A 72,089-nucleotide genomic window follows, 5' to 3' on the forward strand; every position below is an offset into this window, starting at 1 on the left:
CAAATCAAAAACATTTCGAATTAGTTTACTTTAATATTTAGTTTGGTCCATTTCATTTTCTCTCAAAGCTTCCTCTTTTTCCATAATTTTTTTTTATATAGAAACTTTCCCAATTCCATAAGCCTACACCACACACTCATCTCTCTCACTTCACCCTGATGACATGAAATTTGTTCTTATTCAAAATAATAGAATGGATAATTTTAATCATAGATTAATTAATTAATTAAAAATAACACATTTTAATATTTTTCTAAGAAATGGCATAGATGTACAAGCTTTGCCGGACATTCCTATAACTTGTTTCGATGTCGCCAAGTGTTCTAATCTAATATATAATAATTGTAAATTAATACGACTAATTTGGCCTTATATAGGTAGATGCCATTAACATCAAAGATTCGAATGGTTTTAGAGCAATGACATTTTTTTATTAATAAGAAAATTAATTTAATTTTAGCAACATCTAGATGGACTTAATGGTCAATTACAAGTTCAAATTCTTTTCTTTTTTTTTAAATAAAACATTACGAGATAAAAAGAATTTTATAAGTTTAAGATGATAGTAAGCTAGTTCAAATCCAATAAAAAAATTATTTAATCTAAAAGTTTTATGTCCAAGTTTTATTACCGAGTTCTTAAATTCACATATGATTAACTCTATTCACAAAAAAAATCTTACATTGTAGTTCTTAACATAAATAAATAAACAATATTCTTATATATATATATATATATATATATATATATGAAAATAACAAGGGTAATTTTATTTTTACATCCATTTTTTATAATAATAATAATAAAAAAAGAGATGATGACAAGTGACTTAACAAAACTAAGATTAGCAAGTATCAAAATTTGCACTTGTATATTTAGCATAATTTGTTGTATCCTATAAGAATTTTAAAGTTAAACATGATTGAATTAAAGCAGTATTAGGATAGATAATCTCATAAAAATCATTGCACATCTTAACTCACAGTATCTGATTGTTAATAAAATCTCGAGTTAATGAGTTTTTTTCCTCGTTGGCTCTCAAGAATAATTGCTTAACTGTTAATGGTGTTTAGAAATGTGTCCATGATATATATATATATATATATATATATAAACAAGTATCCAAATTTATGCTTTCATTTTTATTATATTTTGCATGTTTTGTCATGGTTCGGAATTTTGATCTCTTCCCTCCACGCTGATCCAGGCTTGAGTCCGCTTCCCCCCTTTCCTTGTCCTTATAGGCCTAAAAGACTCTCTTCACAAGGAAAGTGCCCCTAAAACCAAAGAAATTGGCCTTTCCCATCAAGCCTTTGTCTTTTTGAAAAATTAGAGATTATTAGGACTTTGACCAAGAACAACACTAACAGTAACACAGTATTACATAATATTATAAATTATATATTGAAACTTTATTTAATAGCTTAAGTTTTTAAGTTGAGATGGTTTCTTGACATAGTATCAGAGCCTTGATGACCAAACGGTCACGAGTTTCAATTTTACCATCCCTATTTATTTGATAAAAATTAAATACAATGTAATATGAGCATGTGCAAGTTTCAAGCCCAAAGGACTTTCACTTGAGGGGATGTGTTAGAGAATATTATAAATTATATCTTGGAACCTTACCTAACAACTTAAGTTTTTAGGTTGAGATGGTTACTTGACATATAATATAGTAATTGCAGATACGGTGAACTTTTAAGTTTTTGCAAAAAAGAAAAAGAAATTAAATGATTAGTGGCATGAAACACCTCACCTCCATTTGAAAGTTAAATATTCAAGGAGTGGTCTCGCCTTTTCTACTTCTTGCATGTACTGCATGGTGTATAGATTCCTTTGTTTATACAGTGAAACATGGTTTTATTTTAATTATAAATTTAAAAATATTTGATTAATTAATATATATCATAATTTTACATGAATTTCGTTGAAAACCTCTTTTAAAATATTGATTAAGAAAAAACTATAAATTATAGTTTTTTCTTTAACTTAGTTTTTTAAAACTATAACCACAAAAGTTATTACAATGCTATACCTACTAATTATAGAAGTTGATAAATGATGATCAATTTATGAGAAGAAAGTTTTGAGTTATCTAATTATTCTGACTATATAAAAAAAAAATTATCATTAAACTATATTTTTTACTAATTTTATTATATTGAAATTAGATTTATGATTCAAGATTAGTTAAATATAAAATATGTTTATTATTCATACCATATTAAAAAAAATAATTTTAACTTAAAAGTTTAATCTATCAAATAAATAATTACGATAATTCGGATTTAAATTTTTTTCTTTTTGTAACTTACAAAATCTCTTTACTATGAATACAATTGCACTCCTAAATAAAAAAGCGTACCCTTTCTTTTTAGAAAAAAAATAAAAATGGAAACCAAGCAGCCAATAGCCAACCGGCGAAGAAGGGAGCGAGAGGACGGCCGTTGAAACAGTTAAGATATTGAAAAACCTGTCGACCTCGCGCCTGCAAATACAACCACAACATAGTTTACCTTATTTATGGTGTCCCTATAGTTTTCAAGTTTCATCAAACCAAATTCTCTAATTTAAATCTGTTCAAATCAATCCCTCTTCCATCCCATTAAATTGTTACTAGAGCTCTTTTGTCCATATTTGTCGAGACCAGTTTAACTTGATAGGTTGACCCAAAATCTAACACTAATTTAAAAGTTAAACCAAACAAAGAATTGATCCAATTAAACTCAATCAACTAGATCTAAAAAAATAAATAACATCGATATTAAAGTTTTTATTTCAAAATTAATTAAGAAAAAAATAAATTGAATTGATGTTTAAGGGTCGATCCAATGAGCTGAGTTTTCAACAAGTGAAAATATAAATTAGATTTGATAATTATATTTAATGACAAGACTAGCAAATAATATGAAATTATCTAAATTTAAAACAAAAGGTCTGATTTAAATAGTTATACAGAGTAAAGTGACCGCTTAATGATTTTAGTCTTTTTATATATTAGTTAGTTCATAATAGAAGAAACCACCTTGAATCAGTCTTGTAACATATAGAACTCACGTTACATTGATCACATGTATATATTTATGGGATTGAATCACAAACCTCCATTTCACAAGGAACAACAACTTTCACATTTGTCGTCTTGCATTTGTCATTCTTCAGCCTTGCTTCTTTCCCTTGTTGCCTATTGCAATGACCCCTCCAAGCTCCATGTTTATTTTTTTCCTTGTTTTTTCCTTGCTATTGCTGTCCTTTATATTAGGCAATCCAGAAACTCTTCATGGCTTTTGCTTGTCAAGCATCTTCTTTATCTCCCCTTTTTTTCTCCCCCAAGATTCCCCAATATTCTTGCAATATTCCACTCATTTCTCAGTTATCATCGTAGAGTAATTGAGCCCGGACTTTAATTCTTGATAGAAATGTTGTGCTTCTAGATTTCGAGCAAGTTGGATTTTGGAGGTAAGATAAACACTGATTTTTTCTTTTCTTTTGATATCTGTGATGGACTCTACTTTGTTTTCTATCCCCTTTTTTTTTCTATTTCGTTCTGTGCAGGGAGGGGATCATATTATCAAGAAAATGGCAACATCTTTGGAGGAGCTTCTTGCAAAGGAAGGGTTTAGAGGAAGGAGATCAGGGACAAGGGCAAGACCTTCATTCAAAGCAGAAGCTGCAAGTATGCCTCGTTACCCTTTCGGTGAACAAGGCAAAAGAGACTCTCCATCTGGTCCATCTATGCGGAGAATCAAGACCGAAAGGACAAGGTCTGACGTCACTCGGTATACCTTGAGAGGTGAATCACCAGGAAGTAATAGTAGTTTGGGTAGGAGACCTAGGGATGACCTGGTTAAAAGAGAAAAATTAGATTCAAGATCGAAGGCAGAACATCGCGGCAGAGGTTCGAAAGATGTGAAGGAAGATAAGACCCTGAAAGTTGAAACATTGGAAGATGTCAAGGGCAGTGAGGTTGTTGAGGTTGGTGTAGAAGAAAATGGGACGTTTAAGGATATACACTCTGATATAGCATATTATTCAGAGAGAACTGAACGATCATCGAAAGGTAATGGGAGCAAGGAGAGGCAGAGAGAGGGGAAAGGAAAGGACAAGAAAGTTCCCGAGAGGCATCACAGCATTTCTAAAGAAAATTTAGAAAAACACTCGGAATTTAGCAATGACAACAGGAGAAGTGTGGACCAGTCTGAGGCGGTTTATGAAAGTTCGGTTAGAGGCTCAAAGATTGGCAATGGCTTTGAAGATGATCAGAGACCAAGGAATCAGAAAAGGGCACCAGCAGTTCCTGAAATTGCTCTTGATGAAGTTGCTGTTAAAGCTGTAATCTCCATCTTAAATGGCTATATCAAGCGTTTTTTCAAAGATGCAGAATTCCGAACCACGCTTCTCCATAATTGTTTCTCTTCACTTGCTTCTATCGAAATAGAAGAAGGCAACAGCATTGAGATCAAGGCCAAGGCCAATCTTCAACAAGCTATTGAAACAGTGGAAAAGGCTGTTGAGGCAGCTGCAGGGACAAAGGATTTGAAAACAGCTGCTTTGCTACTTAGTGTGATCACAAGTTTGAACTCTAATGATCTGAAAGATGACTACACATCAGGAGCTCCAAATTCTAGGTTGTCAGCTTGTGCTCGCATCTACCTCAGTGTAATATACAAGCTACGAAAGAAGGATAAGGTTTCAGCTAAGCATCTTTTGCAAGTGTTTTGTGATTCTCCTTTTCTGGCAAGAACACTTCTGTTGTCTGAACTGTGGGACTATCTATTCTTCCCTCATCTTTCACATTTGAAGACTTGGTACAAACAAGAGGCAGGTCCTTTATTCAACACGGCAAGCAAGATTACGAAACTTAAGTTTCTTGACAAAGTTTATAATGAAGTTCTGGATTCTTGCACTTACCGATTTGCAGTTTACTACAAGGATTGGCTCACAGAGGGGGTGGAAGCTCCTTCTATTCCTTCAGTCAACATCCCTTTCATTTCACAGCAGGGAGATTCGCAAGATCATTCTTCAGGACCAGCTAGTCCGGCTGCTCCTTTCTCACCCCAGCCAATGGTGAGTAAGAAATTATACGATGCTGTATTTGGCCATTCAAGTAAACCTAGAGTTTATGATGCTGAAGAAAAATGGAAGGCAGACAACTTCAATAATGGTGCAAACAGCTCTGGTTCATCTCCTATTCAAGTCAAACAAACACTGACAAGATCTTCCGAAATGGTCAAATATCTTGGTCAAGATATAGAATACCATTCCCCTGAGAATTTACAAGATAACACGTCCATTCCTGTGAGTATTTTCGTGCGATTTTCCGCATCTCTATAACGTTTCCTTACATGATTTATTTTAATTATTTGCTTTGTTAGTCACTTCAATTCAATTTTATGAGTTGCATATATCAAACATATTCGGATGATATTTATTGATAATTAACATTTGGATGAGAAAATGGTAGTCCTTAAATTTATTCCTCTCACCTTCTCCTGCAATTTGTTTTTCATGCTATCAAGAATTTTAACATTTCTGCAGGATAAAGGGCTCTTAACAGCATCTGACGAAGAATGGAAGCTGGTTAATGTGAGTGTTTCACCAGACACATATCTTAAAGATAACATTCGCAAATCCAGTGCAGGGCAAGTATCTGCTGGAGACACTCATTTGCTAAATTCATCTTCACATGCGAAAGAAAATGAGCTAACCCTCAAGACCCTAGCAAAATCTGTTTTCAAAATTCAACGAACTGAGGATTCTGGTGATCTCACTGCTTCAAACCTTTCACATTCCAAAAAGGTGTGATCTCACTTTTCTTGGTAAAATATACTGAATTCCTGACTGTTCTGCATTTTACAATCCTACAAATTTTTCTAATAGTTTCTTTGACTATCATGTTAAGTGCAGGCAATCAACGCAAGCGCTTCTATCGAGGGTGAGTCAGAACATCTTAAGATTAATTATCCCTTTACAAAATGTTGATTGAATGCTCATATTGCACTCTCCCAGTGCAGGGTTGAATGGAAGTCGTGAATATTTTGATGAAGGATCCAATTTTGAAAGCATTCCAGAGGACTTTGTTTGCCCTCTCACCAGACAGTTGTTTGAGGATCCAGTGACCCTGGAGACTGGTCAAACCTTTGAGAGAGAAGCCATCAGGAAATGGTTTAATCAGGGAAACAGAACATGTCCCATAACAGGAAAAACTTTAGAATGTCCAACTATACCACTCACCAACTTTATTTTGAAGCGTGTGATCGATAGTTGGAAGTTGGAGCGATGTAATCACCTATTGTCTTTTGCATCTCAAATATTCAGGAACTCTGAGCCATATGATTCAAGACAAAGGAATGAAGATGCTTTATTCATACTTGAGAAGCTTCTGGCTTCTTCCAGTAGGGAGGAAAGATTAACAAATGCCAAACACCTCATTTCTCTTGGAGTCCTGGAATTTCTTATTAAAAGGTTTGAATTTGGTAGTTTGGAAGAGAAAACTCTGGTTGCAGCTCTCTTATCATGTTGTATTGAGGCAGAGTCAAGCTGCAGAAACCATATAGCTATAATGATTGATAAACAATGTCTCTTCGAGTTACTCCACAGCAACCAATCTAAGTCTGCAAGAAATGTTGTAGGTCTGTTGATTGAGTTAGTTTGTTTGAGCAGGTTGGTAATGAATTCTACTTGAGCTGCCCTTTTCACTTCCTGTGCTACTTTGTGCAGTTTAAACATTTGTAGATGAACCATGGAAGTGATGGAGAGACAATCTTTCCCATCTTTGTTTTTTCTTTTGATTTGTGCATGTGTGTGTACTTGTGCATTTGCAATTATCTGCCTGAGCAATTTTTCAAGGAAGGGGAAAGTGGGTTTCTATACATATTTTATGACCTGGTTTGCCATTGATTTTTTTTTTTGAATCATCTGCTCCTTCTTTAATCTTGGTTATTAGCAAGATCAAAGACATTTAACAGATATTATTTACAGGAGGAAAGGGGTTACACAATTTATAAGTGGCTTACCTAGTAAGACAATAATGCATGCGATGGACATTCTACTCGTCTATCTTCAGAGTTCTCCAGCTGAGGAACCCTTGGTGGCTGTTCTGATCTTACACTTGGATCTTCTGGTGTGCTCCTCGAACCCTTTCCTCCATCCGGGCAGCCACTTCAGAACTTTGACTATGTTTTTACTGATGATTTTATTTTTGCAGGTTGAACCTCGGAAGTATAGCATCTACAGAAGGGAAGCCGTTGATGCCATTTCAATGGCCTTGGAAAGTAGCTTAACTGATGAGAAGGTCCGGGAACAGTCTTGCAGAGCACTTAATGTCTTGGGGGGGATTGTTTCTGCTTCTGGGAACTCATCAACAGAAAGTTGGATCCTAAAGCAAGCAGGGTTTGATAAAAATCATGAAGTAAATTCTCGAGAAGATAATTTACTTTTCGATGATCCTCTTTCGCTGGTACGTTGGTTCTCCTGAATGATCATCTTATATTGATTATATATTCGGTACCTGAGTTTATTAAGTTTAGTATAAACACGAAGTTTTTGATGTTATTTATAATTGTTTTTATCTATTATGAAAAAACAGGAAGATGAAGAAGAGTCCAGCGAAGAATGGTTGAGGAACTTGTCAGAATCATTGCTTGCTAATGGCAAAATGTCAGTTTTAGAGACCATATCAAAGTGTTTAAGTTCAGGAATCTTGGATTTAGTGAGGGCATGCCTAACCACAATTGCATGGTTAAGCTGTGGAATCTCTTTGCTACCGGATTCGGAGCTCCAGCTCTTTGGCTTCCCCACTCTCATCTCTGGGCTCAAGGAAATCTTGGAAGATGATGAGCAGATTGAGCACCAAGTCCTTGCTTCAATGTCCTTGTTAAATCTCAGTAAAAATCCAGGTCAGTAACTTTCCTTTGGATATTTTATCCATTCCATCAACGTGGTAAACTATGAGGCTATCATTTACAAGCTTAAAAGTTGCTCCCTAAAGTTCAAAGCCCTGGAAGAAGTTACTGATATTTTCCACTTCCAGTATTTCTTTTTGGATTCTCAGGCATATCATGACAGATGATGCTCCATCACCTTGTGATTTCCTGTTCTTAGAATAGTGATTTTAAGTATGATATAACATGCTTTTTTCTGCTGCAGAATGCAGGAGTCTGCTAATGATAATTGCAGAAGAAATTTCGGTTCCACTACAAAGCCTAGCTGAAGTAACATGGACAGCAAAAGAGCTTCATGCCATCATTTCTGGAGAAGATCCTTAGCTTGTTAGGAAAAAAATCCATCCACTTTCATCAAAATTTCACAATTTTTCCGGCTTTCGAATTCCTTATTCGCATACACGTCAGAAACTTCAGTGGTTAATAGCAACATTCTGGTCTCCACTTAGTTGCTGATAGGTGAGCACCGAAGCAAGAAAACTTGTCGAAGGGTCAGATGCTCTGATTGTTGTCATCAAAACCTGGAGGGAGCTGGCAGAGCATCAAACCGAGAAAACCTCAAGGCAAGCCAATGCCATTTTAACCAGTCAAAGTATCAGAAGCCAAAAACCTTTCTGTCTTATGAATGCTTGGCATGAATTCATCCCCTGTAAATATATTCTGAACCTGCTTGATTTCTGATACAGCCATTTAAACTTGGAGAGTTCACATTGTTCTCTTGTTTCCAAAGGGATTGAAGGTTCAGGAACTGTGTGACTTGCCTACTTCTCTCTTAAATATGAAAGACTGATCACATGATGCCAACACCAGCTCTTCAATATTGGAGGACATTGTTCGATACTTGATGTTGTAACCCATTTTTGGGTCCCCCTGAAAAAATAAAATAAATAGCCAAAAGAGGTTAGAAAAATAACCGGAGGCAGAAGCGCCCAGAAAACAGTCAGAAAAATGGTCAAGGAATTTAAAAATACAAGGATTAAATTTTTGACAGTATATTCTTGAAGGTTGAAAGCCCTATTGAGAAGAAAAATTTGAATTTTAGGGAGAAAAGCCCAAATTTGGATTTTTATGGGCTTAATTGGATTTTTATGGACTTAATTGGATTTTTATTTGAATTTATAGAAGATTTGATTCCAAGAAAAATTGATTTTTAAGTCAATTTGGGCTTTAATTTGGAGAAATTTAAGTTCTGGGGCCAAAATATATTTTTTAGGAATTTATTGGGTCAAATCAGGGGCTTAATTGCATAAATATTGAAGTTTAAGGGCCAATTAGGGATTTAATTAAGAAAATCCGAAACCAGGGACCAAATTGGAAGAGGCGCGTAAATGGAGGGGCTGCAATTATTCGGTTCAGGGGCCTAATTGAAGAAATTGGAAGTTCTTTGATCAATTAGGGGCTACATTGCATAAATCAGAGGCCAAGGACCAAAGTGAAAAAGGCGGCCAACAAGAGGGGCGGGGACCGAATTTGAGGGACTGATTTGAAGTTTAGCCATTTAAATGAAACGGCGCGTTTTACCCAAAACGACGCCGTTTCATTAAAAAAAAAAAAAAAAAAAAAAAAGAGACCAGAACGGTGTCGTTTTGAACGACACTGTTCATCTTCTTCCTTTCCCCACGGTTTAGCAGAACAAAAGGCAGAAAAATTTGAAAAAAAAAAAGCCTCCCGCGTCTCTCTCTCTCTCGCCCCCACCACCACCACCGAAAGCAAGAATGGCCGACCAACCGTTGCGTGATTGAAGGCGCACTAACAAAGGCACGCCGTTTCCTTTTTGCTTATAAATAGAGAGAGGCCGAGAGAAGAGAAAAGGAGAGAGAGAGAGCGACCCGAAGAGAGAGAGAAGAACAGAAGCAAACCGAGAAGGAGGAAACCGAAACAAAACCAAAACCGAACCGAGAATAGGCAGCCACTGAGAACGAAAAAACGAAGGAGAAGGGAGGAAGAAGAATTTTTCACTGTTAGAAACAGCAGTAACGCCGCCCGGAGCCGCCGTCCACTGCCACCACCACCGCAGCTCCGCCAGCACCAGGTACGCTTCCTCTCCTCCCCTGCATTTTTTCTGTTAATATATATATATATATATATATATATATGTTTTGCCTCCTGCATGCAGAATCGTTCTGCATGCAGGAGGCGGGGGGGGAATTAATTCTCCCCCCCCGTGTTTTCTTTTTTCTCTCTGGGCCAGATTGTGTCTGGCCCAGAGTTATGTGGACGGGCCAGAGGGATCTGGCCCAGTCCGGAGGTCTGGGCCGGGTCCGGCCCAGTACCTGCTGGGCCGAGTGCGGCCCAGTACCTTCTGGGCCGAGCCGGCCCAGTAACCTTTCCTGGGCCGAGGTCGGCCCAGTCACTGTGGGCTGAGCCCGGCCCAGTCAGTTGGGCCGGCCCAGCCCCTTAATAATTAATATATAATTATATTATATTATTATATTATATATATATATATATGTGTATATGTTATATATATATATATATAAAATATTTGTAAAAAAATCTAAAAAAAAATATTGTTATTTTCCTTTCATGTATATATTTTTTAGGGGGTTTGTATTTTTTTTTTATATACTGTGGAGGTATAAATTCAGTATTTAATATCTGATTTTCATCGTAGCACCCGAAATTTTCCAAAGAAGATTTTTTTTTTTTTGCTTTCAAAAATTTCAAAAATTCCTAAAAAAATATTGTGGATTTTTCCGCATATTTTGTTTTATTACTTAATATTAGTTTGTATTTTTATTTTGTGGAGATACAAATTCAGTATTAAAAAATACCTGATTTCGTCAAAAAAAAAATATTGTTAAAAAAAAAATATTTTTTCTTGCGTGTTGCATACGGCCAATACTCTAACATGTTTTCAAAGTTCTTTTTATAAAAAAAATATATTGGAAGCTTCGAAAGTGTGTTTTCGCATAGATTTCTTAAACACAAAATTATTTTCCTGCATTTTTGGATTTTACAACATGTTTGTAAAACTCCAAAGGGTATTGGCCAATATTCCAAAAACTATAAAAATCTTATTTTTGGAGAGGGAATTTATTTATTATTCATCACTAATGTTTGGATAAAGAAATCCTTAAAAGGATGAATATCCAAAATATTATTGGGAATAATAAATCCGCGCACATTCTTGAAAGAAGCCTTGATTATAATCGAGGACATTTCAAAATTAATTAATTAATTTATTTATTTTTCTTTTCACGATTTATGTGTCACAAACTTTTGAAATACTAAGAGAAAAATGAGCTTTGAAAGCACATGGAATCTCCTTAGATTTCTATCCAAAATCAATTGACGAGCCTAAAAAATATCAACACCATAGCAATTATAAGGCAAACCAAACACCAAGCAGCTTACCTTAGGTAGGGCGTACTAGGGGTGCTAATACCTTCCCTTTACGCAACCAGTCCCTTGCCTTAGAATCTCTGAAAGACCAGTTAGGGTTCCTAGTGACCAAAATATTAGGTGGCGACTCCAAAGAACCAAATCAGTAAAAACGGAACAAAACAAAAGTCGCCAGTCGAATGTTGCAAAAACCAACTTTTTTTTATTATTTTTTTTTTTGGGGTGCGACACTTGATATAAAATAATTATGATGTCTGGTCTTGGTATGTATTGCTCAGTTCTCCAAAAATCTCAGCATTATTCTTTGAGCAAACTTCAAATTAGCCCTCAAACTATAATACAAAGAGGCTATACAGTTCTCAAAGTTTTTTTTTTTTTTTTTTTTAAATCTCAATTGTGCCTCCAAAGATTTTCAAACTAGCTAAAGTCTCCACATATTCTCAAGAAAATATTGAGTTCCAAACTATGGTGTTTTTTCTTTTACGCAAAGAGTATAATTTGAAAGAATTGTTGACAATATGGATGAAAGAACTCAATTGAATTTTTTTTGCAATGTTGAAATCTCAATTTAGACAAAAACAAATATATTTGGGGACCTGATTGTGAATCCTATTTTTTTTTTTGGTGGGTTGAACTGTTATTTGTATCTATCCATTTTTTAAACAAATGGTAAGATGCATAATCATAAAATTGAGTGTTAAGACTATTTGTTTGGAGTTTTTATAACTTGAGATATAGTAATAAAGTCTGAACCGGTTCAATATATCAACACAAAAATCTAATTAATCATAAACTTTTTGTAAGAAAAATGTGCTTAATGTATGTAAGATATTTTTCTCTTAACTCCCAAGACTACGAGAAAATTAAGTAGGAACTAGCGACAGAATTAGAATTACCTTTGTCGCTAAATTCCGGAAAAAATCCACCGCTAATTAAATTAGTTTCATTAGTAATTAGCGACGAACAGAATTGGTGGTGGAACTTAAAAACGGTAATTCCGTCAGAAAATTTTTAAAATATTTTAATTTATATTTTAAACTATCCCTAAGGTATATATTATTTTATTCTCAAAGGAAGTGACCTCTAAAATTGTAGACCGTGCTGCTATTGTTGGTTATAGCTATACATGTTTCGAGCCTATTATAAATCTAACTCATCAAATTTATAATTTAATATACAAAAATAAAATATAGAACCTAATTTTGAAGAAATACATTTAAAAATTTTGGCACCAAAATTCCAGTATGTTCATTGATAAACATCAAAATTAATCATCACCAATTTATTTTATCCTTGAAATTTTAAATTGCTTAATAAACATTCATCTTTCAAAATGACAAATGAAAATCCAAAGTTTATTTATTGAATTCAAAGGAGTACAGAACACTATTGCATTCCATATATATAAAAATATTGCTTTAGAAAGCTGGTTTTTTTGGTGAAGGTTTACATGGGTACCCCCTTGTTCACCACACCGACGGGAGACGCGAGCTGCTTGCTTCGTCAAGGACAGTATTTCCTTGTCCTTCTTTTTGGACCTTATCATCCACAACCCTCTTGCTAGTCACCATTTCTGCCTTCCCACCTGCAGCCTTCTTTCTCCTCGCATAAACCTTCAATGGAACCTTGCTTTTAGTACACACAGGCGATATTGTCAGTCCATTGCCACGTGAATGAATCTGGTGAAGATTCTTCTTGTTGTTTTTGGCTGTTTGCCTTCTCTTCCTTTGTTCCTTGTTTTCGACTCTGTAGTGTGTTAGCATATGAGCCGCGAAAGTTTGTGAAGTTTCGCATATTTTCTTGCATCTAGGGCAAATGTATGGCCCGTATTTCTGATGAGGAAGGCTACGAGTAAGTCCATCATTAAGACCCATTTCTTCTTCATCCTCAGAACTTGCGCTGCTTTGGTTGTTAGGGATGTCTCTCGCTTCGTCCCTTGGATTTATTCTCACCTGATCAATATCAAGTTGGCTGGTTTCAAGATTATGGTTCTGGCCAAGATTTAGGTTAGGGTTTTGAGCCCTAGATATTCCAGGTGATGCATAGGCACTCAAAGGTTCAGGATTCAAAACAGCTTCGTCATTGTTTCCATGACTATGATTAAGATGATCAAGGTTCATAAAATTGATCATTTGTCGGTTTGGGGGGCTATATGGACGATAAGCATTGTGTTGATTCACTTGATTGGACATGGTTAGGTTGTGGTTTTGGAAATTGGGTTGGCCTTGAATGTGAAAACCATCATTTGGATTCAGGCTTTGGAGATGGACGTTGTTGTGATTTGGAGCAAAAGGAAGCTCCCTAGGTGAGGCTGGGGGAAGAAACTGGGTAGTTCTTGGAATCTCAGTTGTTGTGTAGTCACTTGTTGGGTAAAGGGGAAGAGCTTCAATTTGATTTTGTTCAGTTGGGAGGTATTCAATGATAGTACGAATCCTTACACTCAACGAAGAAACATGAGTTCTCCTTGCTTCACTCAACCTCTGGCCCAGAGCAATTTGGCCAAGACCAGCTCTTTGAGGGACAAAAAGGTTGTTTGTTTGGACAGCAATGGTTGGAGCAAGGCTCTGTGGGATGATTCTGCCTTGCCCATTCACATGATCTTGACCTAAACTGGAGTTGAGGGAGAGAACAAGACTGTTCTCGTGAACGATGGAACTGCTTGAAACATTGAAGTTGTTGTTCGCCATAAGAGGATCCGAGGGCTGAGAAAGCTATGTGAAATTCAAGAAGAAGATTACAAGGAGAACTGATCGAAAGGCTCAATTTGCGAGGTGCATTAGAGTTTTTCAATTATTTTGATATATTAATATAAAAAAATATTTAATGCATTTTTAAGTAAAAATACTTTGCACAACAATACCAAACTCTTATTGAGGAGGGCATTTTAATCATAAAGGGTTCTTCATTTTAAAAATAATGAAAATTTATAATAATAACATTTTAATTATGGTATTTTTCAATGATTTTAATATATTAATATAAAAATATATAAAAAAATATTTAATGTATGTTTAAGTGAAAAATACTTTACACAACAATACCAAACAACAATACCAAACTCTTATTGAGGAGGGCATTTTAATCATACAGGGTTCTTCATTTTAAAAATAATGAAAATTTATAATTATGACATTTTAATTATGGTATTTTATTTTTCAGAATACAAGTATAGAAATTCATATCATGACGACAAGAACTGTTAATAACTATAATTTGCATATGATAATTTTATAACTAAAATTTAAACTTATAATGGTGATATAACTGTTAACTTAAAACAAAAATTTGAACTTATACATAATCGTTATTCATGCGCGTTTATTTCATAACTAAAATTTAAACTTATAACCGTTAAAATTGTTAACTTAAAATAAAAATTTAAATTTGTAAATAACTGTCATTAAAGTGCGCCAACTTCATAACTAAAATCTAAATTTATAACGGTCAGAATTGTTAACTTAAAATATAAGTTTGAATTTATACATAACTGTTATTCATGTGAGCCAATCTCATAACTAGAATTTAAATGTATAAATGAAATCATGAAAAAAAAAATACTTAAACATGAAAAGAATTTAATGTAACTCTCTTAATAGTACTAGAAACATTAACTTAAAACAAAATTTTTAATTTATACATAATCATTATTTACACGCACTAATTTCATTACCGTTATTCATGCGTGTGCCAATTTCATAACAAAAATTTAAATTTGTAAATGAAATTATAAAAAAAAAACTCTAACATGAAAAGAATTTAATGTAACTCAGTTGTAATAGTCATAAACATTAACTCAATACAAGATTTTTGAATTTGTATAGAATCATAATTTATATGCGCTAATTTCATAACTATTATTCAATTTTATAACTAAAATTTAAATTTATAAATGAAATTATAAAAAAAGCATGATTAGACATAAAAGGATTCCTTGTAAAATATAAATTATAATATGAAACATGAAATTATTGTTCAAAACAAAAAGCTCATGATATTGCTATTCAAAACAATATTTGGAAAATGAAAGTTTCAAGAAGTTAAGAATATTTTTTCCATGTTTCCCCACCCGTAAAACCAATATCCCTACGTAGAATTTCACCTTCTCAAACTGAATTCTCTACTAATAGAGTATTTTTATGGAGTTTTCATTAGTGATTGTTGCGGTGATTATGGTGATGTAACGGTAAACTAAAATAGACAGTGATGGTATAATTACTAATAATTAATTATATCCACAAACAATTTAGTTTTGATTTTTTCTTTTGATTTTTGCCTTGTCAAGAATGATAAAATATTAATTTTTTGACTCATTGTCATTTTTCTATATATTTTTTTATTTATTAACGTAAAGATATAATGGATAGGGCCACTTATAACCTATTAATATAAAATTTTGAGTTTATGCATACTTAATAACTAAAATTTAAATTAATTATAAATTCAATTAAAAAAAACATAATTAAACATAAAAAGATACATTACAAAACCCAAATTCAAAAAACTAAACATAAAGTTCACTACATTATTATCAATATAACAACTAAGAAAAGAAAATTAAAAAGGGTGGCTGCCTCAATCATTTTAATCTTTAATAAAATATAATCATAAAAAAGCCACACTATATATATCTCCCACTGGATCTCCAATTCTATCAGAGCCTCCTCACCACCATTTGCAGTTGCTTGTTGGCTGGGCCCAGCTTGACCTGGCTGGCCAGGAGCCACGGTTCTTTGGCTACCCCGCCTTCCAACTCCTTGACCATAAAGATTTTCAGGCATAAATGTTAACCCATCTGGTGATTCAACGAGCTGGAGAGATCTCTTCTTATTTCTTGCTGCAACTCTTCTCCTTCTTCGTGATGCCGACTGAACTGGTTGATTATTTTTTAATTAGTCAATTAATTTATTTAATCTAACTAGTTATTCAATCTTAACTAGTTAACATATTTCCAATCGATCAACTAATTTATAAAAGTTAGTTTACTTTCAACGAAACCTAGAGCTGTTGACATTATTTGCCATCATTGCCGGCTGGGAGGAGGAGGGATTGGGATTGAAAGGAGAGAGTTGTTAAGATGCTTTTCAGAATCTCTCTCTCTGTAAAAAATATTTTTAAAAGTAACACCATAAGTTTAAACAAACTCAAATTAAAGACAAGGCCAGGAAGAGTTTGTTTTTGCCTTTGAAGAAGTACAAAAAGAAATCATTATTACATGATAAAAACGAATCCAGTCTTGCTAAGCAGATGCGAAAGCTTAACTAAATATTTGAATTACTTGCTTTGAATTAAAAATTAACTAAATATATATTTGCTAATTGAATAAAAAAAACTAATACCACAAATATATTAAAACCGAAGGTAATTATGTTTGAAGGATAATTACTTTTTAGTAAACCGAAGGTAATTAATTGGAAATTTGTTTTCTAGCTCTAAGAGAGTCGCATCAAAATATCTTTTTAATTTCATGAAACAAACGTTGCTGGTGCTAGGTCGTGCCACGTACGAGTATACAAACTTCAGATTCGTCTATGCAAAATATATGACTAAGAACGAGTCATCAAAATTAAGGGGAAGGATATCCCTGCCATCTTGGAATAGATGGTAAAGGAGTTATTGCAAAACGTAAAACTATTTTAATGCTTTGAGATATATTCTGTGTATCCTTTTGTGGCCAAGAATGATCTAATGTATCTCAAAAGAATTGTTTAAATGTGAAATCACCAAACTAACACCAATCAATCGTTTTATTGTCCAATATGAATATCTATTTTATTAATTAAAAAGGTTGTTAGTATATTATATACGATAAAAAGTGGCGATTCTATGTGTATTAAATAAGTTGTTAATTTGCACGTAGAATTGAAATTGGTGATTTGAGCATTCTCTATATAAATAAATCACTATTTCCAACAATTTTCCCTTTCAAAACTGTTGCATAGACGAATCTATATATAAATAAATTCACTATTTCCAACAATCTAATGTATCTGAAAATTGTGGTGGATGATATCTGGCATGAATTGTTCAACTAGAATAGTAGAAAGGTGGATGCAAAGGTCCAACAAAAGGGACAATTGTTTTTTTTTAGTTACAAAAGGGACAGCCTACTGAAAAATTATCAATTAAATTCCTTGCAATTGTAAGGAAATCCTCGGACCATGCAATAACAACCAAGATAATACTTCAATTTTTTGGTGGTACTATTCTTCTCTATATAAAAAAAAGAGAGCATGAAGATATACCTGGACAAATAATTCTGTACACAAGGCTGCTACATAACTTTGACCGAGTAATTATTCCCTCTTCTCTCAATATACCAGACTTTTTTGTCTAGTAATTCAACTCCTTCTTTGAGTTTGATTATCATAGTTGTATGTAGCAAATTGTGTTAGTGATATTTGGAGGTTTTGGAGCAAACGAAGTTGATTTCAACTATCAATTTTGCGTGTGTTTGTAGTTCAAGTTGCCTTTAATGTTGTAAAAGACAAAGTATATGCAAGTGGATGTGCCGCAGCCACAATGGAAAATATGTTAGATTATTGCCCATTTTTTTGGAAATTTAAATGAGTTTTTGAGCTGAGAGGTTTATATCTTTGAAAAATTTAATATCTTTATGTATAGTTACGAGTAATTCACGTCAAAGAATTTAGTGCCCAAGTTACCATTTATTTTATTTTATTTGTGATAGAGGAAATTGAAAATTTTAATTAAAAATGAAAGGACTAATACCCTGTTTGTTTTATTTTTGTTGAATATCAAATTAATATATAGAATGCATGGTAAAATCTCTGTTTTGATTTGATGAACAAATATTTTTAAATTTTAACGAATTAAAAGATTATTCAATATGTTTTTATATTTTTAGTGTCATTGATGATTTAATTTCATTTCCGGTTCTTTTGGTATACCATAGAATTAATTGTATTTGTTTTGTGATGACATACATTGAAATCTCTTATCAATGAGATCTTTTCAAAGATATACAAGCTTCTAATTTATTGTTTTTGTTCAAACCTTGGTTATTTTAGTTGCTTGATGATTCATTTTTCATTTACAGGACATGTAGTTTAGTAGCCATGGAAGGGCATGCGCTGGATAATTTTCTTGCAGCTCCTGCTAAAACTCACTTCCTTTGACAGCATGCTACGAAAGTTCTTCCTTCCCCTCCTTGCCAAGGTTTCATGAGTTCATAATTGTCAAGGCTGCCGCGGGCAATCCAGCTAGTATTAAAATCAATTTCCAACTCCATAGTCAAAGTATACATTAAAATTTCTGGGCACTTCCCTCAACTACGTAGCAAAGAGGAGAACGACCGGCTAATGGTCCCTGACAACCACATCTCCATAACTATAAAAACAGCCATTATTGGGCTTGTGGTCGTCAACAACTATTCCTCTATTGTACCATCTTTCAAAGCCTACAAACTAGAAGATAAGCTCGAACTGAATCTAAAGCGCTATAATTCGACAGTAAACAAGATAAAAAAGACACTAGGAGACAACAATATATATATATATAAAATGGCAGATAAAGGATAACCAAGAGTATTAAAATCCATCAACAGTATTAAAATCAGTAATTTCCGGCGTTCAAGTCAAATTATGCATTCAAATTACGTAGCCAAGAGTAGGATAACCACATCTCCACGCCTATAAAATCAGCACTTTTTGGGGTTGTAGTTCTCAACAACACTCTCGTCTATTAACTTCTTCATTCAGAACATCATCACCCTTCGTTCTTTCTTTATATATCTAGTTTCAATCACTTCTAGCTAACTCAGTTTTCATTAATGGAAAATGAGCCCAAGCTGCTATGGTGGATCTTCTTCACCATTCCATTGCTGATCTCTAACATGCAGAATTGTGCTTATGGAGAACCTCAAGTGCCATGTTACTTTGTTTTTGGGGACTCTCTCTTTGATAATGGAAACAACAACAATCTTTCGACGTTGGCAAAAGCCAATTATACTCCTTATGGGTTTGACTTTAGCAAAGGGCCTACCGGGAGGTTCAGCAATGGCAACAATACAGCCGATGTCATCGGTCTCCTTCTTCCTCCCTCTCTAATTACTTAAATGAGTATATATTTTGATTTCTTTTTTAATCCTAGTACTAACTATAATTATTTCTCTTTTCACCAATAATTTACCTGTTGATACTTGAAATATCAAATATTCTTAGTAATTAACGCTTCTGTACATCTTTCATAATAATTTATCATTATTTTTAGATAGTTTGTAATCCACACATACCTTAAAATCAGTTCTGAAACCTAGAATGACTTGGTAGCTCGACTCGTTAACATGTTGACACAGGACTCGATTAATTGTGTAGCTTCCCCATATGAGAGACAACCTAGCAATTTAATGGGTTGGCACCACTTCGGTGAATTAATTTTAGCAGTAAGCAGCAGAACGAGCCAATTTGTGATAGTGAGTGAGAGTGAGAGAGAGAGAGAGAGAGAGAGTGAGGATATGGAATTTGTTCTCCTTTAAATTGTGTTCCGTGCACGTAAGGAAGTTAGTCTCCGGGCAAAAATTAACCGTCCTAAAAATTAAGTGATATCAAAGTTTTGGAGTTATCAACAAAGTTTTTATTTTAAAAATTTTCTTTTATTTAAAATAATATTATTTTAAATAAAAATAAATAATAAATTCAGACCAACCCGCTCATCGGTGAATTGACCGGTCTAACCATGATGTGATAACTATGATGTGAATATAGGGTAGGTATCAAAACTATGTCTTAAATCAATAACCTAGGTATTTAAATTGATCGATATATATCATGTTGCATAGCATAATTATCATGCTAACCCATCGATAGTATTTTGTTACAGGTAAGCTTTTGGGATTTGACGACTATATTCCAACATTCAATGAAGCAAAAGCTACAAAAAATATATTAAGAGGTGTAAATTACGCATCTGGATCAGCTGGGATTCGCAATGAAAGTGGGCTCTTAGCAGTGGTAACTACATTTGTTCATTCTAGCTAAGCACAAACATAATACTAATTTTCATAATTTTTGTGATAATTAATAAGAAAGTTTTAATTTCATAAAGTTCTTTCATTTAAGAAAAAAATAACATGAATTGCTATAAAACTTACCTCTTTATACAATCTAATAAATCTATTGATAAGGGTTACGGATTGGATGGGTTACCATTCAATCAAAACTATATTCTAATTTTTTAAGTTAAAATAATAATATTATTTTTTAAAATTAAACTATGTTTTAACTAAGTAAACCGGATTGACTGAATAATATTTGAATTAATTTTTTTATTATTATTCTGATCCAAGTCATGGATAGATATATTATCAAGATTCTAAATCAATCCACCAAGCAAGCCGGGCTTCAATAAATGTGCTATTGATGTTAACAATTGATTGCTATTTATAAAATTGTAAAATGTTTTTTTTTTTTTGGGTATTTAGGGTGATGTGATATCCATGGATGAGCAGTTACAAAATCACCGTGTCATAATTTCACTCATCACTGAAGTACTGGGAAATAAAGATTCAGCCATGAAGCACCTAAGCAAGTGCATTTATACCATTGACATGGGCAACAATGACTACACAATGAATTACTTCCTGCCCCAGTTATATAACACTAGCAGGCAATTCAACGTTCACCAATACGCTACAGTGCTCATTCAACAATATTCTCAGCAATTAAAGGTAATTGTTACAATTTTATACGTAAATACTTCCAATTTTATATGTAAATATAAAGTATCTAGTTGCTATCTCGAGGATAAAAGAAACGAAGATAATAGAAAAAAGTATATAAATTATATCTAAAACTGTTTTAATTATAGACATTTATATCGTGTCTTCATCTCTATCTCATTTATATATGTATCTTGCTTTCACAGAACAACAAATAGTAAGATCTCTCGAAATTATACTTGGATTTCTTCTGATGTATGGTTTATATGCTGCAGAGCTTATACGATCTTGGAGCAAGGAAGGTGGCTGTTGCGGGACTCCTCCAAAGTGGTTGCTCGCCCAATGCACTGGCAACATATGGTACGAATGGCTCTTCATGTGTAGAGATGATCAACAACGCAGTACAAATCTTCAATAGCAAGCTCATACCGTTAGTTACAAACCTTAACGCCAATCTTCCTGGAGCTAAATTTACTTACATAAATCTTTACCAGATTGATGCCGAGTCAACTCGAGGTAAACTCTCATTTTCTTTATTAACACCATGCCATTTAGTGTAATCAAGATTTATTATCTTGTTGATTCTATATATATATATATATATATGTGATTTATTATAATCTTATGGATAATATTATGTATATGCAGCTTTCAGGTTCACCAGAGTTGCTTGTTGCAACTTAACCAGTACAGGATTATGCGATCCTTCTACAATTCCATGTCCTGATAGGACACAGTATGCATTCTATGATTCAGCACATCCTACAGAGGCTAGAGCTTTGATCTTGGGAAGGAGAGCATACAGGGTCCAGTCATTGACTGATGCATTTCCCGTTGATATCAGTCTGCTGGCTCAGCTTTAATGGAAGATAATTAAAATGGTAATTTGCAAATATTATGTGAAAATTAGTAAACTTTTTTCCCATATGATGTGAGAATAAAGGGAGATGTGTTAGTAATATTCTCAAATTCACAATGTTGTGAAGGTGTGTAGATTGTGATTTTAGAATCGTTCGAGGATAAGACTTGGTCTCGAGTAAGCTGATCCGAGAATACCCTGTTGAATAAAAAAAATATTTACCTTTTGATGTAATTAATACTAAAAGAAATCATCAATAAAGATATCAAGTATATGTTTGAACACATAAGATTTTTCAGAACCGATAATGGTTTCCGAGCAACCTTGGCAGGGCCGGGTGTCAATTGGGACTTGGCAGGGATGAATCTGAAGGCCCAGGGGCAAAGTTAAAATAATTCAAATTACCCATTGTTCTTATAAAGTTTTATAATGAAATGGAGGGTGTCAAATGTTTCTTATAAGAAAAAAAAATATTTTTTAAAATTAAAATTTATCTATATAAAATATATAAAAAAGCTCTTTAAATTTTAAATATATATAAAAATAATCATAATTTAACAAGGGTTTTCTAAATAAAATAAAAGAGAAAACGAGTATTAATCTAAACATAAAAAATAAGGAAAAAAAATCATAAAAAAATTAACTTAAGACTTGCTCAGCCTCTCCTTCGTTCTTTTTTTCCTTTTTTTTTTATCAGGTTCACGAGGGCATGCATTTGCTCCGGGGGCAAATGTGTGCTGGGGGAGGAAGGAAATAAATTACAGTCAATCTTCGTCCAATCAAAGTCCACCATTTGAATACAGACTATTGATAAGAATATATGATTTCGTCACGTGATTATTAGTATTATAGTCTGTCGTCTGGATGGAATCTATGAGAAATTATTAGTTGTTTGAACGGAGACCATGGAATGTGACGGGGGTTAGTCAAAAAAACAATAAGGTCTGGAGATGGAAAATTAATAAATTAAATAAGATTAATGTCGTAGCAATTATGTAATGATTTAATAAATTATTTGCAATTAATTAGTGGTTATGTTATAGCAGACGTGATGGTATGTATTTTGAGTTCTTTACATTTTGGGACATATGTATGTATATATGCATGTATGTAACTGTCTATCCACCTAAAATTATTGGATTGCTATGTTTTTGCAAGTCCATCTTATACAGTGATGGAGCCCATCGATGACCTTGGATGTGTTTAGCATTATAATTTGAAAATGCTTTTAAAAAAATATAATTTTATTTTTATTTTTTTTGTTTCAAATTAATTTTTTTTAATGTGTTGATGTTAAAAATATTTTTTTAAAAATAAAAAAATATATTTATTTTGAAGTATTTTAAAATAAAAATATTTTAAAAAAATAATTGTTACCATACTCTTAAACACGCTCAAGTAAATATTTAGCTTATAGCATTTAGGCATTCTTACATGAAAAGAACCTTTGAGAACTCTGCATAACAAAAGAATCACTTAGAGTGAAACCAAGTTGTTTTAGCTTTTCTTGCATAAATAGATTTCTTTGTTGATCTAATTGTGCCAAACTTCATGATAGCCTCTCCATTTCGATGCTTTTTACTTCTTGATTTTTGGTCCTTTAATTCTTCACTTCTGGTCAATTTCCACCTTTTTTTTCCCTTTAATTTCAATCAATACACCCTCTGACTGAAATAACATCTGCCCTCTAGATTCTCCACTTTACTTGTTTTGGTCCTTGATCTTTCAATTCTTTATTTCTATGCCAGATTAACTTCAAATTTCAATTTTTCCCCTCAATTAACCTCCTAATTAAATTTCTAATTTAGCTATTTGTTCCAAACTCATCATTGAACCTCAAAATTTCAATTCTAGCCAAATTAAACCAATTTAAGTCCATTTATATTCAATTCAAACCCCAAATATAACTTAAAAAATTCCAAACTTCTTTTCTGTTTATGATTTTCAAATATTGGTTCTATTCCAACCCCAATTACATATATTTTTTTGTATTTTTTTTTCAAGATTTCTTGACACACAAAAAAAAAATATAACAAAATAGATAAATTTATTGAAAATATATATATTTTTTAATTTTTCTAATTTTTTCAAATTATATACAAAAATAAAGATAAAAAATTGAGGTAGAACAACAACAACAACAACAACAAAAACACAAACAAATATTAGATGGCATATTGAATTTAATTAGATGAAGTAAGATGAGACTTAAACCATAATCATTTTTAAAAAATTTCTAATTGAATTTAATTATAGTGTTACATTTAAATTTAATTGATATATAAGTTAAATTTACATGTTTAAAAAAAGATAAAATTTAATTCATTTTATTTTTAATATTACCCTCATCGCATTCATAACATTCCTTTAAAGGTCTTTAAAATTAGATGGGTAGATAAGTATTTTTTTAATAGTTAGTTTTTACATTAATTATTTTTTTTTAGTAATTTATTTTTGTACCATTTTTAGTGATGAATTCAATTCCTTACACTCAAAATGGTATTAAATATGGAATTTTATTAAAAACCTGTTAAATAAATTCAATATAGAGGGTTCGAAACATGTTGATAGGGTTTAAGTTTACTATATTTTCCTTGATCTTGCTTTTGAATTTTATTAAAACCTGTTAACTAAATCATATTTTCCTTGATATGATTAATTCAAGTGAACAAAGACTAACGTGATTATTAGTATTATAGTCAGTCGTCTGGATGGAATTTATAAGAAATTATTAGTTGTTTGAACGGGGACCGTGGAATGTGACGGGGGTTAGTCAAATAAACAATAAGGTGTGGAGATGGAAAATTAATAAATTAAATAAGATTAATGTCGTAGCAATTATGTAATGATTTAATAAATTATTTGCAATTAATTAGTGCTTATGTTATAGCAAGCGTGATGGTATGTATTTTGAGTTCTTTACATTTTGGGACATATGTATGTATATATATGTATGTAACTGTCTAGCCAGCTAAAATCATTGGATTACTATGTTTTTGTAAGTCCATCTTATACAGTGATGGAGCCCATCGATGACCTAGGATGTGCTTGGCATTATATTTTGAAAATGCTTTTGAAAAATTATAATTATAATTTTATTTTTATTTTTATTTTTTTTCTTGTTTCAAATTAATTTTTTTTTTATGTATTGATGTTAAAAATAATTTTTAAAAATAAAAAAAAAATATATTTATTTTGAAGTTTTTTGAAATGAAAAATATTTTAAAAAATAACTGCTACTGTTGCACGTGTGCGGTGTCGTGGTGATCGTCCACCCTCAAATGTATGGATATATTTCTGGTAAATGTGGGGAGACAATGAATTCTTTGTCTCTTAGCAGTGAAAAAAATGGAATGAGAGTCGCCACCTAGTTTTTGGTTATTAGGAATCCTAACTGATCTCAGAGATCAGGTACGAAGACTGATTACGTAAAGGGAATGTATTAACACCCCAAATATGCCCTACCTAAGGTAAGCTGCATTGTTTTATTGTCTGATAAAAAATCTAAGGTCTTATCATGTTGGTCCGCCTATGGTTCAAGAAAAGACCTCCTTAGTAAGGAGGTTCTTATCTTATGGGGTAAAAACCTAACCGGTCTAATGGCTATAAAAGAACTACATTTTTAATATTGAGAATACATTTTATGTATAAATTTGTAATCCCAGATATTAAAACAAAAAAAAATATTTTTTTTGGTTTTTTTGAAATATTGGTCAAGTTCTCATGACTTTAATAAACTGGTTATTAAAACCAAAATGCATGCTAAAATAATTTTTTTTTGAAGTTTTCTTTGTTGTATACAAAATAAAATATGAGTGTTTTTTTTTTTTTTAGCTTTGAGAGACTTGGGCGTATGCATGAAGATAAAAGTTTTTTTTTTTGAAAATCGGGTATTTTTTTAATACCGGATTTGTATTTTTACGACATAAAAATACAGACCAATATTAGTTAAAATGATGTAGAAAAATCCATGGGAAAATCACAATTTTCAAAAAAATATATATAGATAATAAAAAAACACACAAAACGCGGTTGGGCTGTTGTTCCAGCCTACATAAAACAGGGCTGGTCTCAGCCCAGACATGTGGGCTGGGCTGATGTTCTAGCGCACCGAAGAAACAAAAAAAGTGCATGAGCACAGTAACCAATTAATTAATTAGCCGGTTACTGTGCGCATGCACAATAACCAGCTAATTATTTCTTCTTGCATGTAGAACGTGCACCGTGCACGTTCTGCAAGCAAGAAGAGGACTAATGACCGGCGGCTAGGGGGGAGGGAATTTACCTGAGGTGATGATCTCCTGGTAGAGCTAATGGTGGTGCTAGTGACTGTTCTTGGTGGCGCTACGGTGGCGATTACTGAGAAGCCCAATGACAGCGGTGGTTCTTTTTCTCCACGGCGTAGGGACACCAGGCCACTCCAGTTCGCTCCTTCTATCCCTTTTTCTTCCTTTTCTTTGTCTATCTCTCTCAACACTGTCGGTTTCTCTCTCTTGGTTTCCTTTTTTTTTTTTCTTTCTCTTCCCCTACTGTTCTCTGCCATTTTCTCCTCTCTTTTTTCCCCGCGTTCGGGTGGTATTTATAGGGGCAGGGGGAGCAGGGTCGACCTTGCCCCGTCCCATCGCTGCCCGTGCATGGTGCGCACGTCGCTTGCTTTGTCACGACGCCAATAATGGTGGCCAATGGAGGCATCGCTTGCGGGGCACGGCTGCTCTGGCATCTCATCATGAGATGGGTGGCGTCTGACTTCGACTCTAAAGCACGTGGGAGGAAGAGACAAGGGGAAGAAAACAAAACTTCTCTTCCCCTGTTGCACGTGCAGGGGAAGAAGAAGAAGAAACAATGCTGCCTCAAAACAACACCGTTTCATCTCTCTCTCTCTTTTACACATGAAACGACGACGTTTTGCTTAAAATGCGCCGTTTCATTTAAATGAAAATTGGCGCCAAAGCGCCAAATTTCACATCAATCCTTCAATTTGCGTGTGTTTTGCATTTTGATCCTTGGTCTCGGATTTATTCAATTAAGTCCTCAATTGGCCATCAAACTTCAATATCTATGCAATTAAGCCCTTGATTTGACCAAATCAACTCTCAAAAATTCTACTTTCACCCCAGAACTTTAATTTTTTCTATTAAAGCCTAAATTGACTTAAAAATCAATTTTTTCTTGTAATCAAACCCTATATAAATTCAATTAAACCTACAATAAAATTTAATTGAGTCCATAAACATCTGATTTTGGATTTTTTTTTTTCTCAAATTGAATTTTTCTTTGTCAACAAGGCTCTTCATCTGTAAAAAATATATGGTCAAATTTTAATCTTTGAATTTTTTAGCCTCTTCAACCAATTTTTTAGCCCTTTTTTGGGCGCTTTAACATCCTTTTCTCAATGTTATTATTTTTTGGTTTTTAGTTCGAATATTTTTTTTTTTTGATTTTTTGGAAGAGAAAAGGTGAATTTGAAGAGTAACCCAAAAATAAGTTATGACAACAACCATACTCTCAAACATGGTTTAGTAGATATGTAGCTTATAGCATTTAGGCACTTCATTCTTACCTAAATTCTTACCTGAAAAGAACCTTTGAGAACTCTGCATAACAGAAGAATCACTTAGAGTGAAACGGTGTTGTTTTAGCTTCTCTTGCAGAAATAGATTTCTTCGTTGATCTAATTGTGTCAAACTTCATGATAGTCTCTCCATTCCAGTGCTTTTTACTTCTTGATTTCTGGTCTTTCAATTCTTCACTTCTAGTCAATTTCCACCTTTATTTTTCCTTTTAATTTCAATCAATTCACCCCCTGACTGAAATAACATCTGCCCTCTAGATTCTCCACTTTACTTGTTTTGGTCCTTGATCTTTCAATTCTTTATTTCTATGCCAAATTAACTTCAAATTTCAATTTTTCCTCTCAATTAAACTCCTAGTTAAATTTCTAATTTAGCTATTTGTTCCAAACTCATCATTGAACCTCAAATTTTCAATTCTAGCCAAATTAAACCAATTTAAGTCCATTTATCTTCAATTCAAACCCCAAATATAACTTAAAAAATTCCAAACTTCTTTTCTGTTTATGATTTTCAAATATTGGTTCAATTGCAACCCCATTTCATATATTTTTTGTATTTTTTTTTCAATATTTCTTGACACACAAAAAATAAATAAAAAATAACAAAATAGATAAATTTATTGAAAAAATATATATTTTTTTAATTTTTTCAAAATATATACAAAAATAAAGATAAAAAATTGAGGTAGAACAACGACAACAACTTCTATAATAATAATAATAATAATACAAACAATTATTAGATGACATATTGAATTTAATTAGATGATGTAAGATGAGACTTAAACCATAATAATTTTTAAAAAATTTCTAATTGAATTTAATCATAGTGTTACATTTAAATTTAATTGATATATAAGTTAAATTTACATGTTAAAAAAAAATTAATTCATTTTATTTTTAATATTACCCTCATCACATTCATAACATTCCTTTAAAGGTCTTTAAAATTAGATGGGTAGATAAGTATTTTTTTTAATAGTTAGTTTTTACATTAATTGTTTTTTTTTAGTAATTTATTTTTGTACCATTTTTAGTGATGAATTCAATTCTTTACACTCAAAATGGTATTAAATATGGAATTTTATTAAAACCTGTTAAATAAATTCAATATAGAGGGTTCGAAACATGTTGATAGGGTTTAAGTTTACTATATTTTCCTTGATCTTGCTTTTGATTTTTTTTTTATTTCTTAAACATCCGAGGTAATCCTAATTCTGTTTTAGGAAGTGAGGATATATATATATGTATTGTTGTTTGCTAGATAAACATGAATTAATTAAAATCCCTAATCTAACCCTAGTGATTAATTTCTTGGTTTATTTCCACGAATACTCTTATGGATCTCGGTTAATCACAATATTATTAGACCATCAAATGATCTATTAATTCGATTTTCTGAGGTTATTGATCACATCATGAAGTTCAAAGATCATTTAGAAACCACGTGGATTTAAACACGTATTAATATACCACGTGGATTTAAACTTTTTTTTTTTTAATTTCTAGATGAATGGTTTTTTTTTTCTTTTAATTGTAGCTATATATATATATATATATATATTCAGACTAAGTTTTATTTTTTTAGCATTTTTAAAAGTACATTCTTATCATAGTTATTTTAAGAGAATTCAATTTAATATTTTTTTAAATTACTCGCTACAAGGTTTTCACCTAAAAAATTAAGAAAGATAGCATACGTATATTCTTGACTATTATTAGAGCTAATTTTAAGGGATTGTGATTACCAGCAATGCATTTTCCATTTACTCCATTCAAGGGTATTGTTGTCATTTTTATTGGAATATTTCGATGGCAATATACGAAAAGATACAAATTCCAGATATAGTTTCCAAAATATGAGAGAATAGTGAGGTGTGTTGTCTTGTGGCCTCGTTTTTTCGCTTTTAAGGTAACATATATATAGATAATGGAGATAAAAATATATTTTATTGAAAAGATAAAGATAAAAAATATAAAATAAATATATTTTTTAGAATATTTTTTAAGTCAATTTCTGTATTTTTAAAATAAAAAATCATCTTTATTTTTTATATTAAAAAAAAATAATCAAATGGTTTTTCACGTATCAAGATTAAGTCTATCATCTTTAATTATTAGGATACCTATTACAATTAATTATAAAATTATATTTGCCTATAAAACTTGTTGGTTCTTTTTGCATTACACAAGATTGTTTCCATATATATACAAAAAAATGAACATAGAAATATTTTTAAAACCTTACTTCCATTTCTTTTTAATTTTCTTGGAGAAGCTCCATTTTAAAACCATTGTACGAAACAAAAAATTGAATTCTATAGTATGTGTTAATATTTATATAAAGTTTATCATATATATTCATTACATTTAGACAATTCGATATAATTTACTTTTATTATTAACAAAAATCCATTTATTATATTGAAGGTTGCAAATATAGGTGTTCAAAAAAACTAATTAACTTATAATATTTATATTATCTGACCCAACTCAAAAAAATTAAATTAGATAATATGGATATTATAAATGATAGTGGATTAAAAACCTAAGAAATGGATATCAAGGATCGAGAAATGAGTTGATATTTTTGAAACTCAATCCTAACCCGACCCAACTTATATACCCTATATTTTATTTTATCTTATTTGATAGTTTGAGGATTCAATTTTTATTTTTATTTTATTTAGAAATGTTTTGACTTCAAAGTTTTTGTTAATGAACTTCTTATTAGATTCTTTTTTAATGTAACAAAAAAGAGTTTGTTTCTTTATTAGAGAAGTGGAGAGTAACTAGGATTTAATAGTGGCGCAAGATATAAAAATTATACATAATATTAAAGATGTCATGCCACCGAACTGTCCATGTTGTAGGGTTGTTTCTAAAATCAGACCCATAAAAAAAATAACAATATATGCTTAAGTCATTGATATCTGTAATATCTATAAAGAATTTAGTCCAACCCGATATATTCAACTTACTCAAATGAAAAAAAAAAAGATTAGGCTTACAATTTATAAAATATTAAAAATGAAATTATATACAATTATAAACACAATTCTAATCCAACTATATCCATATACACCCTAGCTGTAAAGGTGGAAAATATTAGCCATATAACCCTAAAAAAAAATTTAACAATTGAGCGTTGTTGATTGAATTGCTTTAATATAATGTAATGAATATACTGTTGAATTTATAAAAATTATTTATAGAAGGTTTAATTTAAATACAGATTTAATACAAATGTATAATCTCCAAATGAAAAAAAAAAAAAATATTTCATATTTCTCACCTTTCCATATATACCATGTCTTCGAAATCCCTATAAATTAAGGCTACCATTCTTCGTTTCACTTCACACCCTCTAGTAAGCTAATAGCCTTCTCTTCACTAGTTCCATACCTTAGCCTCTTGTAAGTCTCTCTCCCCCCTTTGAGCCATCTCCCTTGGCTTTGTTTTTGTATAGCCATGCCTTTTTCCATGTGAAGGGATAGTTTTTGTTGTTCTTCGTCTCTGTCAAATGTGTTCTTGCACCTTTGTTGCTTGCAGTCAAACCACTTATACAAGGGCTCAAAACCCTTAAAAAACATACATCTAACTTTACTCGTTGACATGCATTTTACTCACTAGTATTTTTTGCTTTCTTGTCAAGTAATTAAACAGTGGATTGTCACGTTTTACATCTTGCCAAAAGGCATCCATTGTTAAAAAGAAAAAAAGAAAGAAGAAGAAGCTATCTCTTAATTATATGTCAAAGAAGCTGTCTGATAATTTTTCACGGGCTTGGTTGGTTGTTTTTGCAGATAAAAAACTTCGAACACTCATGGATTCCCAGAGGTTCCATCAAGCAACTGGATTGAATGGGTGCCACCATGACAAAAGTGATGCTAGAAACCTGGTGGACCTAACCTTGAAGCTTGGTTTAGGAAATCATGCTGGTAGAAGTCATCGAATAAACCTAATCGATTTGTTCAACACCCCAGCCCCCATGACTGCTCCTGATCTTGCCAATTTCAATTTCAATGCTGGCTCCAACACCAGTGCCAATAAGGTATATCACTCTATCTTAATTACAAACGATGCAGCATTTTTGAGGTTGTATGGGTGCAAAAAACGTGGTAGAATATGTGTATGTGCAACCTATATCAAAATTGGTATTCGATGTTTTGATCTTTTCATTATATGGAGTGATCAACTTCATATAAGAAACAAAATGTGTAATTTATATTCTAGAAATATGTATTTTATATCATAGATTCATATGGCCTCCAATAGATATGATTAATGATTACATATCTCTAATATTGAATATATAATCTTAACACATAATTAGTATTTGATTATTATCTCAAGACAAATGAGATAGAAAAAATGGAGATCGAGATGATATTGTTATGAAATAATAAAAATTTGCTCCAAGATTATCGTAAAGACAGATTTATTTTATGTTTTTATCTCTGTCTCTGTCTTTATAACCAAATATATTTTTCTTCTTTCTGTATTTGTTTTTTATGTTCTAAATACAAACCAAACACAACTATAAAAAAATAATATGTGAAATCCCTATATAATTATTGGTATTGTTTCAAAATAGTCTATGCCAGATAATGTTGCGGCCAGTTATTCTAAAATTATAAATTTTTAATTAATTGTTTATGGAAATAATTAAGTAGCCCCAAGAAAAAAAAAATATCCTAGTTGTTTTCATATTGTAACGTCACCTACCAAGAACTAGTTCAATATTTTAAAATGGAATTTATCTAAATTCTCAAACTTAAATTAATATTGAAAACTAAAACATAGATTTTTTTATTTATTGTGTGATATTTAATTAGGGTTATTACTTATGAACTCTTCTACATTGTAAGTGATCCTTGAATCGCTCAGTTTTCCATATATTTTTGTTCATGAATTTATGTTGTGCCAACTTCTTCGATTGTATATACTTTACAATATATTTTCATACATTCAATTTCTCATCTTTAACTTGGCTATCCTAATTCTATAGACAATACCACTTTTCACTATCCAATATCTAAAACAACAACAACAGAAACCTTAAAACAAAATACTAACAATTTTTTCCAACAGGGGATAAACTTTGGACCAACCAATGGAGCTCAAGAACATGTTGTCCTAAATCACTTTGGCAAAGTTAACAATGTGATTGCTTGTGGTGGTGGTGGAGGAAGTGTTGCTGGTCTAAATGCCAATGGGATTGCTTGTGGTGGGATTGCTTATGGTGGTCGCGGAGGAAGTGTTGCTGGTCTAAATGCCCATGGGATTGCTTGTGGTGGGATTGCTTATGGTGGTGGCGGAGGAAGTGTTGCTGGTCTAAATGCCAATGGGATTGCTAGTGGTGGGATTGCTTATGATGGTGGCGGAGGAAGTGTTGCTGGTCTAAATGCCCATGGGATTGCTTGTGGTGGGATTGCTTATGGTGGTGGCGGAGGAAGTGTTGCTGGTCTAAATGCCAATGGGATTGCTTGTGGTGGGATTGCTTATGGTGGCGGCGGAGGAAGTGTTGCTGGTCTAAATGCCAATGGGATTGCTTGTGGTGGGATTGCTTATGGTGGCGGCGGAGGAAGTGTTGCTGGTCTAAATGCCAATGGGATTGCTTGTGGTGGTGTTGGAGGAAGTGTTGCTACTGAGACCGATTTTGGGATGATGGTCAGAGGAGACCACTCTCAAGGTGGCCAAACCTACAAGTCAGTGGCTCGAGGCAAGGGGAAGCAACACCCTTCAAACTTCTCAAATAGCTTGAACCCTTTTTGGACTCCATCGAGCACTTTGAACACTCACACAGTACTGTCGAATGTCTCGTCCAGAGATGGACAGATTGGAAGCTCCTATGGCTCTCGTAGGAGAGGACCAAGACGTTCACGCAAAATTTGTTACTTCGATCCGTATAAAAGATGTACAAATTTGAACTGCAACACAAGGAATACTCCAATGTGGAGAAACGGCCCCCTTGGACCGAAGGTAACTCCTTTAATCTCCAAAAGTTGCTTATATAACAAAGCATTATATTCAATAATTGAATGTAATAATACGTTTCTGGGCACACAGCAAATAACTATGATAAAAACAAAAAGAAAAAAAAAAGAAAAAAAACGAAAAAAAAGAGTACTGATATTTATTTATTTTATTTTCTACTTTGTTTTTACAGTCTTTGTGTAACGCATGCGGTATCAAATACAAAAAGGAGGAGGATCGGAGGGAGGGCCGAGGAGCAACCAATAAACGGAATAATATTTAGTCTCTTAATCAGTGCTTAATTTCCTTCAAAATTAATAAGTCTTGTTGTGCTAAAGACATTGCAGTGTTTTTTTCTTATGATTGTCTTGAACTGTTGAAGAAAAATCTCTATATTAATGTGATCGGTGTTTCGTTATCCTACATTAATTTAGCAATATTCTCTTATTCACCCTTATATCTATATATGTGTTTGTGTTAAGAAATTAATTATCTTGAAACATAAATTAAGATGAGAAGATGGTGTGTCAGCAAAATATTTTTGAGTGGTAGAGAGTAAAATGATATTATATTTTAATTAAACATCACTAAACATTTTAATATTTTTAGTTAAAATAATTTTTTTATATGATTTAAAACTTTAATGATGATAAATTGAGAATTAATTTAAATCTTATCATCTTTTTTTATATATAATTTTGTTAGTTTTAAATCCAAAACGTTTTACTTGAAAAAGTGCACTAAAAATAATATAAAATTAATCATGGTTTAATTTTTTGAACTAAAATGATTTTTTAATATAAAAGTATATTTTTCTCATAGAAAACAAAAAATACTATTTTAAATACTATAGAAAGGACATTGTTTTGAAAGGATAAAAATTTATTTCAAAACTATCTTAAAGACATTTATTTTATGTTTTTATCTTTATTTTTGTTTCTGTCTGTCTTACTAACTAAATATATTTCTGTTTTTTTCTGTATTTGTTCTTTATGTCCTGAATATTAACCAAACACAACTATAAAAAGATGGTATATGAGATCCCTATGTAATTATTGGTTTTGTTTCAAATTAGTCTGTGCCAGATACCATTGCGGTTAGTTATTATAAAAATATGAATTTCTAATTAATTGTTTATGGAAATAATTAAGTTGCCTCAGAAAACAAAAAAAATTATCCTCGTTTTCATATTGTAACATCACCTATCAAAAACTAGTTCAGTAGTTCAAAATAGAATTTATCTAAATTCTCAATCTTAAATTAATATTGAAATCTAAAACATAGATTTTTTTTATTATGTAATATTTAATTAGGGTTATTAAATATATAACGCCCCCCTTGGACCAAAGTTAACTCCTTTAATTTCCAAAAGTTACTTATATAACAAAGCATTATATATATATTCAATGATTGAATGTAGTTATATGTTTCTGGGCACTCAGTATGAAACCCAGTCATTAGTTGAATGCTTAATTTGAGTCAATTAAAATAACTTATTTTATAAGTAATTTTTTTTAAAAATAAAAATATGTCGATAAAAATTATAAGTTGATCTGCAATACCAAACTAAATAAATTCATATAGATTTTTTTTATAAACAAAATCTTCGCAATGGAATTAATTAATTCGGTCTCAAGTTCCGTCAAACTAGATTTAGTAAGTATAATTAAAAAAAGTACTGATATTTATTTATTTTATTTCTACAGTCTTTGCGCAAAGCATGCAGTATCAAATACAAAAAGGAGGAGGGCCCGAGGAGCAACCACTAAACGGAATAATATTTATTTTTCTTTAAAATAAGCCTTCTTGTGCTAAAGACATTGTATTTTTTTTTATGATTGTCTTGTAGTGCTGAACTAAAATCTATATATTAATGTGATCGGTGTTTCTTTATCCTAGATTAATTTAGCAATATTCTCATAAACCTTTATATATATATATATATAATATATATATATATATATATATATATATATATATTTTGTGTTAAGAAAGTAATTATCTTGAAACATAAATTAAGATGAGAAGATCCTGTCAGCAAAATGTTTTTAAATGGAGTGTTATAGATTAAAATGATATTATATTTTAATTAAACGTTACTTAACATTTTAATATTTTGAATTAAAATTATTTTTTTGATATGATTTAAAACTTTAATGACAATCATTTGAGAATTTAAATTTCACCACTTTTTTATATATAATTTTGTAAATTTTAAATACAAATGGTTTTATTTGAAAAAGTGCGCTAAGAGATAATATAAAGTTAATCATAGTTTACATTTTTTAATTGAATTAATTTTTTAATATAAAATTAAATATATTTTCTCATAGAAAACAAAAACTATTTTAAATATGTACCTGTAACCCTATTTGAATTTAACTCGTCATTCTTTCTATATCAGAAAGTAATCTTGTTATGCGAATCTATTTGGAAAATTTTTAATTTTTCTTATAGTTTTCAAAAATTCAACAATTTAAAATTTATGTTTTTTTTTCTCAAATCTGTCCTTGTCCGTTTGAGATGGAATATAGCATTGAAATTGAGTAAATAAAAAAATAAATAAAACCACGAATACATATTTTGCATGATCGATATAATTATTTATTCAATTTTATTGGTTTTTTTTATATATATAAATTTCTTCTAAAACAAATCTGCTTTTCTCTCTCTCTCTCTCTCTCTCTCTCTCTATATATATATATATATATATATATATATAACTGTACAGATTAGTGTTAAATTATTTACAATTTTGTAACCGAATTTAAACTTTTTAATAATCAGATTAATTTTGATATCACAATAATCACACTGCATAAAAGTTAAAATACGCTTCTTTTTTTTACTTTCTATTCATTTTCCTTTTTAACTAGTTTTAAAACAAATTACGAAATGTGAAGATAGTTTACCTCCAACCCCCCCCCCCTCCCCCCACCTAAATAGAAGTCCCATGAATATTTCTAATCCGTATGTGATTTTTTCCCACTTTTTTCTAGTTTTGATGATGCCCAATATGTTTTTTCCCCCCCTTAATTTCTACAATTTGAAAATTTAAAAAAGTGTTAGAAATAAAAAAATATATTCGAAGTTGTCTTGCTAGTATAAATATAGGGGAATTAATACTCAGTTTAATATATATATATATATATATATATATATATATATATATATATATATATATATATATATTTATTATTATTTAAGTGAATGATTTGATATATGATTGGGTAATTGCCGAATTTAAGTTATACTTAAGTGATGCTAACATAAGAAAAAAGACAAGAAAAAAACTTTCATAATACAAGAGTCATTAGGTTCATGGGATCCATCATTAAGAGCGTGTTTTACAGTGTGGTAGCGGTTGCTTTTCAAATAGCTTTTCGTGCCGAAATACATGCAAATAATATTTTTTTTATTTTTTAAAAATTATTTTTGACATCAGCACATCAAAACGATTCAAAAGGTACAAACCGTACTCAATTTTTGCAAAAAAAAAAATTTTCAAAATTTGATGAAACGCAGGTACAAATGCAATGCCAAACGGTGTCTAAATCTCACCTTAATATTACAATATCATCACTCACAATCTTTTTGAATTTTTCATATTTATGATTTTTGTTAGAACTTGTCTATACCTATACTCAATTTCAAGATTGAGGCACCAATTACTCTTTTTTTTTTTGTCACTCTTCATGTGTGTAATAATAATAATCAAGTTTACCGTATTTTTCTTGGTCTAAGTTTAGAAAATTATGTGGTTTGTTAAACTCCCGAGGAACTCTTACCATAGTAGTTATATGAATAGTAAACATGTTTTAGTATTTATAAATTTGATGGTGTTTCAGAAATGGCTACAAGATAGATAGACAGAGAAGAGTGGTCGGTTGTCAGAACTTTTAAAATATAATTCTGATTTAATTATTATAAACAAAATAAATTTGTAGTATGATCGTGAAAATCAGATTAAACCCAAGGGAAATTTCGTTTAGTCTTCCTACAATATACTGAAATAAAAACAAAATAGGGGATTCGAATAAAAAATTAAAGAAACAAAATTCTAAAAATAAAAATAATAAATTAATATGTTGTTAACTCAGTTTAAAGATCCACACATCCATTCCTATAAATTTGTTAATCATTGAAATAAAATAAATATTATTTCATGTCAAGCAAATAAATTTAATATCCCTTTAATCTGATGAAAATAGATGGAATTATGAGTAAATTAATAAGACAAAGCTCTCTAATTAATTTCTTACCATCAAGCAAATTTCATATTGATAGCAATTCTCATTCACTTAGTAGTAGTCTTAGGAGTAAAGCTTGTGAAATTATTCTAAGTAAACATTCAAAAGTTTGACAATTTAACTTAGTTTATTATTTTCTAATAAATAAAGATTAGAGTTGCAATAATCAAATTAATTCTTTTGCTTCTTATTTTAGTCCCTAACAACAATTAAAGATTGAAAGAAACTAGAAAGCATACATGTCTTCTCAAAACAATTCAATAAGCTTGGATAACAATTAATAGCATAATTCTAAATAAGAAAAAATGAATGTTGTAACCCATTTTTGGGTCCCCACAAAAATAAATAAAATAAATAGCCAAAAGAGGCTAGAAAAATAACGGAAGGCAGAAGCACTCAGAAAATGGTTAGAAAACTGGTCAAGGAGTATAAAGATACAAAGATTGGATTTTTTACAGTATTTTCTTGAAGGATGAGAGCCCTATTGAGAAGGAAAATTTAAATTTTGAGGAGAAGCCCAAATTTGGATGTTTATGGACTTAATTGGATTTTTATTTGAATTTATAAAGGATTTGATTGCAAGAAAAAATTGATTTTTAAGTCAATTTGGGCTTTAATTAGAAGAAATTAAAGTTCTGGGGCCAAATTATATATTTTTTTAGGAATTTATTGGGTCAAATCAGGGGCTTAATTGCATAAATATTGAAGTTTAATGGCCAATTAGGGACTTAATTGTAAAAATCCGAAACCAGGGACCAATTTGGAGAAGGCGCAAAGATAGAGGGGGCTATTTGAATTTGATCCAGGGGCTTAATTGAAGAAATTAGAAGTTTATTGATCAATTGAGGGCTAAATTGCATAAATCAGAGGCCAAGGATCAAAGTGGAAAACGCGGCCAACTATGGGGACGGACCGAAATTGGAAGGGACGAAATTGAATTGAACACAGATGATTAAGGACTGATTCAAGAAATGTTCTGGCGCCTTTATTTTAAAATGGAACGGCGCGTTTTATCCAAAACGACGCCGTTTCATGCAAAAAAAAAAAAAAAAAAAGGAGACCGAACGGTGCCGTTTTGAACGGCACTGTTCACTTTCTTCTTCCCCCGAACATTACAGCGGGGAAGAAGGAAAAGTTTGCATGATTTATTTTTCTGCAGGTCCCTCTTGTCACCGACCGAGGCCCCACGCCGGTGGGCCACCGACAGAAGACACTGGCCCACCACCCGCCGCGCTGCCGAAGCCGAGGGAGGCCCGCCTGGACAGCCGCTCCCCGACAGCCGCTCCTCGACCCGCTCCTTGGCTCCACGGTGAAGCCACGCCCGCTGGTTCTATAAATGGAGAACCGAAAGAGAGAAGAAATGGAGGAAGACAGAAAAGAAAAAAAAAGAACCCAAAAGAAAAAACAAAGAAAACCGAAGAGAGAGAGGAGGAGAGAACCCGAAGAGAGAGAGAGAAGAAACCGGAGAAGGAACGGACAGAGAAGAGAGGGAGGAGGAAACAAAAAAAAAAAAGCAATGAGACAGTGAGGGGACGACCGAGAGGGGAGACCATTGTACACAGAGAAGGATGAACAGCTGATAGAAGGAAACACCCGGGATCAAGAGGAGAAGAACCAGACATAAGTAATGTTGCTACCCAATTTTTGACCCATGCTTTTGATATATTTTCAAAAAATCCAAAAATAGAGAAAAACAAAGAAAATCCAAAAAATATGTTTTTAATATATTTTCATCATTTTAGCATTTTCAACGTCGTCTAAAAAAGAATTAAAATTTTTAAGGGTCTTTCGAACGCGTCCGACTTTTCACGCGTCATTTTTTAAATAATTGATTTTCCGTATTTTAATCGACGTTGATATTGCTCGTTTTCAAAAAAATACAAAAAAACAAGAAAAATCAGATTTTACAAAAAAAAAAAGAAAAAGAAAATTAAGGGACCAATTTTGAGGCCGAAACAATATTTTTGCCTAAGGGAATTTTGAATTTTGAAAGGAGGGGCAACCTAAGAATTTTTTTCTCTTCACCCGAAACTAGCCGTTGCCCTGACCCAAGACCATTATTTAATCCCTCTCTTTCGGCTAAAATGATGAACTCAGCCCCACCCATGGTCTTCTTTTCCTTGTTTCCCGCCGACATGGTGGCCCTCCTCATAATGAAAAAAACCCCTATTTCTTCTCATCCCCAGTTGGGCAAGGGGAGATTTGAGCCATTTTTCGGGTCCCGGCAGTAGGGGAGCAGTACCCACAGTCCCCAGTCCCGTTGGAGATTTTCTTCTTCTCCCCTGCAGCCGCTCACCAAAAAGAGCCCCTTAGCTCTTTGATTTTCGGCCCCCCCCTCAGCAGCCGGTTTTCACTACTCCCCTTCTTCACCATTTTTATTTTTTTTTCCATCTTCTTCCCCTTCAACCAGCAAATCCAAGCCCTGACCCGAAGCCATAAAAAAATAAAAATCCTCTCCCTTCTCCTCCAAAACCGGACAGCCCCCCTCACCGTTTTCATTTTTCTTTTCTTCCCCAAACCAGCACCACCCACACCGCCGATCTTCCTCTCATCAGCACCGGACCAGCCCCTTCCACCTCTGTCTCTCGTCCCTGACTCTCAACCTCTCCCAAACAGCAGCAAACCGAACCAGCCCCTCTCTCGGCAGCATCTTCTTCTCTGATCTCCTCAGCAGCGACGGTCGCCACAGCAGCCGGACGCGCCCCTTCGCTAGCCGTCGCTCTCCTCGCAGCTAGGACACCCTCGCCGCCCGATCTGCCATCGGGGAAGGAGAAAGGAGCAACGGACAGAAAAACTCCACAGCACCATCCTCATCTCTTCTCCTCAGCCAGAAAACCAAGCCACAGCTGCCGTTTCCTTTCTTCTTTTTTTTCTTTCCTCTTCTCATCTTCAACCTTCAGCTGTGCCTCCATCTTCACAGTTTTCCCTTCTCTTTGAAATTAAACCCAGCAGTCAACCACCACACCACCACAACTCCCTCCTTTTTCCTCTAATTTTCTCCACTCGACCCAGCTTTCTCTCCTTCATTCGGCCTCCAGTAGCAACGGCTGGCTCGCCGAACGCCAGCAGAATTGCCAACAGCCACACAGCTGCAGGCGATCTCCTCACTGACCGGACAGCCACCCGATCTCCCCCGCAGCAGCTCCAGCCTCCAGCCCTCCGCCGTCCGAAGATCCAGCAACCAGCAGAGGAATGAAAACAGAGGCAAGATCGATCTGAAGAAGGAAAAGAACCGATCTGTTTCTGCAGATCAAAGAGAAGCAGATCTGTAACGGAAATAAAAATAAAAATCGATTGCTGTTTGTGAGTTCTTTTTGTTGTTGCAGGTGGCGGTGATCTTCGCCGCCGGCGAGGAAAGGAAGAGGAGAAGGAGCCGCTCCAGCCCCCTCTGTTTTTCAGGTTTTCCATCGGCGGCGCGTGGGTTCACGCGCCGCCAGTGACCACGCGCCACCAGTGTTCAGCTGCCCAGAATATGTTTCCAACACTGTTCCGGTGGTGCCCCATAAATTCCAGATTGTGTTGGGGCTGTTTTTTGTAAATTTTAAATTAATTAATGTAATTTTTATTTTGATGTTTTGAATTTGTATTGTATAAATGTGATGGAAAAGAAAAGAAAAATAAATAATAAAAAAATTGTGCTGTGTGTTTGTATTTTTTTTCTTATGACATTGAATTATAAAAAATAAAAAAAGACAAAAAGAAATTAATTGTTAATTTAAATATGGTTAAATATCTTAAGGACAAATTAAATCAAGTTGTATTTTCCACGAAAATGTAAGAACAAGTTTTTTTTACATATATTCGAGGATTTAATAACTGATTTATTCAAGCCTTAGAATTTAATTAATATTTTAAATTTTTTAAAAATGGTTAAATATCTCAAGGACAAATAAAATCAAGTTGTATTTTCCATGAAAATGTAAGAACAAGTTTTTACATATATTCGGGGATTTAATAACTGATTTATTCAAGCCTTAGAATTTAATTAATATTTTAAATTTTCAAACCACATCAGAAAACAAAGCAGCTTACCTCAGGTAGGGTGCGTTAGGGGTGCTAATACCTTCCCTAACCACAACCAGTCCCTTACCCGCGATCTCTGACAAGACCAGTACATCAGGTTTCCTAGTAGCCCTCAATGAATTACTAGGTGGCGACTCCCACGAACGAATTCAAAGCAAAACATTACGCAACGATGAAAAATCGCCAGCCCGATGCCGCGCTTCGCTTCGGATTTTTTCTGGGGTGCGACAGGATGGCGACTCCACTGGGGACAGGTATTGTTTTCAACTTTATCGGACTAAGCTTTGTGTTTTGATGTGTTCAATTTTTTTTTTTTTGTGTGCTTTGTTTTATTTATTTGTATTTTATTCATGCATTGTATATATTTCTCTCATGCATCACAAGTTTTAATTTTTAAAAGCACACACCAGCTTTATGTTAGGTGGGGGACTAACAGCTTACCTTACGACTTGAGTCAAGGTTTAAGTTTGTGTAAACCCCAACTCTTTGTTGAGTGCTTAGACTGGTAATAGTTGGACACGTGCCAACCAATTACCTACTGGGCCCCTATATTGCCTTTACGAAGGCGATCACTGGGACAACAAGAGACCCTTTTAGAGACCAAGTAGCAAACCTACCCTGTCTCACGTAAAATGAATAGAGCCTGTCTTTAGGATGTATGTGCTATTGTTTTGCATCCGAGCAAACCCTTCTTGAAGAATCTTGAACTCAAGACTTGTGGGTGACACAATGGCCGTCACTCAAAAAATTTTCATTGTAGAGTTTGGGCAAAAATCACGATTCTTGTTCCATCATACAAGAGTTACGCCCATATTGTCACCCCTCGAAGGGTGAGTTCGTCATATAGATTACATATTCATACATTTATCATGCATGTACCGGGTTGAAAAGTAGGTTCCCTCGCACAAGCTGTGCTGCACGTGATTGAAGAAAGGATGGAAGTGAAGAAAGATGTCAGATAAAGGCTCATTATCAGATTAAGGTTGAGAGCATCAAAGGTGAAGTAGCTAGATTTAGATCTGCTCGAACAAGTGTTGAGCATCAGATGGAAAAGAAAATGACTACATAGTCTTTTGTGGGAACACTGCATGTCCACGTCCATTTGAAGCTGTATCTCTCCTTTTCAGTCATGAACAACAACAACAATGCCTTCAGTCATCAATTAATGACAACTCTGATTCCTGTCCAGTTGCACTGTTAAGTGTTATCGCCTCCACATCATCTAATGGAACCCAACGACTACTAGCATCCTGTTCATGGTGCATCAGTCTGTTTTGAAGTTACCCCAATTATGAGCTCAATTCCATTTCAGCAGCACAAGATGTTGGTCTGAAAAACCATGATTAAACACTGAACTTCAATGTGGCAGAGCTCTCTCTACAAAAATCCATTTATGGCTATGCAAATTGGGAATGCAAGAGGGGATTTATAAGTTGCATATGCTACAAATATTTCTCTCATCAGTTTCAGCACGAAAACCTCTTAGTAGGTTGAAGAGCCAGACCTGGTCCGAAAAATATGAGCAGACATCAAACTTCAACGTAGCAGAGCTCTCTCAGCAGGACTCTGTTTGTGGATCCGCAAGTGGGAAATCCAAGAAGGAATACAATAGTTTCAGATCGTCTATGATTTTCCTCCAACAATGTCGGCATTAAAACTCAAAAGTAGAGAGAAGAGACATGCCTAGACTAAAAAAAAAAAAAACATGAAGGATACTGAAACTTCAACAAAGCAGCACTTCCTCTATAGGTGTTTGTTTGCTGCACTGTCAGTGAGAAATCGAAGAGGGGACAAAGGAGGTTTAGATTCATCAGGTGCTCTTCCAATAGAGACAATGTGTGATTCCACACGTCGGTAGTGACGATACTACAAGTTTCTAGGCGCTGCCAAGATTACCAACCTGTTACAAAGTTTTCTAACAATCCTCAACCAACCATAGCAACATTGGAAGATTGAAATAATGTTGTGAGGATTTTCCGAAGAATTGAACAAGCTATGAAGAGAAGAAAGATTGAAGGATCTGCCATGGATTCTAGAACAATGAAGAGAGTTGAATCAGAAGATGACTCTCGATTGAGAAACCTCAGTTATTTTGCCTAGTCAAGTCTCGCTCAAGCATCAATTGCTCAAATGTCTTTGCCAAGATTGACATTCCTCTGCCACTTATGTTTGTCGGCCAGTATCTGCCAGATTCCAGAATTTTTGCTTGACTCCGACAAATCCCATGCAACCACCAATTTCTAGGTGGTATAATCCAGATAAGAGATGTGATGTCATGGTAGGGTTGTCAACCGTTTCAAGTGAACAATTTCAAGAATTGCAAGAATTGAGTCTGAAAGTTGGTGAGCAAGAGACAAGTGGAGTCGGTCATTAGCTATATTGTCCCCCGAACATCTTCAGAATGACATGTTGATAGAAAGTGCTTGGCAAAACGCAAATATTGCCAGAAAAGTTGATTCAAGAATGGTGATGAACAGTCAATCATATTGTTTTGGAATTCTGCATTTTGTTTTGGGATCACATCTCATCCTTCAACGAAACATGCCTTGCTTTTGTTTTTTTTGTTGTTTTGAAATCAACAGATGTTTAACATTTTCTTTGACAAAATATTTTGATCAAACTCCAACATGAAATAAAGGCTAATCAATCCTGAAGATTAAAAGTGTTTTGATTGTAAAAATGACTCGATTCTTGTTGAAATGACATGAGGTGACCAAACAAATTTTGAACTCATACTTCCTGAAACTGAACCACACATCATGTAGCTAAGTTTTAACAGTATGCATAATGACATGTAGTGGTTTCGGTAGCTGTGGACTCGTGAATCGTGACTCTTACAAGTCCCAATCATTACACTAGATGGGGTCAAAATTTATCAGTTCTAACCGACCTTGTTTGAGATGAGAAAAGGCCATCTTTGATATCCTTTCACTTTCTAAAAATTATATCCTTTGCAGTCCCATTTTGAGCCTGGTAAAATACTTTCTTTCAAAAAGAAACCCTGACTAGGATCACACCCCACACTGGGGGCAAATGAGAAATATTTTGGAGACACGGATAAAATCAGTGGATAAAGGGAAAAGCTTAGAACAAAAGTCCAATGTTTGAGAAAGGGCTAGAAGAAGAAAATCCATAGATTGAGGGCCATCCAAGAAAAACTTTGAGGAAGGATATGCAAAAAATGGAAAGGAAATGAAAAGAAAATGTCTATCAATTCTAAGAGAGGCAAGGCAGTTTTCAATTGAGAAAAGACAGTAAATGCCAAAAGTCAACACTAGAAAAATCGATGCTTCATATCTTTTGGTGTGTCTAAGATAAAGCCTCTAATGTCTTCAAAATTTTTTTAGATTGGTTATTCATCAAAGAAAAGTTGGATTTGCATTATGGCCTATGTTAAGAGAATTATGATATTTGAGATTAACAAGGTTATATGTCATTTTCTCTACAATGATGACAAGGGAAAGAGAATCGATGAATAATTGATGTCGATCCTAAGTCGTTGAAACCCTCAAACACCTTTTGAGCCTTTGAAATTCCTTTCTTTCACAACCATGAACCATAGCCTGCATTACATGCTTTTAAAAGCCCTTTTTAATCAAGCAAGCAATTTGAACCGATAAATGGCGCTCTCAAAACTTGAAGAGTTTTTCCATAAGGGTCGTGACTTCATGAATTAAGCTACTGGTTATTATGCATGCTGATAAAATAAATGCTAAAGAAACAACCTTTCTTGATAAAGCCTGAGCATCTCGTTTTTTAAGTTCATAAAAATACCACCTCATCACAGACCATCAAAAGATATACCCAAAATCAGAGTTTAAAGTGGACACAAAGAACCATGAAAAAGTCATTTTAAATCTTACAACGGGTCATTTCTATTTTCAAAATACAAGACAATCAAATGACTGCATTGAATAGTGTGTTGGGTCTTTGACCAAAGAAATTTGAATTTCAAAAGAAAAAAAATAATTTCAAAAAAAACAAACATCTCTCTGAGTTCATTTCAACATTTAGACTTGAATAAGACATGATCGTTGAAATGTCAGATTTGATTCCAGAACAAGAAAGATTGTCAAACAAAGAAGAACATCAATTGAGTTTGCGGAATCCTTGACATGAAAGGACATCAACTCTTCTCAAAACTCCTTGAAAGGTTGACCACCTGGGGGCAATACAGTGGACCCTTAGAAGAAAAACAAACAACATTCTAATCAGCTGGGGGCAAAGAAAGAATATCTTCAACATGGTTATGATTTTTGAACGATGTTATCACATAGTTGCATGTGCATGAATGCTGGAAGGATGCACCCACCAAGACTGACTGTGGGACCATTTGTTTTGAAGCTCAAATGCACACTTCACCGCATGAATATGGTTGATAACATGAACATCATTGATGATGCCAAAGCAGTTATTTTCACGATCTGATTTGACAAGCTAAGAGGAATCCATGGAGAAATACATCGTGCTTACAATGATGAGCTGTTTACTGCAAAGCATGAGATCCATGTCTGGATGACTTGGCAGTTCCATGAAGGCTGGTGACCATAAATACTTGAATAGTGTTTCAGCCGAAGGCAAGTTCATGACTGATTAACAATCTTGATGGGGTGTTGACATGATAAACACAATCAATCAGAGGATAATTCTCAGAAGAATCCAAGAGAGAAAATTCTTCATGATGAATCAAACATCACCACACTTGGGGGCATTGTCAAGCTTGATGAGCGATGCGAGCAGTAATTATCAAAGACAACCCGGGATGGGCACTGCATTTACAGCTGAGTGGATGGCTAGCACATGAATGAGTCAATACATCGAAAGAACAAGGAAAGTTGTGGAATGCAAACAAAGGCACCCTATGACGATGAAGCATCAAAGAGGGGGGGGGACCTATATTTCAAATCAGGTAAGGATGCATGCATATCATCTAACAACCATTTGCACATATTTTTTTAATTGTTACAGGAAAATCCTTAATGATGTCTAGCAAGATGGTGGAAAGAGAAAGAAGCATTGTGGTGATGATAACAAAGAATCGGTTTTGATCATGGAATAAAAGGACGATGGGATGAACCCTACCATTAGAAAATCCCAAAGAAATGAATAGATCAACCTTGCAACCGGGAAGCCTCGAGTTTTCAACCCTTGCAGTCAGGAAACACCGAGTTTTTTTCAAACCCTATGACCGGGAATTATCAGGAAGCACCAAGTTTTCCAGCCCTTCTTCTGTCATCCCTTCAGGACTTCGCCAGGTAAGTCCTATTTTTCACACTTTTCATATCACATTTTTTTTCCATCTGGGTAGGTCGCCCATCATAATAAGACTGTTCTTCATATTTTTTTCCATTTTCTGGGTAGGTCACCCATTACAATGAGACCGCATATCACATTCTTTCTATTTGGGTAGGTCGCCCATCACAACGAGACCACTTCATTATATTTTTTCCATCTGGGTAGGTCGCCCATCATAATAAGACCGTTCTTCATATTTTTTTCCATTTTTTGGGTAGGTCACCCATTACAATGAGACCGCACTTCATATTCTTTCTATTTGGGTAGGTCGCCCATCACAACGAGACCACTTCATCATATTTTTTCCATCTGGGTAGGTCACCCATTACAATGAGACCACACTTCACATTTTTTTCCATCTTGGGTAGGTCACCCATCACAATGAGACCACCATCTTTTCTGGGTAGGTCACCCATTAGAATGAGACCATTCTCCATCTTCTTTTTTTGGGTAGGTCACCCATAACAATGAGGCCATTCCTCTCCCTGGGTAGGTCACCCAAAGAATGAGACCACTCTTCCTTTTTCCACTTGGGTAGGTCACCCATCACAATGAGACCATCATCTTTTCTGGGTAGGTCACCCAAAGAATGAGACCATTCTCCATCTTTTTTTACCTGGGTAGGTCACCCATAAGAATGAGGTCATTCCTTCCCCTGGGTAGGTCACCCAAAGAATGAGACCACTCTTTCCCCTTTTCACTTGGGTAGGTCACCCATCACAATGAGACCACCATTTTTACTGGGAAGGTCACCCATTACAATGAGACCATCCTCCATTTTTTTTACCTGGGTAGGTCACCCATAAGAATGAGGCCATTCTTCCCCCTGGGTAGGTCACCCAAAGAATGAGACCACTCTTCCTCCTTTCCATTGGGGTTCGTCACCCATACAATGAGACCATCATTTTTCTGGGGTTCGTCACCCATACAATGAGACCATCATTTTTCTGGGGTTCGTCACCCATACAATGAGACCGCTTTTTACACTTTTTTTTGTTCCAGTTGAATGAGGTCGCCAGATGGGATCTCATGTAGCTTTGGTTAAAGGGAATCTCCATTAGGGTTTCAGGTTGACCGAGCTACACGCATTCTTTGGTTTTGGTAAAGGAGGTCGCCAGATGAGATCTCAGGATAATAAAAAAAAAAAAAAAAAAGAAAGGTTTTTTTTTTAAGCAGAAAGACAAGTTTTTCTTTACAAAGCTTACTATGCAAAACATCGAGGATTTATGCTTCGTAAGCATTGTAAAGAGGGGGCATCTGTTGCTACCCAATTTTTGACCCATGCTTTTGATATATTTTCAAAAAATCCAAAAATAGAGAAAAACAAAGAAAATCCAAAAAATATGTTTTTAATATATTTTCATCATTTTAGCATTTTCAACGTCGTCTAAAAAAGAATTTAAATTTTTAAGGGTCTTTCGAACGCGTCCGACTTTTCACGCGTCATTTTTTAAATAATTGATTTTCCGTATTTTAATCGACGTTGATATTGCTCGTTTTCAAAAAAATACAAAAAAACAAGAAAAATCAGATTTTACAAAAAAAAAAGAAAAAGAAAATTAAGGGACCAATTTTGAGGCCGAAACAATATTTTTGCCTAAGGGAATTTTGAATTTTGAAAGGAGGGGCAACCTAAGAATTTTTTTCTCTTCACCCGAAACTAGCCGTTGCCCTGACCCAAGACCATTATTTAATCCCTCTCTTTCGGCTAAAATGATGAACTCAGCCCCCACCCATGGTCTTCTTTTCCTTGTTTCCCGCCGACATGGTGGCCCTCCTCATAATGAAAAAAACCCCTATTTCTTCTCATCCCCAGTTGGGCAAGGGGAGATTTGAGCCATTTTTCGGGTCCCGGCAGTAGGGGAGCAGTACCCACAGTCCCCAGTCCCGTTGGAGATTTTCTTCTTCTCCCCTGCAGCCGCTCACCAAAAAGAGCCCCTTAGCTCTTTGATTTTCGGCCCCCCCCTCAGCAGCCGGTTTTCACTACTCCCCTTCTTCACCATTTTTATTTTTTTTTCCATCTTCTTCCCCTTCAACCAGCAAATCCAAGCCCTGACCCGAAGCCATAAAAAAATAAAAATCCTCTCCCTTCTCCTCCAAAACCGGACAGCCCCCCTCACCGTTTTCATTTTTCTTTTCTTCCCCAAACCAGCACCACCCACAACGCCGATCTTCCTCTCATCAGCACCGGACCAGCCCCTTCCACCTCTGTCTCTCGTCCCTGACTCTCAACCTCTCCCAAACAGCAGCAAACCGAACCAGCCCCTCTCTCGGCAGCATCTTCTTCTCCGATCTCCTCAGCAGCGACGGTCGCCACAGCAGCCGGACGCGCCCCTTCGCTAGCCGTCGCTCTCCTCACAGCCAGGACAACCTCGCCGCCCGATCTGCCATCGGGGAAGGAGAAAGGAGCAACGGACAGAAAAACTCCACAGCACCATCCTCATCTCTTCTCCTCAGCCAGAAAACCAAGCCACAGCTGTCGTTTCCTTTCTTTTTTTTTTTTTTTCTTTCCTCTTCTCATCTTCAACCTTCAGCTGTGCCTCCATCTTCACAGTTTTCCCTTCTCTTTGAAATTAAACCCAGCAGTCAACCACCACACCACCACAACTCCCTCCTTTTTCCTCTAATTTTCTCCACTCGACCCAGCTTTCTCTCCTTCATTCGGCCTCCAGTAGCAACGGCTGGCTCGCCGAACGCCAGCAGAATTGCCAACAGCCACACAGCTGCAGGCGATCTCCTCACTGACCGGACAGCCACCCGATCTCCCCCGCAGCAGCTCCAGCCTCCAGCCCTCCGCCGTCCGAAGATCCAGCAACCAGCAGAGGAATGAAAACAGAGGCAAGATCGATCTGAAGAAGGAAAAGAACCGATCTGTTTCTGCAGATCAAAGAGAAGCAGATCTGTAACGGAAATAAAAATAAAAATCGATTGTTGTTTGTGAGTTCTTTTTGTTGTTGCAGGTGGCGGTGATCTTCGCCGCCGGCGAGGAAAGGAAGAGGAGAAGGAGCCGCTCCAGCCCCCTCTGTTTTTCAGGTTTTCCATCGGCGGCGCGTGGGTTCACGCGCCGCCAGTGACCACGCGCCACCAGTGTTCAGCTGCCCAGAATATGTTTCCAACACTGTTCCGGTGGTGCCCCATAAATTCCAGATTGTGTTGGGGCTGTTTTTTGTAAATTTTAAATTAATTAATGTAATTTTTATTTTGATGTTTTGAATTTGTATTGTATAAATGTGATGGAAAAGAAAAGAAAAATAAATAATAAAAAAATTGTGCTGTGTGTTTTGTATTTTTTTTCTTATGACATTGAATTATAAAAAATAAAAAAAGACAAAAAGAATTAATTGTTAATTTAAATATGGTTAAATATCTTAAGGACAAATTAAATCAAGTTGTATTTTCCACGAAAATGTAAGAACAAGTTTTTTTTACATATATTCGAGGATTTAATAACTGATTTATTCAAGCCTTAGAATTTAATTAATATTTTAAATTTTTTAAAAATGGTTAAATATCTCAAGGACAAATAAAATCAAGTTGTATTTTCCATGAAAATGTAAGAACAAGTTTTTACATATATTCGGGGATTTAATAACTGATTTATTCAAGCCTTAGAATTTAATTAATATTTTAAATTTTCAAACCACATCAGAAAACAAAGCAGCTTACCTCAGGTAGGGTGCGTTAGGGGTGCTAATACCTTCCCTAACCACAACCAGTCCCTTACCCGCGATCTCTGACATAACCAGTACATCAGGTTTCCTAGTAGCCCTCAATGAATTACTAGGTGGCGACTCCCACGAACGAATTCAAAGCAAAACATTACGCAACGATGAAAAATCGCCAGCCCGATGCCGCGCTTCGCTTCGGATTTTTTCTGGGGTGCGACAAGTAAAAAGGAGGAAGACAGAGGTACGTGCGTCTACATAAAGAAGAAGAAATACTGCAGAAAACAGTTGCGCTTCCCAACCACTGCCACCGTCAGAACCATCGTGAGCCCCCATTGGCTTCCTGTCCACCGCCACCAGCATCACGGGGAGTGTTCGCCATCGTCTTCAACATCATTTCTGCCACCAGGTTTGCACCCCCTTCGTCGCTGTGCATGCACCATTTCCTTGCATTTCACTGTTGAAGTGAAATATAATTCACTTGAACAGTGAAATGTTAATTCACTGTTCACATCACATATAATTCACGTGAACAGTGAAATGCTATTTCACTGTTCACATCATATTTATTTCACTGTTCACATGAGGCCTGCTGGGTTCAGCCCAGCCATGCAAAAAAAAAAAATAAAAAAATAAAAAAACTTCAAAAAAATTATTTCAAAGAATTTGTGATTTTTCTGTAATTTTATTATTGTATTTTGGGTCAATACTGGTTTGTATTTTTATATTGTCAAGATACAAATTCGGTATTAAAATACCCGGTTTTCGTAAAAAAAAATGTTTACTAAAAAAAAATGTTTTGTTTTCATGCATACGGCCAATACACTAACATGTTTTGAATGTTCTTTTTTATATATAAAAAAAAAATATTGGAAGTTTTGAAAATGTGTTTTCACATGGATTTCTTAAACACAAATCATTTTCTTGCATTTGTGGATTTTACAACCTGTTTGTAAAACTCCAAAGGGTATTGGCCAATATTCCAAAAACTATAAAAATCTTATTTTGGGAGGAGAAGTTGTGGTTATTGTTCACTGCTAATGTTTGGATGAAGAAATCCTTAAAAGGACGAACATCCAAAATATTATCGGGAGTAATAAATCAACGCGCATGTTTGAAAGAAGCTTTGGTTGCGATCGAGAACATTTCAAAATTTTAATTTTTTTTCTCCACGGTTTACGAGTCGTGAAAAGTAATTGTTTTTTTTTTTTAAGAATTGTGAAATTTTCTTCATTCTTTTTTTCTCTTATCCTTGCGATTTACGAGTTGACGGGATTAGAAAACACCAACACCATAGACTATAAAGCAAACCAAACACCAAGCAGCTTACCTTAGGTAGGGCGTACTAGGGATGCTAGTACCTTCCCTTTACGCAACCAGTCCCTTGCCTTAGAATCTCTGAAAGACCAGTTAGGGTTCCTAGTGACCAAATACTAGGTGGCGACTCCAAAGAACCAAATCATCAGAACACAACGAAAATCGCCAGCCGATGTCGTGCCTTTATAAAATTTTTTGAGGGGGTGTGACAATGAATATAGAATTACAATGATAAATTACTTCTCACAACTTGCTAATGGTTATGGTGTGTATTCCTCTTGAACTAAATTTAGGAATTAGTTTATAGTTGCTAGAAAATTGACAAAAACAAAGAAGAAAAGAATGTTATAGAGCTCTTGTTTCAGTCGTGTTCTACTCTATTTATTCTCTCAATTGGCTACTAGATTTCTTTGGGATTCTTAGGCTAATTAGAAGTACTTATGTTACTTAATTCCTTCCTTATTTATCCAGTCCTTAACGTTGGTTAAATCCTTTAAAATATATGTTGAAAATGGACTCTGCTACTATCATTATTTTGTTGTAATTCCTACTCTACTGCAACTTAGACTTGGCTTCTTGCATTATCCAATCATCCCAGCTGTATTATTTCATTCATGGCATGTTGGAGGCTTGATCTGCACCATTCCTGAATTCTAAAGCCCACCGTTTCTATGTTAGATTCTCAGCCATGGTGAAATGTTCGACACTGTTAGTTTTCTCACCAAATCAGGAAACTAATCTCGTCCTTCATATTATGTTTGGATTTTTGCATTCAAAATGATTTTATCTGACATGATATCCTACAAAAACATTGTAGTCCTGAATGTTTAGATGATTTTGGGCTTTTAAATCATATGATTTTGATGTCTGAGACTCAAAACGTCTGTTTGAATCTGTCGTATGAAAATAGAAAATCCTGCTACAAATAGGATTTCAACCCCATTTTGCAAGCTAATTAGAGATTCAAAATAAACTCGAATTTCTATCCATAATATCTTCCTGAAAAGCTTGATATATGCACTTTAATTTTGATTCAGCTCACGTTCATATTCTATAATTATAACTTTATGAGAAACTTCTCATAAAAAGCAAGGTCCGAAATATAAAATGCAGAAATTCTTATCTTTTAGTAATTAATTTATAAAGTCTCTTAAGCATGCTAAATTCATAAAAAATAATTTCTAATAAGCTCAAAACACATTAAAAAGCATAGCGTAAAAGAAATAAAAACATATATATATATTGCATTTTTCAAAAAGAAAAACAAAAAATTAAAAAAAATATTGTCAATATAAAAAATATATATTCTTATTGGTTGACATGTAAGCTAACTCGAGAATTAACTCTCACCGTGTAATAAAAAAAAAAAAATTGCTAAAACAATTAATTATGCTATCCGTCATCATCTTTCAGAGATATAAAACAAATTATTTATTTGCATGGACCTTGGATGATCTGCTTATTCTTGCGGGAACAAGGCCACGGTGCACCGTATTATCATTAACAGACGCACGCTAACACTGGATCTGAGACAAGTCATCAGAGGGTTCGGATGATAAGATTCTAAACCTCAAGGAGGGACATTCAACCTTAAATCAAGTACAAATTTATACAGTAGTAAGTACTGTACTATACGTTCAAGAATTTATAGTAAGTGTGCTTGTCTGTCCTAATGATGATTTTTGTTATTACTTCACATTAAAAGTGTGTCTGTATCTAGTATCTTTGGCAGTCTTCCAGGCCTTTTTGTCGGTATCCAATTATCCATTGAGTGCTTCACTTTTAACTTTCTTGCATGCCCACCTCTCCCTCTTATCTTTCATGATTCTATGAATTTTATCTCATAATATTATTGCATGGTCAATTTGTTGTGTTGTTCTTGTCTGCAAAGGTTTTTGATCTGGGCGAAGAATATTCATGGAATCCCAGTGGTTTGATCAGGCTACTGATCAGTGGAATGGGGGTTGTGATCATCAGAATAACACAGAAAACAATGTGGATTTGACTCTGAAATTGGGATTGCCAGATGATCATGATGATCAACCACGATTTGAGCAATACTTGAGGTCTAATAGGGCCCTCAAGACCCATCAACCAGCCATCCTCAGCTTCAATGCTCCTTTCTCACAGGTATCACTCTTACACTGATTTGATCAACTACTGTGAAGTTTGTAAACAAAATATTCTGCCCAGTTCTTATGAATTTCTGCTCAAATTCATTATCCATTGTGTCAAGTATCATCTAGAGAACTCATCATGAAAGTCACTTGAGGAATTATCTTACATAATTTTGTTTCTTAAGAAATGATACTATGCTAATAAGATGGTCTAAATTTGTTCATTATTGATTTGATGTATCCATGATAATTTTATTCCAATTTATAAATAGTTTATTCTTTTGATTTTGATAGAAAAAATAAAAAGGGGTAAGCTTCAAATAATCCATGATAATAAACAACAATACCGTGATATAGTTGCTAGCTCGTTTTATATCCTTTTCAATTTGATGGACGCTTCCTTATTATATATATATCAAATTCAAAACTTTATACAAATGAGAAATGGAAGGGTAGCTAGGTAATTTGTGTGGATTTTTTTTTTTTTTTCATAACTTGAAATATTAATTTAAGAAAATGAATGGACAATTAATTAAGCATTTCCATATATGTTTCAAATATAAGTAATTTCATTCTCAGAAAATATTTAAACTATGATATTTATTATTAGTTTTTAGATATGGTTGCAGAGTTAAGAAAAAAAAAGTTTAATTTCCATGTACAAAAGCAACCAAAGGTATGTTTATCTCTGTATACTATAGTTGCTATGAGTTAATAAATACGTGTGTGTTAAATCTTCAGCTACATGATGGGGATTTCTTTTTTTTAATAAATAATAATTAAATATAAACTACGTTAATTATAATTTAAACTTAAATTATTAAATAAAGAAATAGATTCATATGCTAAGGATAATGAAAGCATAGCATTGAGAATCCTGCTTAAGAACTTGTAGATCTAAATTAGAAAATGAAAAAAAATAATCATGATCAGAACCCATTTTGTTTTAATTATGATCTAATGCTAATTAAATAAAATCACATAATGTAATTAGGAATCCATGGGTTACTAATCAAATGCTCCCTGCAGGGCAAATAGCTATTGATTGTATGGAATTTGATCTCAATATGCTTAATTAATTATCATTTCATATCTTGATGGAAGTGCTTTTTCTTGAGTTGTTGTTGTTAGACAATATGATCATTAATTAACCGATTAAAAAGTAATCTCAAACTTGGCTTATACAGGGCACAAATCATCATGATATGGCTAGTGCTGGTTTAAATCACCATGGGAGGCTTAATGGAGACAATCTTCATGGATCTTGGCCACAGGAGATGATGGGGAGCCATGTCCATTACATGAACACTCAACATGCTGCTGATTCTGCAGTGGGATTTGCTGCTTACCCCAAATCCTGCAGTAGCATCAACAGCAATCCTGGTAACTTTCAAACACCAACGATGAACGGTCGCACACTCAACACAGTAGCTTGGGATGGTGATCATGGTGAGATTGGAAGTTCCTCTGGTTCATTTAGGAGAGGCTCTAGCCGCCAATGCAAAGGGACCTTTATTGACCATAATAAGAGGTGCAGTAACCGGAGTTGCAACACCGATGACACACCAATGTGGCGCACAGGCCCCCTTGGTCCCAAGGTAACTTTCAAGGAAGAAGTTTCTTTTGCTATTCATTAACATTTTACATTTGTGTGCTGTGCCAAGTTGCAACACCGATTGATGATGTTCTTTGCTTCATCCTTTTAGACACTCTGTAATGCCTGTGGGATCAAGTACAGAAAGGAAGAGGAGAGAAGAAGGGCTAGAGAAGCAGCCAAAAGGACGAACGGCATTTGGAATGTTTAGAGAGAGCAATGGCGGCATCATCTTATTAAAAGTGATACCATTAAGGGATGATTTGCCCTCTCATGTTTTATAATCGGAAATTTACTTCATCAGAATCCCATGACCGACACATGCTGGAAGGAGCGCAAACCATGTGCCGGAAGATGGCATTCATTTCATTTCAAGACTTGCCGGAAAATAGAGGCCGGTTGTTCCCGGCCTCCAGCTTCCTCTTATGCTTGATTTCATTCAGAAACCTATTTCATTAGAACAAGTTTAAATTATTAAAGTGCCAAAACCAAATTTAAGAGACTGAACCAGTAAGCGGTAGGTAAACTGTTTCCCACAAAGAAGCCCTAAGTTCAACCTGGCGAGATTTATCCCGAGACTTCAGTAACGATCGCAGACCAACAAACAAATAAACAACAAAGAGATCATAAAAATTGCGAAAAGAAAAACCTAGAACTCTTAGAGATGGCATCTGTCTATCTTTGAATCCCAAAATACTTGGTAACCACGCCAAACACCAAAGGCTATAACAAGAGTATGTCCTAACACAGGAAGAGGAGAGACGAGGTAGAGAAAGTGAGGTCACATTCCAGACTTGCGCAATTCCTCGGCACCGTGTGCAAAGTGGCACCTATCCCCAAAAGTGCAAGATCCTTTGTTGAAGTTCTCACAGATCTTGGTCTTGAAGTTATTTGATCCACCAGAAGAATGCATCGATGAGTTCTTCATGGGAGGTCCAGAGGCTTGACCAACATTTGAAATCAGCTGGCGAACCATGTCACTTGCTTGACTGATCTGATCAAATGAACCCTCAAGCTCTATGTTCCTCTTTTTAGGGTCTGTTTCATGCTCCCTTATGGAAAGCTTGGCTCCAGTAGCACGACAGATATGCTTAGAGTTAACACCATTTTTCCCAATGATGGCTCCAGCAAGTGAAGCATCAATACTGATCTTAGTAGTAGCGGATGACCCAAAGCTTGCTGCAGCACCATGACCTTGGTGTGGATGCTCCATGTGCCGACTCATCCTGCCCTGCATTGGCCCCATGGCACGAGGATCATCATATGGAGCAGCAGCCCTGCCCTGCATTTGCCCCATGGCACGAGGATCATCATATGAAGCAGCAGAAGCCTTCCCAAGCTCCCACTCACCATGGGCAAAATGGCATTTATCACCGAACTTGCAACCCTCAACTGTGTTGTATTTATTGCACAAACGGGACTTCACGGATGGAGGAGAAGAGCGATCTGGAAAAGAAGGGGGTGGGGCACCTTGATTTCTAGAGGCTGGTGGAAGAGCTGGAAGCATTTGGGACACAGCTTTATAGCCACCAGGAACATAATGCAAGAAGTGGCATCCCTCACCAAATGGGCAACCAGAAGTACTGCAAAACAAAAGCATAGAAAAAAGACGGACAATGAGAACTTTTCTGCAGCACCAAATCTATTAAATTACAAGCTCACATTTCTCCAACTAAATGCTGCAAGAGAATCAAATTAAATATCAGACTCAAAATAAAAACTGATGCACAATTTTTTAGGGGGGGGGGTATGAGTATATTTTTTTACTAAATAAAGACGGTTTTGATGCACCAAGGTAAAAAGGTTGACTTGCATTCAGAAAAGGGTTGCCAAGGCCATTGGCTCATTGATAGTCTAATGATGCCATAACACATCTAGAAAATATTCCAATTTCATTAGCATATGGAACAACATGAATTAACCAACAATCACTTGAAAAAACTAAATATATATCCATCCCATGCAAGTTTTTAGAAACGTTATTGAAAGTTGAATGCAATCATCACCACCTTAATGAGAATATATTTTAACAGCCCGGTCATTCAACCTTATCTCAGACAACCAAATCAAGCAATGAAGCATTAAACACAAAGAAAGAAAACAAAGCACCAAGTAGCAAGAACAGAGATCATTGCAGCCATCTCAATTAGGCAGATTACCCAATCTCTATAAAAAATATATGAAAAATGTTAGCAAATTTGGAAAGCACAATTACAAAATCTAACTTATTAACAGTGTTAGGGAAGGCCTAAAAAATAGGGATTCAAAAAATTTATCTAAACCCATCGTCTAAACACAAACACAGAAGTTGACATCAATTGTCAATAAAATTACCCACATCACAGGAGACAAAAAAAAAGCTAGTTAACACAAATCGCAACATTAGTTATTATGAGAAAACACAACATATCACAAACTGATAGAACGCATAACTTATTTTAAGTTTTCAAACCATTTTAGTTTTGAGAACATGGGACAGTTACTAAATTTAAGAGTTCAAGAACCAAAGACCTTTCACAAAATGAACAAAAATCTCAATTTAAAAGAACAGATTATTGTGCCTAGCAACATCAAAAGTAAAATTTTACAAATATGTGGCTCTATCAAATGCATTTACAGTAACTGAATCAATATTGCATTAACTCCTAAAACTAAAAGCACCCTAACTTGAATCCTAAATATCTTGAATTTCCTACTCATTGCTAGTCTAGAAGCATGTCACATTTATTTTTACATATAATCCCAATTATCTCAATCCCATATCATCCCACCATCTTCCTCCCCATCATCCCAAGCATAAGATCCCATCAAATGGTAAAATTATCTGCTAATCCTTCTCTTTCATTTTCACTGTGGATAAGCATGATTGAATGAGTTTCCATTACTTATCATGACATCCACCTTTTAATGAAACTAATATTAAGAATGTGTTTATAAGTTGCTGATCCTGCATCATCCTCTTGGAATACCTCACCCCACCCCCCTAAGCATGATTGAATGAGTTTCCATTACTTATCATGACATCCACCTTTTAATGAAACTAATATTAAGAATGTGTTTATAAGTTGCTGATCCTGCATCATCCTCTTGGAATACCCTCACCCCACCCCCCTCTGCAATACTTAAAAACCTTTCATCAATCCCAATACATTCAGTAACCACAAGTCCACTTTCATTCCCAGCAATACCCTCAACCCCCCCCCCCAAATAAAAGTACAAACAATTATCACCAGCATCAATCTTTTCAATTTTTCATCTTTCCTAATTTAATTTGATCATAGTTTTTCAGAATTAACACATTGAAATCAATAGATCAGCTACTGTCAGCAAACACTTTTTAGAAAAACAAATTCCTTCAAATATTTAACAAATGAAAAAAAAAAGGTTGCTATTGAATTTCAGGCCTTTATGTCTCAGAAAACAGATTACAGGAGAGACATTTTCTTCTGGCTGATAATTGAAAAGCAATGAAAACATTTTTAAGAATGCAAAACAGAGCTAACATATAACCACTTAAGTCATCCAAAGATAGTCTTTATTTTGACAGAGCATCATATAAAAGCCAAAAACAAACCCTAGTCCAATGATTGTTGCATTCATCAGTGATGTTATAGGATGCCGAACAAAACAAACATTGCATCTACAGAAACAAAATACATCACACACTGAACTACGCTTTTATTCAACTGTCACATGGAGCCTGTTCCGGGCTTTATAAGGCAGTTCTTAGCTACCCATCAATGTATCATGGCTTTTACTTGCAAAGATTATAGCAAATTATGAATAGCCATTGAGGTGGGCAAGTTTTGCATCCTGTAAAACTTCTTTCAGTTTACTATGTCCGAGCAAGTAGTTATCCAAAAGTACTCTCTGAAATCAACCGTTTCTGTTCAATTGTCTTGGTTATTAGAGGAAAACCTGTAACACAACTTTAACTTCCCAATCCATCAGTCCAAATCACAGTGATTTCAAATTGCAATTAAAAAAAGTTTGTAAGAAACCTTATTTTACAATTTATACAGATTACAAATAGATGTACAGCATTTTGACTATTTATTTTAGATAGGTTTAAGATTTGAACCTGAAAAACTTTGTGCATGGCTTCGATTTGCTTCCTATACCAGTTGAAAAGGACTCCATTTCTGTTGCACCAAAATTAATTAATTTTCTCAGTTAAGATTTCAGTGATTTATTAACCTCCGAGCTTTAAGAAACTCTCTCATCATGTTACTCATTCTCATTACCATTGATAACATGATGATTTTATATGATATAAACAATGCAAATAGTAAAATTTTATAGAAATAGATAAACCACGTGACCCCATTAAACATTCAAGTATAGATAACAACCCAATAGTAGTTTTCTAAACAATAAAGTGCCTGCCCAAAACAGTCCATCGCTCTTTTTTTAAAAAAAAATCCCGCACTACAAAAACAATAAAGCTAGAAGATAATCTAAAACCCTATCTTTTTTAAGCTTTTGATTACCCACCAAAAAACCAAAATAAATAAATCCCATCATCTTTCAAAAAAAAATTCAACTCCAACATTTTCTTTTCAGCTTTTTCTTCACTTGAGCAATTCCGGACACCAAGCAGATTCATTCACATCAGGAACAAGAGCAAGTAATTCAACCAAAAATCAAGAAAAATAAAATAAATTTATGCACCGGCCTACCGTATTCCCAAAAAAAAAAATCCATTAACCACACTAAAAACTAAACTAGAAAAATAAAAAAATTATAAACAATTACCTTAAAAACAGACTAAAACACATGCCTCAATAATTAAACAGATAATATATTTAACAATTTAACTCTTAATTAATCCTAAAACAAACTTAGCCTAATTAGTTAAAAAAATTATTTAATTAACTAACAAATAAATTCCGAGCATTTCCACAGAGAAGAACTAACTAAGAAGCACAAATTATATATATATATATATATATATATATATATATATAATTTAAATGTAATATATATATATATAATTTAAATGTAATATATATATATATAGAAGAGAGAGAGAGAGAGAGAGATGGAAAAATAAAGAAAAAGAATCGTACCTTGTCTGGTCTTTTTGTGGCCGCCATTGCCATTAAAAGCAGCGTCGAGTCTGCCTCTCTTGCGGTGACCACCTCCGAATTCCATTCTCTTTATAAGTAATTTCAGATCCAAAACTCAGTAACCTCTACTGCTGCTTCGGCTCCTCCTCCGCTAGCTAACTAGCTACGACGAAGAGAGAAACTTGAGAGGAGAAGAGTGGAGGGAAAAAAAAAAAAACCTGAAGAGAGAGAATGAGGGATAAGAGGAAAGTTAGGGTTTGAAGTGGAGGAGGAGGAGGAGAGAGCGGGCGGGGGAGAAAGGGACTTCAAAGGGAAATAAATGAAAAATAAGAAGCGGAATCGAAAATTAGGTTTAAATGGGGTTTATTTATATTTAGAAAATTATGAGAGAGGCGCGCACGTGATGTGGGCGTGCGTGAGGAAGGGGTGATGTTAGAAATTTTGTGAATGAGGTACTGTGTACTCTTCTTTTATACCGTCATGGAGATAGAAAATAGATAAGATAAATTTAGTCCTTATAGTTATTAAAATTTAATAATTCATCCTTACTGTATTGAAAAATAGTTATTGAGGACATAACCATCCCAAAACTTGAACAATCTAGATTAAAAAAAATCAAAGAAAAATACTTGACTAACCCATAAAAAACCTGCTAACTTGATCAAAATCTATCTTTAACTCATTAATTTTTCTTGAATATTTTTTGTTAAAACAATGCAATTTTATTTTTTAAAAAAAAAATTAGATTTCAACCCACCTCTCAAAATACATCTTTTTAAATAATAAAAAAATGTCAGTGGGTTGAGGGCTAGCTTTTGCCCGGGTCAATCCAGATTTTTTATTAAATCAGTCAATTTTTATTTTATTTTTTATTTTAACTTGAACCGAACCTCCAAGACCATAGAGGTTTCACAGCTATGCTAAAATGGGACCAAAGCCAGATGTACCGAACGAGAGAATTGGATGGGGTTAAAAAGATGTTTCCCGCAAAGGTTTAATAGTTTTTTTTGTTTTTTTTTTTTTTTCCTGAAAATATGTTCAAACAGTTGTCTTTCAGAGGTCACATTTATCCTGTGCAACTATTTGTATCAAACACTCAGTAGCCATTATATCTCCTACCATTTGATTCAAATCATTTTGCATCTCAACTCAACCCTTGAGAGGTTTCCAATCATACAACATGATTTTATAGTTGCACTTTCAGTTATCCTCTAGAACAAAACTGAAGTTACCTGTTAAAGCTTTGTGGGTAGCTCCAGGTCAACAAACAAGCTCATCTCCTTGATGCTGTTTCCCCTAAATGACACAAGAATACGTGGATGATGCCAAGCACAAGCAGCTCGCTAGGTAGCTCGGAAATTCAGGAAATGACAAGCAACCAAGTAACTCGCTAGCTAGCTCGGAAATCCAGGAAATGACGCAGTTTCTGTACGAGCAACTCATAGGTTCCAAAAAAGGGTTTAGTTTTAGTAACCCAATCCTTCTCAAGAAGACCTGCTTTGGTGCTCGTGAGCATCTCATCATGGAAAGCAGACACAATGCTGTAGATTGAGTTGCTTAGCACATCAGCCATGGCACAAGTTTTTGCATCTAGAGGACCACCTCTCTTGTTTGCTGTCGCAACATCTCTTCTTCCTGTACTTGGAGTATTCCATTTAATAGTAACTGGCCCCATCAAATGTTGAGGTTGCAAGCTTGTCTTCTTCCCCATGAAAACTTCAATAGCAAGCAGGCTAGAGATAAGTGTTGAGAGAACAGCAGCATTGCTACCAGTGAGTTGTGCAACCCCAAATCTATCCTCCTCATGTGACCGTTCAGTCAAGAAAGCAACTGCCTTGGCAGACCATGCATACTTCTGTGGGAATTGAAAAACATTATTAAATTGTCTATGGATTCATATTGGTAAAATAACACGCATAAGGTGGCAAAAACCCTCAATCATAGGATGCTTGCAGTACAAGAGATTTCTTCTATCAATAAGCTATTCGAACAGATTTCTAGAAATCAATTTTGAACACTATTTGAAAGTAACAGATGCATTGCAACAGGTTCTGCTGCATCAGACAAGCTTGCTAACCTAGATATAAATGAATGTTAAAAATCAGAGATATCATCTGCCAAACAGCATATTGAAATACTAGAAAATTGACAATTGTATCTGTAATATGATTTGTTTACGAGAAAGCAACATAAAATAACTACAACAAACATTTTAAAAACAGAATATTTAAATATAAAAAAATCAGCGTCATCAGTGCCAACTTTCCATACCTGAAAGTTGTTTAGTGATTCATAATGTTTTGAATCCAGTTGAGAGTCAGTTGGCGACTGCAATTGATTGGATAATTGATGTGCCTTACCAACATAACAACCTTCCAAGACTTCACGCAAGTTAGATGTAAGCTGTTCCAGAGGCCTCAAGCACGCAGCAACAACTTTTTTGTAAGTCTCACCAGTTTCTTCAAAAAATGCAGCTCGGCGCCAAGCATCTACATTATTCTCACAAACCATACAAAGATCAAGATATGCAAGATACTGCGGAAGAGAATCCGGAATGCTCTCCTCGAGGGCTGCAAGGAGAGGCTCAGTGGGATTTGTCTCTGCTGCTGCGGAACCTTTCGGCGGTGCAAATAAGTACCTTTTTGTGTGTAGCACCTTCATAGTAACAGAAAGATGTCAAGAGAAGTAGGGATTGGGAGAAGATAGACAACTATGTCTAATTATCTTCAAAAGTAAGAGTTAATGCCTGCACATAACCTATTGCAAAAGTTATAAACCAAGCAACACAACATAACACAAGCATATAGCCATTTGCAAAGTAATTTTCCTTGCAAGTAATGCAGCAGTGAAACAAATAATAAGATGACAAAGTCGTCCCATATGGTGCCCTATTGCAACAATATTTTGAAACTGATCCATAAAGATTTTAAAAACAAAAGGATAAAAATTCATGAAGCTTGGAGAGGATCAAAGAGTGGCAATCACTCCCGAACTAAAGGTTTGCTATTTTATGTTCTTTTTAGATTTATAAGACCATTAAAGTGTTGTTCTCTCATTGAAGTAAAATATCCAGAGGATGCATTTGAAGACAGACAGACAGACAGACGCTTCAAAGCCTGCTCTCAAAACTCAAACCTGTACTGGCATCATTGGAAACCCAGGACTTTTAGCACTACTATGCTCTTTTAACTTCCTCAAGAAAACATTATATATTATTAAAAAACTGAATCAAGTGAATATCTTTTATTAAGAACATTATTCCTATAATTTAATTTAAGCACGACAACTAAAAGACAGGCATTTGGTAAATTTTATCCATGAAAGCATTGGCTAGTCCTCATTGAGAGAAAATTTTATATATGCCTTTTCTACTGTTTTAACTTTCCAGGGAAGAAAAATGTGGTTGGACATTCAGTTAACTTGTCTCCAAGCAATAAGTATTGGACATTCTCCTGTCACAAAAAAAAAAAAAAAAAAAAAAAAAAAAAACTGTTTCTTACTTCTTTTCTACTCTTTACTTGTCCAGCATAGAAAAGAAAATACCAACAGACATCAGATAGTGTGTGTGTGTGTGTGTGTGTAAAGTGTGAAAGGCAAAGTTATGAAGCTTTTTGAATCGTAGACTTATTGAAGTCGCGTTCTATGTAATGGTCTTTGATAAACACAAGCTACAGCAGAAGGCATAAAAAACGATAAGGACATTTACGCTAACCTGGTGTAAATGGTGACTCAATTCCCAACAGAGAAACACAGAAAAGCTCCCAATATACAGAATGATCTGCTCAGTGATGAACTGCCCCATTGTCCCTCCACTTTTAAATTGATCTGGAAGAAACACTAGCAACGCAGCTGAGCATAAGTAAGCCACATTAGAAAGCTTTAAAGCTCGTTTAATTGCCAATGGAAGTCCCATCTTGAAGCTATAGAAAAGAGGACGCTGTCCACAAAGCAACAGAAAATCAGCAATCACAAATCCCACAACTTGAGAGCAAACACCAAACAAAATCTTATTCCTCTGCATTCACTAATCCTATATGAGTCCTCAATCAAATAATCAGAAAACCAGATTCCAGTCTCAATAACATACTTGGACCACAATTGGAACTTATCATCAGGAAAACACAACTTCTATCAACAAAAACTAAAACCTTTATACTCACTAATCTTATATACATCTATCCCATTTCAAAAGCCCACAATTCATTTTTCAACAACAATCCAATTCAAACATCAAGAACACAACTTTATCAGCAATCACTCACATCAACAACCAACCCCAACATAAGAATCTGAAAAAAAACAGAAAGTAACAAATGCCACACTTGCATTGATCTTCCACATTACCAGGAACCCATTTTTCATTTTCAATAACAATGCAATTTTCAACATCAAGATCACAACTTTATCAGAAAAATCAACATAAAAAGAAAACCCAGCAAAAAATCAGCCACAGTCACGGACCTGAATAATTGGGAACTCCAAAACCCATCTTTTTTTATAACAAAATACAACCCGTACAAAACCCCAAACATAAAACCTGTCATAACCCAATTTTGGGTTATTCCCCAAATTTTACTTTTTTTGAAAATAAAAAATTAAAAAAAATAAAATAAAGGCGCAATGTGGAGAAAGCTGATAAAAAAAAAGAACCGCAAAAATAGGCAAAATCGAAGGTCAAATTAAATGCAAATTCGAAGGTCAAATTAAATGATTATTGGATGAATTTGCATAAAAATTAAGTCCAATGACATAATTAAATTTTTAATGGGCCAATTTGATTTAATCATAGGCCAAAATTAAATTTTTAATTATGTTAAGAATTAATTTAGGTCCAATTGAAGGATTTAATTAAGTGCAAGAACTTAATTATACTTTAAATGGATCAAATTAATTTGGGGCTTAATTGGTGAAAAATTAAGTTTGGGAGCTTAATTTGGACTGAATTGAAAATATTGAAATTTTAAGACCAAAATTAATTTTTACCAAGTGAATTGAAAAAAAAAATAAAAATAAAATCGAGGGACCAATTTGAAAACCCGAAAAAATATTTTGCCTATAAATAGCAGTTTTTAACTCATTTTATGGGGGATTTTTTGTAATTTTAGAAGGGAAGTGAGAACCCTAAAAAACTAAACTTTTCTTCTTCTCTACGGACACCAGCCGCCGCCCCCTGCTAGTTTTCATTTTGATCTCCCAGAGCTGCTCTTCGGTTTTCTTGTCTGACAAAAAAATGCTACCCTTCTCCTTCTCTTGAACCGCTGGTCCTGAGCCTTTAAAAAAAAAAGGAAACCCATAGCCGGTTCCATCGTCTATTTCCCTGCTCTTCCACGATTCCCCCATTTCCTTTGCCAGAAGCAGAAACCATAGAAACAAAGCCCCACAGTGACCTTCTCAACCAAAAAAATAGAGGCTCAAGTTCCCCCCGGTTTTCCCCATTTCCACAGACAGCCGGCTCTTTCCTTTTGATTTTTCGTCTTCCTTGCAGCCGCTGCTTTCCCCTCACTTCTTTTTATTCTTGGTCCAGGAACCAGTCAAGTCTTCCTCTTCTTTTGCCCGAAACCGGCGGCGACACCTGCTGCTCCAGCCCCAGCAGCCGACCAACCCTCAGTCGACCAAGTATTCCCTCTGCAAAAGAGAACCGGACCATACCCCATCGCCTCTGCCTCTTTGCTCAACAGCTGTGGCCACCTCAACATCAACGCCGTTCCTCTGCCTCTCCACTCCCAGCTGGAATTTCTTCACCTTCAGCCCACAGACCAGCGGCTAGGCCAGCATCACCGAACAGCCCCATCTCCACCGATCAGAGAACAGGCAGAGCCGTTCTCCATTTTTGCAGACCCACGGTCTCTTTCGGACAGCAGGTCTTTCCTTCATCAGCCTGGTCTCCGCCGGCCTTCTCCTTTTAGACCAGCCACCCGAACACTCCATTTCTGAAGCTAACAGACCCAGCCACTTCTCCGATCTTCAACCATCCAAACGGCCACATGCAGCGGCGGCGCTCAACCCAGAAGAAGGAAGGATTAACGGAGGAAGCAGATCTGAAAAAGAAAAAAACATGGCAGAACAGATCTAAAAATTAACTAAAACAGACTGTTGCTTGCGTTTTTGTGTTCTGCAGGTAACGGCGTTGCTCACCGCCGGCACGGACGGGAAGAGAAGGAGGAGACGATCCCGATCCGCCAGGTTGCCGGTCTTCATCGGCGGCGGCGCGTGAACCCACGCGCCGCCAGTGACGCGCCACTGCACAACAGTCACAGAAGATGCCCAGAATTCTCCAGCACTGTTCCCGAAGCTATGTTTGTAATTTTCAAATGTTGCTGTGTATATTTGGGCACTCTTTGTTTTGATTCATTTGATTATTTTTTCTTTGTTATGTTGTAAACATGTAATCGTGGGTGAGTTAGCATAGTAAAAGAAGATGTGTGTGTGTTTTTATTATTATTATTATTTATTATATTAAATTATAAAAATAAAAATAAAAACAAAAAAGAATTAATTGTTTAATTTGAACATGCACAAATTCTAAGGATGGATAAAATCATGTTGTATTTTTCATGAAAATGTAAGAACATGTTTTTACATATATTCTGGGAATTAATAACTGATTTATCAAAGCCTTATAATTGGGTTAAAAATTTTATTTTTAAAATTACATCAAGCTCACGAAGCTTGAATGTGGTGCGTGTATTTTGTTTTATGATAAGACAGCAAAGAACAAAGAAGGATTTAATATTTTGATCGGATCAAAGGTGTAGAAGTACAAACTTGTACGGAAGTTGTATTTCTAAATTCTGATGAAAAGACAAAAATTTTAAAACTTCTTTAACACATCAAAGCCACGAAGCAGCTTACCTCAGGTAGGGTGTGTTAGGGGTGCTAACACCTTCCCTAACCACAATCAGTCCCTTACCCGTGAATCTCTGACCATGACCAGTCCACCAGGGTTTCCTAGTAATCTCAATTAAAATACTAGGTGGCGACTCCTAACGAACCAATTCAAGCAATACAACAATGAGACATAAAATCGCCAGTCGATGCCGCGCGCGCGGGATTTTTCGACGTGCGTCAAAACCCCTAAACACTAATCTCTCAATCACCTCAACCCCATCAAAACCACAAAAACACACCACTGACAAAACCCCAGATACCCCAGCAACCACCACAAACACTACAAACGCGGCGGAACTCAGGGTCAACCGGCGAAGACACAAAAGCAAAGCGGACGAGACCGGCGGCGAGCTGGAGAGGGGAGGCGGAGGGGAGTGGTTTTGGAAAGGAGAGGAAGGAAAGAGAGGAGGAGAAGAGGAGGTTAGAGAATGCAAACGTTAAAAATTTGAGAAGTGAAAAAATAAGCTGAGAAGGTGAAAATTTAGGAGTGACACACAAGGAGAGAAGGAAGAGTTTTGTGAAGAAGTAAATGGTGGAGGACGTGGAAGTTTTCCAAATTAGAAACCATGCGAATCTGTTATTCGCCACTAATTCTGGTGGTGGTGGTGACATTTTTTTTGTTGCGTTCCTTTTTCTTATTGAGCAGAAAAGGGGAGAGCTTGAAACTTGAGAGTGGAAGAAGCGGAATGTCAGCTGGAGTGAAGGAGCACAGAAAAGGGCCCCAAAGATGGTCTTTTGTATTGGGTTATTTTGTTGGGGCTAAGCCCCAATTCAATAGATGAATATTTGATGTTGGGCGTTAGGCCTAGTAAACTCTTACTTTGCGGTCCAAGTTTTTTTATGGTGAGGGTATTTTCGAATATTGCTTAGATATTAATTTTGATAAATAACAAATAGATTTTTTATTTTTCTAATCCAACCTTTCCAAAAAAAATTAAAATTTTTAAATAATAAATTTTATTGGTACTAGGTATAAATAAAAAACATAATAAATAGAAATAATGAGTAACAAGTAGTAAGTAAAAATAAATAAAGAAATGATGAGTTGCGTCTTTTATATACACTGTAACATTCACTTGATTTAACAAATGTTATTGCTAATTTGTATAGTTCACATTTGTTTTTAGCACCAATGAATTTTCTACAACGAGATCTATTATATAGTAATATTATTTGATTATATGAATTAGCTGATTAGTTGAATTTGTTAGTCTGCTTTTAAAGGCATAATTTTTTTTTACTTTTTAATTTAAATAAGATCTGCCACTGTTTAACATATAATCATTTACTATATCGATGGAGAATTCTTTTATATTTTCAATTGATATTGAGTTGATTAAATTAATACCAATAAATATGATGCACAATAAAAGGATATATATATATATATATATAAAAGATTTAGACGGTGAAAGGGATCTTCTGCACGCATTTACATATTCAACCCAAGATGAGAATATTAAAAATTAATTAATCTACCTGCCATCTTGAACAACCATAAATATTTTTTATTTTGAGTGTTTGGAAATATGATTGTATTTGTATTTAAAAAAAAAATTAATTTTTTATATGTTTTTGATACACTAATCTCAAAAATAATTTTTAAAAAATAAAAAATATATCATTTTAATGTATTTTGATATAAAAAGTATTCTAAAAAAAAACTGTAATTATACTTTCAAATAGATCCATGGTTTAGAAAGAAAGTGGGGTCTTTTTTATATTATCAATTTACTGATTTTACATGTTTTTTTTATCAAAGAATTTCAATTTTATCTTTAAATTTTTTTTCAATGATAATAATGATTTTAATTTGATTTTTATTATATTATTATTATTCTTGTTTTTTTTATCAAAATTTTATATTTTTTAATTATATTCTTCAAATTAAATTTATAATTTTATATTTTTTATTAATAATAATGATGATGATACTAAACAATAGTAATAATGTTAGTTATAAAAGTAGTAGAAGTAATGATAGCAATCAATAGTAATAATTTTTTCAAATTCTTGGGTCTAGGCGTCTAGCACCAACTTTCTTTCCTCTGCTTTCCTGTTCAAGCTGCTGAATCGGGCTCCTCTCTGGCCATGAAAAAAAAAAGACGAAAGATACTTTCCATGTTTCTTGATGCTGATCTGCTTCCCCTAGAATTCTCCACCGACGCCGCACGTGGTAAAAGGATAGAATTATGATTTATCAAGTTCTAATAAGTTTAAGGTAAAACTCTGAAATATTATGAGATTTAATAACTCATTAAAGTTATTCTAAAAATAAAACACAGAGTTTCAAGAGCAAACTTATTTATAATAAATATTACCAGACTTGAAAGCTTTTCCATTACATTTCATTATCGTGAGTCTGTATCAAACTTAGAAGCTTCAAGAGCAAACACAACCAGACTTGACACCGCCTAATCAAGATCTGCCAAACTTATTTATAATAAATATTACCAAATCCTAGCACCAGAAGAAGAAAGCAATCATTCCTCAACAAGCAAAGGTCATGTTTTCTTCTTGTGGAAACGAGTCATCCTAGAGTACGACTTTTAGAAAGGAAGGTGAAAGCTAGCAATAGCCAACAAGCTGATGGTGCTGGGGCCATTGAGAGAGGGATCTTAGCCACCTGTTTTGGTTCAAACTAAGGTCCAGCTAATCATACTCTTGCAAGCGCATCGTCTTCTTGCTTTTCCAACCCAATTTCTTCGTGGCTGTCATCAATGTTGATAGGCGTGTACCAGTTGGCACAGAACAAGTAAATCACAAAATCAAAGCCTGTTAAGACTGCAATCAGGAAGTAGAACCTGTCCATGTGACCTGTGTTCAAGTCATCTGGGATCCATCCAGGCTTGTCACCTCTAGCTGTAATCTTCATCACCATGCTGACGAGCATGCTGCTGACATAGTTGCCAAGGGAGATCGAAGCCATGCAAAAGTGAGCTTCCAAAACTTTTAATCCCGTCCGGTGCTTGCCCGTTTAAAGAACTCCAACTGGCCTATATACATGAAAACCTCGGATGCACCGACAAGAACGTATTGTGGAATTTTGCCAGAATATGCTTAGTGAGCTAACTTTTTCCCCTTCAGTAACATGCCTGAGCCTTTCAATCTCAGTAGCCCCTGCTGCGAACATTGCTAGCATTCCGATGATGAGTCCGATTCCCATTCTCTGAAGCTCAGTTAACCCCTTGGATTACCACTTAACCTTCCAGCTAAGGGCACGAGGATTTGGCGATAAATCCCAGTGCAAACAAGGACACTGCAGATATCAAAGGCAGACATGCTAGCTGCTGGCAGGTGAAACTTTCCAGCATCGGAGTTCATGACATCTCCTTGCTCAACAAAGAGGGAGGCCATTTGTGTGAAAACAACAGAGTAAATTATAGTGCATAGCCAAATAGGTAACATTTTAAGAACACATTTAGCTTCCTCTACTTGACTTATTGTGCAAAGCCTCCATGGATTCTTTTGGTGACTTAGATCATCCTCTGTTACTGTTGCTGCCTTGTCCAAAAACCTGAAAATTATTGTAGAGAAACATAATCAGTAATCACAAATCAATTACCATTCCCTTTCACGGGCATGCTCAAAGCTAAAAACTATAGCTATCAAACCTTACACAAACCTTATTCCAATGTGGCTTTGCCTCGACAAAATGACCACTTCGTAGTCTGATCCAGAGGAAAAGTATATATGGATGACTAAAGAATTGGATGAAGATTTAAGGCTTTTATTAAGCTACAAAAACACTATAAGAATCATTAGCTTAAAGGAGGAATTCGGTACTTACTCAAATCATCACTATGAAGAATCTTTCTGCTCCCTTTGATAGCAGATTCTGGTCCTTCCACTTCATAAAGTTCATCAGCTTTCGCCGGGGGTAACATCCCATTTCTTAACTGCAGCCACAAACACCTGAGCAACTCGCGGCAAAGGGTTGCCGCAAGGTTTCACATACTGGTAACCAGGTGTCCCAAACAAGAACGATACCAAGGCTAAAACTGCAGAGCCTAATGACACCAGGAAACCTAGTGTCCATTTTCCATGATCCTCAAAATACACCAAAATAGTGTTTGAGAATAGAGATCCAAAGTTGAGTGCAAAATAGAAATAGCAAAAGTAAGCTGCCTTGTAACTTTTTTCTTTCGGTTTCGACTCGTCAAATTGGTCTGCTCCAAATGTGGCTAAAGAAGGTTGATGTCCACCATATCCAAAGGCAACTAAATATATAGACAAGTAAAAAATAGCCACTCCCACCGACGATGTTGGCTCACAGGCTAATTCTCCATCACCACATCCATCTGGTTTGATCAAGAAATAACAAGATGATACCGATACGAGCGCCAACCCCTAATTAACATACAAAATGGTTAGCAGATCACATCAAAATTATAAAAATAGATTTAGATTTCAAATTCTACGTACCGAAACGAATATTAACTGAAAGACTGCACAGGTCAAGTATCTGCCCCAGTATGAATCACTGAGGAAAGC

General features: G+C 34.5%; 4 protein-coding genes and 2 pseudogenes across 7 annotated transcripts; 3 read left to right on the plus strand and 3 right to left on the minus strand.

Moving 5' to 3' along the window:
- The first annotated feature begins 3,124 nt into the window (after window positions 1-3,124).
- Window positions 3,125-8,779, plus strand: LOC118061343 (putative E3 ubiquitin-protein ligase LIN-1). Of its 2 annotated transcripts, XM_035074773.2 has the most exons (9): window positions 3,125-3,462; window positions 3,559-5,301; window positions 5,542-5,802; window positions 5,911-5,938; window positions 6,018-6,666; window positions 6,985-7,126; window positions 7,211-7,462; window positions 7,592-7,901; window positions 8,152-8,779. In XM_035074773.2, exons 2-9 carry the CDS (start codon window positions 3,583-3,585, stop codon window positions 8,268-8,270), a joined length of 3,480 nt encoding a protein of 1,159 aa, XP_034930664.1. In that variant the 5' UTR covers window positions 3,125-3,462; window positions 3,559-3,582; the 3' UTR covers window positions 8,271-8,779. The 2 variants fall into 2 exon arrangements, with proteins under 2 accessions (XP_034930664.1, XP_034930662.1); XM_035074771.2 differs by having other exon boundaries at window positions 3,125-5,301.
- A 10,189-nt stretch (window positions 8,780-18,968) lies between these two features.
- LOC118061344 (GDSL esterase/lipase At4g18970) lies at window positions 18,969-22,115 on the plus strand. 3 transcript variants are annotated; one of them, XM_035074775.2, is made up of 5 exons: window positions 18,969-19,333; window positions 20,130-20,260; window positions 20,731-20,976; window positions 21,243-21,483; window positions 21,623-21,799. In XM_035074775.2, the coding sequence occupies exons 1-5, from the start codon at window positions 19,081-19,083 to the stop codon at window positions 21,649-21,651; spliced, it is 900 nt and encodes a 299-aa protein (XP_034930666.1). In that variant the 5' UTR covers window positions 18,969-19,080; the 3' UTR covers window positions 21,652-21,799. The 3 variants fall into 3 exon arrangements, with proteins under 3 accessions (XP_034930666.1, XP_034930665.1, XP_034930667.1); XM_035074774.2 differs by having other exon boundaries at window positions 18,970-19,333; window positions 21,616-22,115; XM_035074776.2 differs by having other exon boundaries at window positions 19,261-19,369; window positions 21,616-22,115.
- A 31,729-nt stretch (window positions 22,116-53,844) lies between these two features.
- LOC118061339 (GATA transcription factor 29) lies at window positions 53,845-55,849 on the plus strand. The gene is made up of 3 exons (XM_035074770.1): window positions 53,845-54,057; window positions 55,232-55,642; window positions 55,751-55,849. Exons 1-3 carry the CDS (start codon window positions 53,845-53,847, stop codon window positions 55,847-55,849), a joined length of 723 nt encoding a protein of 240 aa, XP_034930661.1.
- Window positions 55,850-56,109: 260 nt separating this feature from the next.
- On the minus strand, window positions 56,110-61,071 carry LOC118061345 (zinc finger CCCH domain-containing protein 14). The gene is made up of 3 exons (XM_035074777.2): window positions 60,708-61,071; window positions 59,720-59,780; window positions 56,110-57,221 (listed from the first exon to the last, which is right to left on the minus strand). The coding sequence occupies exons 1-3, from the start codon at window positions 60,790-60,792 to the stop codon at window positions 56,420-56,422; spliced, it is 948 nt and encodes a 315-aa protein (XP_034930668.1). The 5' UTR covers window positions 60,793-61,071; the 3' UTR covers window positions 56,110-56,419.
- A 647-nt stretch (window positions 61,072-61,718) lies between these two features.
- On the minus strand, window positions 61,719-68,222 carry LOC118061346 (uncharacterized; annotated as a pseudogene).
- Window positions 68,223-69,879: 1,657 nt separating this feature from the next.
- Window positions 69,880-72,089, minus strand: part of LOC118061341 (protein NRT1/ PTR FAMILY 7.1-like) — a 4,988-nt pseudogene continuing 2,778 nt past the window's right edge.

The sequence above is a fragment of the Populus alba genome, chromosome 3, assembly GCF_005239225.2.
Source record: "Populus alba chromosome 3, ASM523922v2, whole genome shotgun sequence".
Taxonomy (NCBI): Eukaryota; Viridiplantae; Streptophyta; class Magnoliopsida; order Malpighiales; family Salicaceae; genus Populus; species Populus alba.

Bases quoted from the DNA above. Each gene is read 5' to 3' on its own strand.
- LOC118061343 (XM_035074771.2), top strand. From the start codon at position 3,505: ATGGACTCTACTTTGTTTTCTATCCCCTTTTTTTTTCTATTTCGTTCT. The intron at 5,302-5,541 runs GTGAGTATTTTC...ACATTTCTGCAG, and splicing joins AAGATAACACGTCCATTCCT to GATAAAGGGCTCTTAACAGC. The intron at 7,463-7,591 runs GTACGTTGGTTC...ATGAAAAAACAG, and splicing joins TCGATGATCCTCTTTCGCTG to GAAGATGAAGAAGAGTCCAG.
- LOC118061344 (XM_035074774.2), top strand. From the start codon at position 19,081: ATGGAAAATGAGCCCAAGCTGCTATGGTGGATCTTCTTCACCATTCCA. The intron at 20,977-21,242 runs GTAATTGTTACA...TATATGCTGCAG, and splicing joins AATATTCTCAGCAATTAAAG to AGCTTATACGATCTTGGAGC. The intron at 21,484-21,615 runs GTAAACTCTCAT...ATGTATATGCAG, and splicing joins TGATGCCGAGTCAACTCGAG to CTTTCAGGTTCACCAGAGTT.
- LOC118061339 (XM_035074770.1), top strand. From the start codon at position 53,845: ATGGAATCCCAGTGGTTTGATCAGGCTACTGATCAGTGGAATGGGGGT. The intron at 54,058-55,231 runs GTATCACTCTTA...TGGCTTATACAG, and splicing joins TCAATGCTCCTTTCTCACAG to GGCACAAATCATCATGATAT. The intron at 55,643-55,750 runs GTAACTTTCAAG...TCATCCTTTTAG, and splicing joins CAGGCCCCCTTGGTCCCAAG to ACACTCTGTAATGCCTGTGG.
- LOC118061345 (XM_035074777.2), bottom strand. From the start codon at position 60,792: ATGGAATTCGGAGGTGGTCACCGCAAGAGAGGCAGACTCGACGCTGCT. The intron at 59,781-60,707 runs GTACGATTCTTT...TTGGTGCAACAG, and splicing joins CCACAAAAAGACCAGACAAG to AAATGGAGTCCTTTTCAACT. The intron at 57,222-59,719 runs GTTCAAATCTTA...TTTGTTTTGCAG, and splicing joins CCATGCACAAAGTTTTTCAG to TACTTCTGGTTGCCCATTTG.